The 71,939-nt window shown below is 44.0% G+C and overlaps 2 protein-coding genes across 2 annotated transcripts; one reads left to right on the top strand and one right to left on the bottom strand.

Annotated features, from left to right (window-relative positions):
- The first annotated feature begins 24,103 nt into the window (after nucleotides 1-24,103).
- FAM181A (family with sequence similarity 181 member A) lies at nucleotides 24,104-24,964 on the top strand. The gene has a single exon (XM_026850003.1). The coding sequence runs from the start codon at nucleotides 24,104-24,106 to the stop codon at nucleotides 24,962-24,964; it is 861 nt and encodes a 286-aa protein (XP_026705804.1).
- Nucleotides 24,965-25,510: 546 nt separating this feature from the next.
- Nucleotides 25,511-60,751, bottom strand: ASB2 (ankyrin repeat and SOCS box containing 2). Its single transcript, XM_026850069.1, has 10 exons — nucleotides 60,526-60,751; nucleotides 54,164-54,460; nucleotides 52,513-52,617; nucleotides 47,257-47,423; nucleotides 46,453-46,608; nucleotides 43,868-44,113; nucleotides 41,445-41,616; nucleotides 36,058-36,619; nucleotides 32,109-32,262; nucleotides 25,511-31,349 (listed from the first exon to the last, which is right to left on the bottom strand). The coding sequence occupies exons 2-10, from the start codon at nucleotides 54,406-54,408 to the stop codon at nucleotides 31,213-31,215; spliced, it is 1,944 nt and encodes a 647-aa protein (XP_026705870.1). The 5' UTR covers nucleotides 54,409-54,460; nucleotides 60,526-60,751; the 3' UTR covers nucleotides 25,511-31,212.
- Nucleotides 60,752-71,939: the final 11,188 nt, after the last annotated feature.

The following is a 71,939-nucleotide window of genomic DNA, read 5'->3' as shown; positions in this document are numbered from 1 at the left end:
GCTGTGGCACAGACTGGGCTGTGGGGCTCGCTGGCAGAGCTATGCGCTGCCCCTCTGCTGTGCTCCCCCCCCAGCCTGGCTGGGCACCAGGGTCCCTGGATTAATCCTTCGGATGCTGCTCACTGCACCAAACAGTCCATCCTGAGGTCTCACCCCTGTGTGAGTTCATTGAAGTAGGAGTTTTTATTCTCACATAATGGCAGTGTGAATGGGGTCAGACTGATCCTGAATACCTTCCTGTTTGATGTGCAAAATGAAATGGGATTATGCACGAAAAAATTGGATCTCTGGGTATTTAAATGAAGTAGGGTGCATGAATTCATTATGATCGGAAAGCTCTTCAAACACTGCCTAAGTAGGTACAACAGCCTCAGATGAGCCTCAGGACTAGTTGCTAATGCATGGATTTAGAAAATTTCCTTAGATTTTTCCCAGTGCCTGCTTAACAGCTGCAGAGCTCCAGCTTGAAAAGAGCATCCATGCAAAAGGAGGTACACTAAAAGAAGCCAAAAGCTGTAAAAATATCTTCAGCGTAATTTAGCTCTCAGCTGCGGGTCTGCAATTCTCAGGACTTCCCCTCCACTATGTAGACAGGAAACAAACTCTGCCTTGATTCAGGCATTGCTAGTGATAATGTTTGTAATAATGCTGTAGAAATGAGCAGACACTGCACAAAAAATAGTAACATTTCTATAGCATCATAATTTTGAAGCTTAAAAGGTTCGCTGTGATCATAAGATTTCTATGATCATCTTCTCTGACTCATTGGGTTTATTTTTTATTTTTTTAAATAATTTAATAGAGAATTTTATCTTGCTGTAATTTTGATGAGGCTGCAGGCAACAATCCTGGCATTGCTATTTCCTACAAGTAACCAGAATCAGACCCCAGTCTGTCAGACATTTGTTTATGTACAGCTATGGAGGAAATGAAAAAAGAGCCCTGTAGCTGTGATTAAAATATCTCCACCCCCTTGCTCAGTTGTGCAACTTTGTGTACAGACGTAACTTGTATCTCCATCTGAGTTTTCATCTGTGCTAAGGAACCATTTTCACTGCCCTCACCAAGCACATGGGTTTCTCCTCATGCAGGGCCACAGGTTGCAGACTGCAACAGTTCAGTGGATCTGCAAAACATGTCTTCAGCTTTCCAAACCCTTGTGGCAGCCATGGGGGTTTCAGTCCCTTAGTGGGACAAGCCGGCAGCAGCCTTAGCTCTCAAACCCTCCCGGTGGGTTTCCCACCACAAAATGCCAGCACAAGGCACACTGGGAGGACGATAAGCTACATGCTATTGTCACCTGGCTGGCCCCAGACAGGTTGTGCCCTGCAGTGCTGGGGGGGAACCTGTGCTCGGGTGCTGGCAGGTCTCTTCCAGCCAGCCAGCCAGCCCTCCTGCAAGGATCCCAACCAGCCATTCCAACACCCTGTGCTGCAGGGTGTCCTGGTTTTAGGCACAGCTGAGCAAGATAGAAAGTGCAACTGTCTACCCCTGATCCCTCATATCTTATTTCTGACCCTGACTGAGCAAACCCCCCCACTCCCTTCCCTTCACAGGATAAATTCTTGGTCCCAGATCAAGACCCTGGGAAGTGAAGTCCTTTCAAGTCCTGTTTTCAAGAGCAGCTCAGCTTGCTGCACATCCCCAGACACAGGCGAAGCATGTTTTAAAGACAGCCCCTCACTTCTAAGAATAAAGGTCATGAATATCAGTCACTCTCAAATTCAAAAGGCTGCTTCTTCCTAATCGGAGAGGTGAAATGTCACTGGCTGTTCTCTGCAGCCAGTGCTTTGCTCTGAGAGTGTCAGATGTTTATCATAAACACCCTCACACCCCCAAATGAAAGGGGATCACTGGCTGACCAACAGTCCCCCATCGCCTGGGACCAGGTCTCTTACCGTAAGTCCTGCTGAGCTGGACACCAGGCAAAGGTGTACTGATGTCTGCAGTGCACTGCAGGTCCTGGAGATGAAAGACCAAGCAATGGGGGGATAAGGGACATACCTCAGGCCCCATGCCTACCCACAATGCAAACAGCAAATCACTACTGCTGCGCAGGCAGGAGCTGAGCTGTCTCACTGCAGCGATACAAAGTGAGTGAGAAAGAGTCCGAGAGAAATTAAACTGCCTTTGATCAGCAGCCGAGGGCTGATGAAGACCCACCACTTGGGTCTCCCAAATAGTGTAGAGCAGGTATAAGCAAAGAATAAGTATTTGATGGGCATGCTGTGTAACTGGATCAACTTCAGGTTTAAACTTACAACCTGTCCAACAGTTTCTCAAAGTTCAGTCTCTTCCTTCTGTGTCATGGTGGAGTAACCACTGCTTTAACTGTAGAAAGATCTTGACTGTCTTGGAAATATAGGGGTAAGTATAAGGATAAAGCCTAACTGTGCAACTGGGGTGAGACTCAGGAGACTCAGAAAAAGGGAATTAGAGAAAAGGTCGTTGTTTTCTGCTCCTCAGACTCTGAGCGCTGGAACCTCCCACAGAACAGCTTGACTCAACCACTGGACCTCACTCTTCCTAACACCATGGGGCCATTCCCCATTTCCAACGGGGCTTATTCCCTATTGCTCAGCACCTCCAATACCTCTTCCCTCCAAGGGCCGGAAGAGGGTTTATTCCAGTGGTAACTAGGGAATAGATCTTTATTGTTTTCTGGCTGGGAGGCAAAAGCAACTTCTACCCCTCTCAGGGGCTAGCATGTGTCTTGGAGGAGCAGGTGATGTGATGCCACACACAGGAGACCTCACAAGCAGAAAAACAGGTGGATCTGCCTCAGCAGGAGAAAGCATACACTGTCTCCTCACATATTATTAGTTGTATTATTAGTATTGGTTTATATCGAGGAAAGAGTAGGTGCAGCACTCAGCTGTGCCCAGAGGCAGCTTTTGTTTGCCTGACCATCCCTTGCTCAGCCCAAGGCAGACAAGGAGGTCTCAGGTCTCCTTGATTTTCTCAGCATTACAGGGATCTGAATTTCATACAGATTAACTGATGTCACACAGCCACTCCTCATGTGTGAAGTGTGAGCAGTTTTTCTACCCCACACACTTTTTCCCTCCCCAAAGCTCACAGGCTGCTGGGGCATGGGCAGGGAGCTGGGCAAGTTCTGTGCCGGTCGGGTCTGTAGTCTGGCGCTTGGAGCCACCGCAGCCTGTGTCCAGCCGAGAGCTTGTCCTGCTCCAATACTTTTGCCTGAAGTTATGCAGAAAGAAAATCCAAATCCAAATGAATGCCAAGTGAGAAATTCAAATGCAGTGTGTGTAATAGGGACAATGGAAATAGGAAATGCTGAGCTGTGGAAACCTGTAAATTGCCCTGCAAATGTTCCTATTTGGGCTGAAGAGCAGCTGCCCTTGCTGTGCGTTTGGCTGCTGGCTGCTCTGGTGTGTCAGCTCCCACCCATACCGTGGCCAAACAGCTGCAGCAGGTGGGAACGGGCAGCAAAGGGCCTGGGCTCAGTCAGACAGCAGCCGTTGGGGTATCGTCCCTTAAGGCCACCTTGCCAGGACAGTTGGTATTAGAGATTTATTGATATCTCTAGACTGATACTAGAGAAAGAGACCTTCTTGATTTACTGTTAGCATAACTAAATTAGGTAGGAAATTGTCTTCTTCTTCATCTTTTGCAAGCAATGAAAATTTGTTGTGTATTTTGAGGCTGAATTATTTTATTTGTATTTTACCTTAGGCTGGCTTGAACCAGATAACCCATAACAAGACAACAACAGGGATCTCCTGTTCGAGAATATGGCAACCCATGACCAGGTCACCTTTACAAGTGTTTTAGCTCTGCCAGATGAAGGTCCCCAAAGTAGCCAAAGGGCAGCAGGACTGGACATTGCTTTTGCTGCATGAGGGAGAGGTGAATTGGTATCACAACAGTCAAGAGACGCAGAAGTCTTTTCTGGGGGTTGCCCTAGATGCTAGGACCCCAAAGGCTCTTAAAGGCTTTGCAGCAGTTTAGTGTGGCCTGGGTTTCAGCTAAGAGAAAAGAGGAAGGGTACGTTGGAAGTTGCTGCTACTGAAATTAAATGAGGGGAAGGCAGTAGCTGTGAGGATCTGGGCCAGGATCCTCTGCCAGCAATAGTGAGAGGAGGGCATCCCTTAACACCCCAGTAATACGCATATCCAAGAGGTCTGAGGAGGCCCAGCAAGACCTTGTGTGTGGTCTGGTGCCCCCAGGCAATGGCAAGGGGAGGGTGCTGGCAAGGGAAATGCTCTCCTCCTGCCAACACCATTACATTTGTCTTTGCTGCTTAAGTTGGAGCCAACAGTTCCCTCTGCTGTCATGCTTCACCCCCCTGGGCAACCATTAACCATCTCCTTCACACAAGATTTCCAGCGGAGAGAATACAGCATCCCCTGGGACTCCCAGCTTCTAGATGTCAAATCATCATTAAATTGAACAGACAAAAACAAGGATACCAAGAGGGAAGAAGACTCTGCTTGCCTCCTGAAGGGGCCTTGTTAGACAGACTGTACCTGGAAGGCAGCCCCCTGCAGCTGTGTGTACTGCAGGGGAAGGCAGTAGTGCTGCTGAGACCTGGGCAATGCTGGGTGCTCAGATATGTACAGTGCATATGTATAGAGATCCAGATGCAAACAGCATGGGCTGCATTTTGCTTTCCTCACTGTCTAAGAGCATCCTTGGGGTAACACTATTTCCCAGCACGCCTAGAAGCGCAAGGTACATGAGGGTGCTGCTGCCCTGCTTTCCCTGTGTGGCCAGCAGCTCCAGGACAGGCTCCAGCAGGTCTATGCCCCAGCAATAGGTGGGGACTGAAATCGGACCCAGTGCTTGCACCAGGGGCACAGAGGCGTGAGGAAGAGATAAAGGTGCTCTAATACCTTTCACCTCACCCCACCAGGCACTCCAGTGTTGCAGCTGCACACCAGTAAGTGACTGCTGAGCACACCCATGTAATTCAGTGTTTGGAGGACTTTGGCAAAGGGCTTTAAGCAGACAAATTTAGTCATGTCCTCAGGATCTTCTCTTACTTGCAGTTTTATCCATTATGAACTGTGGTTCCCAATCTGCATAGGTGTAATCACTTCCTTCTTTTCATCTGGGAACAGGGAAGAAGTGAATCACAAGCCAGTGAATGTGGTCTTTCTGTACTGAGTTTTTTGTTTTAGTGAAACTTTGTAGCATCCTCAGTGAGATGTTCTTGAACTTGCATTTTCCAGGCACTTAAAGACACTGTGAATTACAATATAATTGAAAAATGAGCCTGTTTCTTAGAAATGAAGTGTAACCAATAGCCTAGGTCTGCTGACTTAATAGAGAGGCTTAACATTATTATATCTATATTAATAACAAGGCCAGTCAGCCATTAGCAAGAAGAGTTCATTCATTGCATTTCTCTGCTGCTTTCCAACTTGCTTTTTTCACGGTAAATGAGTGTTGCTTGTCCTCATCTTCTATTCAGATAATTCCCATTAGCAAGATAAACATATGGGTGAGAGATCCTACTTTCTTCTACTACTAAATAAGAGCTGTTAGCAAGATCATTGTAGAAATAATATCAATCTATGAAAGAGGAAAATACAAAGAGAAGAAGGACCCATGGAGAAAGCAGTCCTTGTGCAGGAGAGCAGAGGAGAATCAGGAGGAGGGACCTGGAGCCCTGACCCAGAGCAGTTCAACTAGCAACTAGGTAGTTTCTAGCAACTCACTCCAAGCTAAAAGAGACTTGCTAATGGACAGAAACACTGAAGGGCCTGGGACACAGAGACAGATAGCTGAAGTCCCTGGAAGCTTAATGTGTTTAGCTTTATAGCAAGCTCCTAACCAAATCAATATTAGCCACATGTATTCCCACTGGTCTTTCATTCTGCCCCACAATCTTGTTTTGAATAAACATCTCAGCATTTGAGAGACATATCAGACAGCTTGGATGTATTTAATTGACCAGATGCACTTAATATAATCTGCCTCATATAACACTGTGAAGGATCTGTTCCATTTTCCTTGTCACTGGCAGATAATGTGTACTCAACAGGTTAGCTCACCTAAAAAAAAAAATCACAGCTCTGCTGGAGACTACATATTACCAACTCAGCAATGACATCGGTTTTGTGGTATATAATAATCTCCTCCCTCCTCCTCAAAAAGCTGGTCCAGGGTTAGCTGTTTCTTTCTGGGCTGCAGGACTTCATCAAGTCTCCTCTTGCTCCATTCACCCGCTCCATGGGTACCAACCAGCCTTCACACGTAATCAGCCAGCACCATTGTTTAATCAATTATCATAACTAAATTAAACTCAGCTTGAAGCTTGATGCCTGTTCCAGTCCTAAAGAATGATCTCTGTGTTCAAAAGCTTACCTGCTTTTTCCAACTGTATCAGTTGTACCGATAGAATTAATTTCTACACCCTTTGCCTTGCTTCCATCTGCCTGAAGCAGAACAGTGTGAAGACTGGCAAATGGTAGTTTTTAAGGGAAAGCTATTCAGCTTCTGATGTGTAAAATGCAGATGCAACAAAACAAAGTGCAGCCTTCTTCCGTGTCATATGATAGATACACAGCGATCAGAACTTATTTTCTGCACAAGCCTTCCTGGAAATGGATTATCTAAATCTTCTGCCTGAAAATCAATATTCCCACTACCAAGCAATCTCTCCAGAGCCAACAAGCATTCAGACTCTTAATGCTCACCACAGTTGCTAAACACCAGGCTGATACAGCTTTTGTACTGGTGATTAGGGCTGCCTGCACACTGCAAAGAGCATTTGTAAATATTTGTGAAAACCCCAAATGCTGCTGAATTCATCCATGTTCCTGATCCATATACTAGTTACTTTTTCAGCTATTTCTAGAAATTTCCCCGCTGTCCTTTATATAAAAATCTGGAGAAATAGATTTTTATGACTGAAGCTCTGTCCTACAGAAGACTAAAGCAACGGACAATAAGGTCCTGGTATGTTAAGGCTTCTGTGTACTACAGTTGCAAAAATAGTGCTGAGTGGTTGATGGGCACGCTTGTGCATTATAAAAGCAATTTTAGAAAAAATAATCTTAATTTGTTAAATTTTCAGTTGTTCAGTTTGTTCAATTTAAAATTGTTTTACTATGTTTTTCTTTATTTTTACTCATTTTTTAGTAACAGCTATTCATGGGAAAGGCATTCAGATAACACAATTAGACTCAGTCCAGTGGTGACAATACGTGTTTAAAAGGTTTTAAAAAGTCACTGTTAAATAAAAACCCCCCAGATAATAGTGCTGATCATTTTGTAGGGCCAGTTAATTTTTTTTCCTACAAAAGCTTTGTAAAAGGGGGATGTTTCATTCAGAGCATTTGGACCAGGTCTGCAATGACATTTTCAAACTCCACTTATTCCCTGTGCAGCTGGCGTGCTGCATTCACCCCGTGGTAGCTGGCTGCACTGGCCTGGATGTAATCTTGTTTGCATAGTCAGGCACACACAAAACCAAGAATTACTCTACTGTATGAACAGGGTATTCATTACTTGCTACATCCCATTTTAAATGTTTCATTCACCCAATCAAGAAACAAAAATGACACAATGTGACACAGCTGAACTGACATAAAATGAATTAACCCATTAGCTGGAACTTCGGTTACCTAAATGGTCCAGGAAATCATATCTGGATAATTAATGACTAATTCTTAGAAAGAAAAGGAGCTTTATTTTAGTCTCAAGGACTTTCTGACCAGTGTGCTTGCATAAATATGAACTAAATAGCAAGAAGAGAAGCTAGAGACTAGCGCATCTGCATCAAGCAAGTGAGGCTGCCATGCCAGAAATCCTTGGTGGTATTCAACCAAACCAGTCCTAAGGCTGGCACACAGAAGTTGAACAACAAAAATTGTTCAGAGACAGTTTTGTTCCTAGATGTTCTGGGATCACATCAGGCTAATTCAGCTGATATAATAAGTCTTGCCAGACTCTTGATATATCTATCACTTCTTCCCTCAAAACACATTTAGCAGCGTCTCCAGTCTGCCAAGTTGCTTGCACTGGTAGCGACCCTGCTCAGAGAACAGGGCCTGGTCCAGGGAATGGCACAGTGGGCCACTCCTATTTGAAGGAACCCTACCTGGTGACAGAGGTGTGACACATGTATCTGTGCTGCAAGTATCTGGATGTGATGGCCACTGCATTGCACAGAATACTAGTTGTATTCAAAATCTTGGAACAATCTGCTCTGACAGATGTCCTTTTTTTCAGTTTTGCCCTTATAGTGACATCACAGGATGACATCTTTAACATGTTGCTGATTCTGAAAACAAACTAGGTTAATATAAGCAGCTCCCTACAAACTATGAGTAAATCAAATTCCTGAAGATCATGAGAAATTCAGTGGAAAATAGGCATTCTGTTGAAAGAATATTTCCACCTACAGACTGCTTTTACTAAGCCTTGGCTACTCATGCTAGTGATCGACTATGGTCTCTTCTCAATGCTCCCATACCTGGAAGAATGGTTGATAAAATTATCTCTATTCTGGTCCTCCAAATCTTAAATTTTACAGAGATATGCACATTGTTCATTGATACTACTTATTTATTTCTCTTTTCTACCTTTTTAGCAAAAGCTGTATCATTGCATAGCCATTTCTCTCCCTCTTGAAATATTTGCTTTAAGACTCTGCCAAAGTCCAGCTGCAGAAAAAGACAAGTTCGTGAGGGTGTATGTGTGTTTGGAAGGAGATCTGACAGCTTGTGAGTTATATAGGCCTGAAAAGCTGACAATTGGGTTTTAATGTTTGAAATTAATATTGCCGGTTTCATTACCAAATAAATCTTTGGAAATGTTCTGGGAGCTGATGGGGTACTACTTTTTGTGGACAGTATTCCTCCTGCTTTCCTTGCCTTTCATTATTTATACCTGCCTGATATTGTACCCCTGATGTTTCTCTTCCTTTATTAGAAAACAGGGAAAGGTTACTTTCCAGAATAGCTTTTTCACATTGCATAAGGTAGAGTGCAAAGTGACTGCTTTTTGTCTGGGAAAAAAGAAAAATTTCTCTATTGTCACAAATCACTGTCTGCATTTTATGATGCTGTATCTCTCTGAGCAGCTGCAGTCCAGTGTAGGGATTGCCCTTCTTCAGCAATATGAATCTACCCTTAAACATCTGGAGATAAGCACATTCAGAGCCTTACTGAGAACACATCATTGCATTTCCATTGGTAATGAGCAAAACATCTACAGTACTTTCCATCTCAAATGAGCTTTACCGTAAGCTAAAGATACCAGCAACCAAGAAAAAATACCTGTCAGGTGGGCAGCGGCCTCCTGAAAGAATGATGTCTCTTGTTCTTACATATTAGCAATCAGATTAATCCCTGGGATATCTCCATTAGACACAGATACCCACTTGCACCTACAAGGGAAGTATTTCTTATTCCTGGAGTATTTTGGAGAGATTTTGAACCAGACGAATGTGTAAAAGACTGTAAACAGCAGGGGTACTACATGATGTCAAACAGCAGGGGTACTACATAATGTCCTATGAGGAGTGGCTGAGGGAACTGGGGGTGTTTAGTCTGGAGAAGAGGAGGCTGAGGGGAGACCTCATTGCCCTCTACAGCTACCTGAGAGGAAGCTGCAGAGAGCTGGGGATGAGTCTCTTTAGCCTAGTAGAAAGCGACAGGACAAGAGGGAATGGCCGGAAATTGCACCAGAGAAGGTTTAGACTAGATATTAGGAAGTATTTCTTTACAGAACAGGTTGCTGGATGTTGGAATGGGCTGCCCAGGGAGGTGGTGGAGTCCCCATCCCTGGAGGTGTTCAAGAGTCGGGTCGATTTAGAGCTTAAGGATATGCTGTAGGTGGGAACTGTGCTAGGTGAACGGTTGGACTAGATGATCTCCAGGGTCCTTTCCAACCTAGATGACTCTGGTATGACTTGGTGTATGCAGATACCTCTATTTTTTTTTTTTTTTCCTTGCTTGCTCACGTTCTCATTCCTGTGTTAACACAGCAACTTTTGTCAAGGACTGCATGAGACAACACGTTGTGCAGCAGCACTACATGAGCATAGGCTGTGTTTAACGTTTCTGCTATAGGATCAGGACTCATGGCAGAGTCTGGATCCAAACATCTTGTCAATTCTGTGTGTTTCTGAGCTGCTCCCTCAGGTCGCATACAGACTCCTGTGGACAGCTGTGGCATGGCTGAGGTTTGTGGAGCTCCTGTTTTGGGCAGGGAAAGAGGAGTCCCCTCGGCCACAGCTGGGCTGTCAGCATGAGTCAGGCAGGCTGGGTTTGAGCCTCCAGAGATAAAGAGCCCTATACTCTCCTGCCCCGAATATGCTTTATGTAGGAGTTAAGAAGGGGAGAAAAAGATGACTTGGACATCATTGTGCTCCCCTGACCCTAGTCTGTTTTGGTATGAAAAGATCCTTACTGGCTACAGTAATGTTGGTAGCAGCCAAAGAGCTTGCTGAGCAAATAATGATGGCTCCTACCACTTCCTTGCTTTGACAACCTCCCATGTGGAAACAGGGCTTTCTGGCTGGAGTAGAAACAACATTGCTGAGCTGAGATCCCACAAGTAATTCTTACTAAAGGGAATACTAACATGAGATGTCTTTCCATCTGTTTTTCCATGCTGAAGCAATACAAACCCACCCTCCACTGAATCCCTTTTGTAAATGTACCTGTGGTGTTTGACTCACTGAGACAGACGAAGTGAGCCTACAGTCAAACTTTGGGCTACACAACCAACTCACAAATGTTACTGGCCACTTTTCCATTGTGGGCACTGCAGCACTGGGGCTGGGCTGTGGGCTAACCATGCTCTCTGGGATCTTCAGGTTAGCTGATGTAGGAAGATGCACCATTAACCTCCTCCCTCAGTTTCCCAGTCCCTGCACTATGGGATCAGCCTCCATGGAGATGTGCAACAGGGGGAGTTGAAATGAAGTGTCTGGGTGAAGACTTGTCTTTCTCTCTTGTGTTAAACTGCCCTGGTGCCCCACTGTCCTGGGGTCCCCAGAGGAGGAGTGGCAGCCCTCAGTGGAGAGGAGACAGGTTGATGGCACATTTTTTATTCGTGAACCCGTGAGCTGAAAGGGGCTGTAATAAAGATGTATCTGGATTTACATGAACAAGCCACCCACTGAAATGCTTCAGCATTGTCTAAAATCCTGATTAAAAAGTTGGACTTCACTTCTAGCTCCAAGCAGGCAAGGACTGCAAATAAGACATCACCTCTCTTCTCTCACTCTTCTGTTGGGAGAATTTTACATAAATTAAAATTAATGCATTTTTTCAACTAGGTCAGTGGAATGTAAATGTTCTGTTCCAGGGAGGATTATACATCGTAACTCAGTTAAGGGATGCATAGCACAGATCAATCCTGCTGCATTTATCAAAGCTGCACTGTTTGGAGCAGAAAGCAAACAAAGTTTGCCTACCCAACACTTCATTGGAGGCTCATGGGGCTGAGGAAGGGTATTTGTTTCGGTCCTGGGAAATCTCAAAATCTTTGGCTTTTGTCTATGTATCAAATGTGTCCTCAAATGTGGTAATGAAATCCGTCTGAATAAAATGGGACAGCAGAAACAGCCCTATCTCTGTGCTTTTTAGCTCCAGCAGGAACATGCCTCCCTTGTGTTTGCAAACCAGGCAGAGCAGCTTGAGACTCAGCAGCAAGTTGAGCCAAATTGAATTTGTGCTGCCCCATGATCATGGAGCTTGGCTGCTCCTGCCGCCAGGCCCACATCTGGCTGCTGTCAGCTGTGTGCTGCCCTCAACAACTGCCTACTTTTTTATGCCTTAGACCTCATAGTCAGTCCTGGATGCAGACACTGTGCATCTGAACCCTTGACGGGGTCTGAAAACCAGTAAACAAGAAAGAATGTAATTTTGTCTCTCTGGTTTGGATTTTCTCTTGGGTCCCACATACACACTCATGTGTACTGAAATGAATGGCCACCCTAACTTCCAACCACCCTGGAGAGAAGCTTCAGAGGTAAGCAGGTGGGTGGCTGTTTTCAGAACTGCACCGAAGCTTTTGTTTTGATGGGTTCAGTACTGTATATTCTGGTGTAAGAAAAGATGCTGAGACTGAGACCATAATATAACAACAACAGAAAAAAAAAAAAAAAAAAAAAAAAAAAAAAGTATTTTTTCATGATGGATGACACTTTGAATTAAGTTTAAATCCCATTAGAGCAACCTCATCTTTCTTCTAAAAATCATTATAAGTAAATCTTTATGAGTTGCAGACTTCCTTTTAAGAGCATCAAAACAAAGTTGCTATGAATGCAGAATAGCCCCAGACTTGTAAGTAGTAGGTGGAAGGAAATGGGAGTTTGTTTTTCATGCAGTTCCAGTCCACCCTTTCCTTCTCGCACAGCACAATCATACCCAGATGTATTTTCCCATTCCTTCAGATAACAGATGCTCTAGTGAATGAGATGAAAGGTCTTTATAGTCCAGTATCCTTCCTCAGATGCCAGCCTATGTGGATATTTAAGGAAGGACACAAGGACAGGTTAAGTACACAGTGATCTGTATGGCATGACTTTGTCTTTTTTAAACTCATTCATACTTTGGCAACAAGTCCCATGGTTTAATGTATCATGTGGAAAATTCCTTCCTTATGGTTTAGACCTACTGTATAATAATTCAAACTGCTACCCCTAATTCTTGAAGAAACACAAATTAACTTTATCTTCTTAACCTTCACCATGCCATTGGTGAATTTATACACTTACACCAGGTCCTCTCAGGTAGTTTTCTTTCCAAGCTGCAAAGGTCTAATTTAGTCTTTCCTCAAAAAGAAACTGTTCCAAAACTCTGACCATACTTGCTACCTGTTCTATATCTTTTTAAAAGTTATTAGCTCAGTGTTGTCATACTGTTTTCTGTTCTATTTTACTGTGTTGTCTCATTCAGCAATTCCTACTATCCAGTTTGCCTTTTGACTGTTGCAGGACAATGTGATGTTTTCAGAAACCTCATACCTTAGTTTCAATTACCCTGGATCTTTCTTGAGTGTTGCTATATAGAGCCCATCACTGCAGATGTATAAGTAGAGTTATTTTTTCCCTAAGTGCCTTACTTTGCACTTGTCAATACTGAATTTCATCTGGCACTTCACTGTCAGTTGGTATTATAAGCTTCTTCTGCAACAGTCATCTTTGGCTCTGATTATTATGAATAATTTTGTATCATCTGCAAACTTTGCCAGTATTCACCCACTTTGACATGCCACATACAGAGATGGTGAACAGCACCAATCCCAGAATAAGCCCTTGGGGCACTCCTCTGGTAAATCTGCCTCCAGTCCAGAGGAAATGTTTCTTTATTTGTTCTGTTATTCATACAACCACCTGTCATGTTACTCACCTTTCTTTCTTGGGGTGGAGGCTAGTGTAAACTCTGAATTGGTAGCTCAGTAATTTCCTATTTGAGCTCTTCTGGCACACTTAGTTGAGTGCCATCTCATCCTCGCCGTCAATTTAGCCAACAGGTTCTGCTTTCCAGAGGCTGTCCATGCTTCTCTTTGACCAAAGATATTCCACATCACCATCAAAGCTCCAGTTCTGGGAATAATGCAGGTTTAATGACTTGTAAATCAGAAAATATCAACCTTTTGCATCTTCCAGAAAAAAATAATGCCTGTAAGAAGAGCCCTGTACACCTAGGTCAGGCTCTTAGACTGAGGGTGATTTCTGTACCAGCTCAGGCTTGGGGACTCCTTCAATATCAAAAATTTAAGTTCTATCAGTTACAACTGGAGGACTGTTTTAAATATATCCTGTTGTAAACCTGGAGTGCTGGAATTAGCATTCTGTTGAGCATGTAACACAGTAATGTCTTTCTGAGAACTATTGTCCAAAAAGGGGGGAACTGACTGATGCTGATAAAATGTTAATCCAGTAGAGTCCGCCTGAGTAAGTCTGTGTCGACAGCTGTGGAGTTTCACATAAGCTTGTGCTCATGTGTTGCCCTGAAGTGGGATCTAGAGCAACACACATAGATGGTGGCACCTCTTCTTATAGGTGGGAAGGAGACTCCTAGCAGGACAGCAAGCTGTGTTTTGACCCTTCCTTTTCCCATTTGCTTTCAGTGCAGGCAGCTCTATGGTCTATAGATCTTTCTCTGATAAGCAGATGCAAAGCTTTTCTTCAGCCAGCATAGCAAACTGGTAAGCCACTGGTCTCTTCTAGTTTACTTTGTGTCATCCCTCTGTGCTAGAACAAACAGCAATTTATAAACTGAGGTTTGCCAAAACTGAGCCGAAGTATTGCTTTCACCACTCTCTGCTGTTCTTGGAGTCCGGCTCCACAATATACTTTATGAAGAAAATAATACAAATTCTGACTAAGTATTTTAGTTATAAAAACCTCCTCAGATATAAAAGTGTCCTCAGATATAAAAGCCTATTAAATTTTGTTGCTAAGGTGTAAATCACAGTGCAAGTAATAGACACTTAAACTACTATTAGAAAGAACTACAAATATTTCTCATTTACCATGAGCCACTGATTACAGAATTTTGTGAGTGAAGTGCTACTTTAAAACATCATCTATCTGGATTAATTTCTGTGGCCCCCATGATGGATCAGACCAGGCTCCCCGGTACCACTGTGTCTTGTGTGGAGCTCTGCACATGCCTGGCAGCTTGATGCACAGCTCTAGCTTGTGCAGCAGACAGACTTTCCTATGTACCAGATCCACTGGGGGCAAAAAAGAAAGAAGACAAACAATAGACTTGGTTGAAGAGACTGTGCCAGGCATGTGCCAATAAACATTTGTGTTTTGTTTTGGTTTGTTTTATATTTTTTTTTACTTCAGTATATTGATCTCCTGTTCTAAGTCCTCTCCATTCTGCATGAGCACATACCAAACCCTGCTGCCTCCCATCAACACCCATGTATAGAATCCCAGTGGACATAAACACTGTGATATCCCAAACAAGCAGAGTGCTAATCTGCTCCACGTACCCTGCTCTTTTGTTTTTAATTAATTCCAAACCTAACTTGGCACCTGTAGAAATCCATGCACAGATCAAATTTGGCCCAGAACTGCTGTAGCAAACACCTGAGCTCCAGCAGACTGATTCTGATCACTGATGCTTTGCTTAATATTGGCTGTGTGATTTGTTCCATTTCTTCACTGCAATATGTACTGCAGATCCCATTTTCCGCCCAAACTCTTCCTGATGCTTTATGAATGCAGGATTGGTCTCGAGGAACTGGACTTGAGCACCTGGAAGGTGCTGAGCACACTCAGGCACCACTGAACTGAGTGAGATTTGAGGCTGCTCAGGGTTTTGTTCAGGCATCTTTGAACCTTTTGGTTGGGCAAGGGACTCCTGAACACAGAGGCTCATTTGTTTGCCTGCAATGGCTTCTCCTACTGCACATCATTTAAGAAGCAGGGTTGTGTCAGGAGAGCATGTCCCGAACACACTCCAGCATCACGGTGTAAAAGGTGACAAGAGAGTAAGAGAATTTTCCCCACTAGATTTGTTATAAATAACAATTAAACCCCTGATGTTGGCTGTTCTGGACAAATTAATAGTGTTTCTTTGGCTACTGCTGCCCAGGCAGGGAGTGCTCCAGGAGGATCTCAAGGGATAATGAGCAGCAGCCAGGCCAGTGCCCACCAGTGGCTGCCCCGTGCCCTAATGGCACCACCATGCCAGCGCCAGGGCCCGGGCTCACCCGGTGCTGGCAGCTTCCTGTGGCCCCAGGCTCCAGGGTGAGGGTCCTTGGGAGCACAGCAGCCATGCCCACGCTGTGGGCATTTTGTGGATCTTGCTGTGAAACTAGGCTGGGAGTCAGTGCCTACCTTCTCGTCCCAAACTCCATGATCCTGCCCTTGCCAGAGCTGGTTTATTGGAACACAGGTGCTCCTCCCACTGGCTCTGCAGCTTCGTGGCACAAATACCAGCAGCATGCCAATGAGAAAGGCACATGGACAGAGGTGACTCTTCCCTGGAGTGGAGGGACATGGCAGCCGGGTGTTTTCACCAGCTGATGGCCACATACTTGTGTCAGCACAGCCTGTGAACCTAATGAACCATGTGAAGAAGCAGACCTTGGCATATTGGCTTAGCCCCAGGGTGCTCAGCACAAGGGTGCATGTTTGGGCACTGTCAGTACAGTGAGGATGGCAGCAGCCAGCACCACAGAGAAGCACCTATTTCTCTGATCCATATGATAACCACTGCCTCCCCTGGGGAAGTGTCTTTATTTACCCACCTTGAAGAAAAGGAGGCCCTGCAAGGCTCCTTGCCTTCAGGTTGCTTGGCAAATGCAGCATGCTGTTCACCTTTCCTGGCACTCACCTCCCAGGGACCCTTCTAGGTGTTCCCAGGGTGACCCTCATCTGGCTGCAGCCCTCATCACCTTTCACATTCCTCTGAAGCATAAGGACAACTTTAGAGAAAGGCATTTCCAAAACTAGGATGGAAGGATGACACTGAATTTGGTACAGTCTGGTGCTACTTCCTCAAGCAACTGCTGCATACAGCAAAGATGGCTGAATTCCCCAAACTATGACTAGTACTAAAGTTATGAGTCAAGACAGCAAACAGTATGGAGAAGATTTAGAGGTCTCTAGATTTTTTGCTAGGCCTTCTGCATGGATAATTCAGCCCAGCTAGGCTGGACACTGAGCCTTCATCCTAGCATCCATCAAGAAGGGACACTTGGGGTTGGAAATGCTCCCCACTAGCTCCCATACTGCAGACCATCAGAAGATCTGGTCCAGGAAGAGGGGTATAGTTCATCAGCTATTTCTAGCTGTTATTATAGTTTAGAGGGGATTTTTTTTTTATAATAATTGTTTCTAACTTTGATTTTCGATAGAGAAACTATAACAGTAGTTAAGGTTAGTTTTTATTCTCTATATCAATGTTATGTACAAAGTACCTCAAACAAATGTGGGTCCAAGGGCAAAATTTGTGCTTCACAAACACAGCCTGAGCTGGGGCTGCAGTGCCACAGAAACACAGTATGTTACAGCCTCTGTGGCCCATTAGTGCAATGAGGGGAAGGAGATCAAAGACACCTTTCTGGCTCAAACACCACCTTACTCACCGTCGGAAGGGATGGCAAAGGTGCTTTAAGCAAAATTCAGCCTCTCTGAACATGCCCTGTGCTGAGCTGATGCACCCACGGGTCTGCGGGTGATGCTCACCCACCAGCTGAACTGCTCTTGCTCTGCTCTGCACTTCACATGGTGTTTTGGCAGTGCTGGTGGGCAGACGCAACAAGAGAGGCAGGTGGAAGGAAATGCTAGGGGTATAAGCCCACAGTGGTGCCTTGCTAGATGGCTGCCCACCTGCAGCCTCATGGCCACACTGCCACAGGGGGCCTGAGGCCGCCTGCCCTTTGTCCCACCGCTAAGGGTGCAGCCATGCCTGGGCTGGGGGGCACAGACATATCCCCCTGGTAAGGAAATGCAGGTTCAGGAGTGACAGGGGTGTGTTTCTGGCTGCACCGGGGCTGGAGATCCTGGCACCTATTTCACTGCAGAAACACCTGGATGGAGAAGCCCCATCCAAGAGAGTGGAGCAGGGAACAGGGCTGTGAGCCTGGCCAAAACGTGCGCAGGGGGAGAACTGCCCTTCTGGGCTGGCATGGCTCTTCTGTATTGTAGGCTTGAGAGCCAGACCTATCTCCTGTTTTTTTTTTTTTTTTTTTTTTTCTTCAGCTTTTAAGAGAAAGTCTTCACCTTTTCACATGCTTGTATTCATGTCTCTATTTTCTTAATCCTCTTTGCAGCACTATTTCTCATCAACAGAAGCTCTATGTAGCGTTTGGTACTGAATTCATCACTGATCTCGAAATACTTAATTACTCCAGAATTATGTAAAGAAACCTATATTTGGCCCTGCTGCTGCTTCTCAGTGCATACCTGCTATGTGGGGAGGCAGGATTTAAACCTCCAGAAGGACCAAACCAAGACTAGGCTCATTTTAAAACATTATCTAATTTACAAGAGAGAGAGGCAGTGAAAAGCAGGATGGGCTTTGATCAAGCCTAATTATGGAGTCTAATACTGGATACATGGATACAATATTGCCACGGGTGCTTTTTTCTGCCCAGAAAACCAAAATATTCCTTAAAGAAACAGCTGTGTCCTGCCTGCAGCCTGCAGAAGAATGGCATTAGTCACGTGCAGTCCAACACGTAGCACAATTCAAAAGTTCGCTCTGTGAGACTGACAGGAGCTATTCATATTGGGCCCCTCCACCATCTGCCTGAATGGCAGGCTGCAGGGTAGCAGCGGCCCCCCCTTACAGCCTCTGTGCGGCCTCAACACTTAGTGCCTGCTCAAAGTCTGTCCCCAAGTGCAGAAAATCGGGGATTGAAAGCAAAGAGAGGATGTCACTCAGGTCAAAGCAGATTGTCAAGGGGAAAAAGAAAGAATGAGGGGGGGAAATGTCAAAGCTTCGTCTCGTGGGTGTGCCAGGTTGCTCTTCTGGGAGCAGAGGTGTTGGCTTCAACAAGGAGATGAGGAGGGAGAGCAAAGGGGATGACCAGACAGTATGGGTTTGGGGACAAGTCCCATACACTCACTCCTTCGTCCCTCCCTGGGCTTAGATGACTCAGCTCTGAGGCAGCACCAGGCTGCGTGAGGGTCAGTGCCAGGGCGAGATGTCCCTGCTGCTGTCTGCATCACCTGCATGCTGTGGTGCGAGAAGGGATGATGAGGGCTTTGTCTGCACCCCTGTACACACACTTTCAGGCATCCCTTGGGGGCTGGTGGCAGGGACCACAGACCTGCAACCATGGTCACGATTTGCCTGTCCCAGATGTCCTTCAGGTCCTTGGGCTGGGAGCCAGGCTGCTAGCTTTGCCCATATTAGTTTTCTCATAGATGAATTTCATCTTCAGAAATATTTATGAAGGTTTTTTTCCCTTTCAGATGAACCTGCATGTCCTGAGATGAGGCTCACATCCCAGGCTAGGGTCAAGGTCTGGGTCTAGAGGACAACCTGTTTGGAGGCCTGAACACCATCAGTGCCCTGCCTTTGAAGGTCAGACTGGGTGGAGGGGGATTCATTTCCATCCTATGACCTATTTTTCCTTCTCATTTCCAGACAGTGTTATCTTTCCCCACGGCAGAAATTCCTGCTATCAGTGCCTGAGGTGTGTGGCTCAGAGTTACTACAATCCATTCCTCAACCATTGCATTCACTCCTAAGGTCACCCAGTTTTTGCTGTATGTTAAATAGCATCACCCATTTTTATGCCATCAGCACATGATTAACATCCTTCCACTTCAGTCACTGTCAACCAGAAATCTAAAATCCGGACCCCTGAAGAAGAGCTTAGGTAGTCTTCCTCCAACCCAATACTTCTCTTCTGCAGGCCAATACTTCTGGTTTCACCATGAGCCATTGTCACCTCCCCTCAGGCTCCTGCTCTTCTCAAAACCATTGCTCTCTCTTTTTCTGAATGCGAAGGCAGAGCAGAGTCTTAGGAAATAGCAGGTGAGTGAAAAGATATCATGGAACTGAAATATCTTTCTTTTATCTGCCCTTAATGGACAAAGAAAAGGAACGATTCACAGGTGGCCCATCTGGGAGTTTTCCAGCTCATTTTCTTATGTTTCAAAACAGTTGGAACCCCATTTTCCCTTTGCTTCAAAGTGCATATTCATTAGGCTCAGCAAGGACTCACAGGATTGTGACTCAAATGGGGAAAAATAGTTGAAATTTTCCACAAACCAATGGAAATTTGGTTTTTTCCTCTCCTCTCCTCTCCTCTCCTCTCCTCTCCTCTCCTCTCCTCAAACTTCTAAAAAATTTCTAAAGAAAATCTTTTGACAATTGTTAAGAAGTCTTATTTTCAAGTAAAAATCAGAAAGGTTTTGTGTTTGCTTTATTTTTGATTTTGGTTTTGTTTTTTTAATTAATGGAGATTGCCTAGTTTTAACAACCATGGGGAAGAGATGAGGATAACAGTGCTTACCGTACAGACATGTACCTTGGACAAAGAGATAACCCAAATCAGGGAGGGCAAAAAGCCACTGAGAGCTGATTTCAGTCCAGGCCTGCCTAGGAAGTGTACCATGTGAGACGCAGAGTTGTTATCCTGACAGCAGTGTGAACCCTGTGACAACACCTGTTACTCAGGCTAGGAGCTCTGTTGTAGAGGAGGAAAAAGAATTTTGAGTAAAATAGTGTCAAAACTGACTTCTGTCTCATCTCTCAGCTCTTCTGTCTCATCACTCAGCTCTTCACTGGTCTGCTCTTTTCTTTACAGGCCATTAAAATAACAGCAGTGATTTGGGTGTTCATGTCATTTGAACTGCTCAGAGCACTTGCGGTGGAGGAATCTACCCCAGTTAATGGTGTGCACTGGGGTTAGTGGGTCTGCTCACACGGTCCAGGCCAGCCTGATGCTGGAATACCTTTGCTGAATGGGACCCTCAGCCTGGAAATAAGCTGTGGGAGGTTTTGGTGCAGAAGTGACTAAAGATTGACATCACTTACAATGAGTGACACTTTAAAAAAACTTCCCAGGTATTTTGTGTAAGAAAATTTTTTCTCTCTCCTTTATTCAGTCTTGTAGGGGATACTGTATGTTTAGGAGATGCCTGGCTGCAACTTTGAAATGAATGGATTTATTCTTGTGCTTCACTTAAGAAAGGAGTTAGAAAACTTCAAATACCGAGAATTCCCAGGAAGACAGCTGTCAGAGGATAACATGTCGGATATGAAGTGGCTCTCCAGCTGGTCCCTGTCTGCATGCTGGGAAGGCATGTGGAGACATTTTTTCAATTGCTGTACTAGTTTGACATGTTCACAGTAGAAAATGATGTATCATTCTTGAGCCTTTGGTTGGTGGACACTTCAAAGTGCATTGGATCCTTGGAGAGGAGTGCCCTATTGTTAATTGTTCCTTTCACATGTACATTGGGATGAACATGGCAAGAGCAGCGAGGAACAAAAGGGCTCCGGTGGCCTCTTAGAGAAAACCCTGTGCAGCTCAACCTGAGTCTGACCTTGAAAGGGTGGGTTGCTCTGGTTTTTAAATCCTGCTTGCCGGTTCATTCCCCTCCAGCTCCCCACCGTTACCCAGCTGCAGGGGAACGGCATGCCGGAGCAGCGAGCACATCAAGGCATGGGGAGCCCCTCCACCACTGCTATGTGGTGCCCAAGGAGCTATGTCCTGAGCAAGCGTCCTTCCAGGAGGGCTCTGGGGGCATGGAGAGTGATTCTGCAATGGGTGTGTTGAAGGAATGCCAGGTTTCCCTTATCGTCTGGTAAGCAGGTAAGCCATACCCACCCTTCTCAATATAACTGACCCACTAGCATTCAGTTTCAGCACAGCACAGGGGTCTTGAGTCCTATGATTGCATATAGGATCTCAGAATACACAGCATGAGTTTTCCAGCCCTCTGAAGACACAGTTCATTAACATCCTCAGACAACAGTTCATTAACATCCTCAGACAATCCTTTTGTTCCCAGGCACCTGCCCCATGTTTCTCTGTCTCTCCCTCTCAGCCCCTTGGGAAACCAACTAGCTCTACTGGGAGATTGTGCTGTGCAACATGGTGTCCTGGTTGGGTTCAAGAGCTCAAGCACAGGAGGGAATTTGTTCCTGCAAACAGATATGTGATCCCTTGGTGTGCACCTCTTTCAATGAGTTAGACAAAACCTCTCCCTGTAGCCCCAGCTGCATGGAGGGATCTCTGTCAGGTCACAGAGAGGTCAGGCCCTGGCTAGCACATCCCAAAATAGATGCTGAAGCAGGTAACTGGAAATTGTCTCCCTCAAATGATCCAAAAGAAGATTGCACAAACATTTGTATGCTGGCATGAGGCGGATGATAGAGGGTGCAGACAGGGCTAGCTGCCCAGGTCTCCTAGGGAATGAACTGCTTCTGAACTAGAAACTAGGAGGAGAGAGGCATGTCTGCGGTGGCATATCAGGCACCGCATTACAGTCCACTATGGTGACAAAGGCTCTGCAGCACATTCTATTGCAGGATGTCCTGGCCCTGGGGTTTCCCTAGACCTGAAACACCTGAGTCTGGGCACCAGCACATGTGGCTCAGACCAGACTGGAAGAAATGATGTGAATAGGGATGGCAGTACTGGGTGCACCAGTACAGGGACACTAAAGAGTCACCCCTGAGACCTCTGCCCAGAGTTTGGTATAAGGACACAGTCTGGATCTTGTCTTCCTCTGAGGAAAATTGGAATAATACAAATACAGTAAATAACCTTAAAATTTAGCTGTTTTCAATCCTCAGGGCTCGGGCCTTTGATGCCTCACATCTGTAAGGTAGATTTTACTTGCAAAATGGCTTGGACTTTGGTCCCTGCTTTCTCTAGGGCATGCGTTTGGTCTAAAGCTGGCAGCATCTCCCCGTGGTGGGTGCAAGCATCCTGTGCCCCTCTCTACTTCCCATTCCCAGGGTGCTGTGGGCTGGAGAGCAGGAGTAGTGCTGCTCCTGCCATGGGAGACAGCAGGTCCTGGGCTGGCACACAGGCTGCTGCCAGCTTTGTGTCCTTGGTGTGTCCAGTGCACACTGAGGGCAGCCCTTCTTCTCCCCTTTTCCTCCAGGTCTCCATTTTACAGTGCTATTAAGTTATTGCCACCCCTTAGGGACAAGCCTGCGAGAAGGCGGAGGGCTCACATAACTCTGGATCAGTAAAGGAAGCAGCTCAATTAGCATTTCACACGCCTTTTCTTCCCTCTCTTCTTACCTTCCCTGCAGCGGGCATGCTTTCCCCTTAAAGGATTGTCCTGTTTCTGCTCCTTGCCAGCGTTGGCAGGGTGACAGTAGTCGAGTGTGCAAACTTGTGCTATTGTCCCCAGGCCAGGGGGAGTCATGGAGACCCACTAATATGACACAGGAAAATGTTTGCTGATGGCAATTCTATGGGCTTTGTCTAACTCTTTCTCCATCATGACGACTCGATTTAAGTCTCTAACTGTTTGACTACAGATGCAAGAGTACTATCCAACTCCATCCTTTTGTCCGGGTAGTTTGAATGGGTAATTCAGCTTTTGTGTAACTCAATTGAGGGGGCAAACATAAAGACAAGATTCTTGAGCGCTCAAGCTCCCTTTCCATGGATATCTGCACATCTCTTTAGAGATTTGTTCCTTTCCTACCTTTTTCTGACATCATCCTCCCCTTCAAAAAAAAAAAAAAAAGGGGGGGGGGGGCTCTGATGGGGAATGGTTAAAAGTAGGCTAGCCTGGTCCCCCCGTATTACATTGTTCTGTGCCAATGAAGCATAGTTAGTATCAGCCCCCAGAGAGCTTCGGGAAGTGCAGAGAAAAGGGTGCCTAAACTTTCCAAACTCATCCTCAGCATTTTCACTTCAGATTGTGTCATTTTTAAAAAGAAAGGCCTCAGTAGGGTGAAGAGGATAGGGAGAATGGTAGAAATCGCTGGGAAATGATTGTATTTATTAGCTGTCTTTCTGTGGCTGTCCCCATGGTGACAATTTGTGATGGCAAAGAATGCAAGGAGGGGAGGCTGATGCCTGATTGGGATGCTTTGTATTTGGCAAAGTGGCTTCTGATTGGCCTGGGAGAGCCCCGAACTCGCCGGAGTCGATATTCATTCAGCTTGCTCAAGTGCTTGCTAAACTGCGTCCAAATACTGGCGGGCCCTGGCTGCCTCCGCCGAGGTTGGCGGTGTGTAACCTGCCTAACGAGATTAGCGGGGAAGGGGCTCTTCACAGCAACGCCGCAGCCACCGGCACCGGCAGAAAAGCCACCACACGCCGGGTGAGTGTCCACACTTGCTTACGGGGAGATGGCAGCAGCCATCCCAGCTTCTTTCCACTAAGCGCTATCTAACCAGATTAGGTGTCGGGCTGGCCAGCATTCGTGAGCCAGTCCCCATACTGGTATGTGCTGGGGCAGCGGTGTGGGGTGGTGGGCTGCGGGTGCACGGCGGCTCTGTCGGGAGTTTGCCGGCATGGAGGTGAGATGATGGACAACTTGTCTGTGTGGCTGAGAAGTTTGACATGTCCCCCACCCTCCCTCCATTTGCTTGGTGCTATTTGAACTGAGGCTTCCTGCTCTTAAGTGTGGCCATCATGTTTCACAGGTTTGTCAAGGTTTGTCCGAAGGTGGATTATAAACTTTTCATGGGAAACTCTACACGGTGCATCCAGTGAGATGGCATCAGACAGCGAGGTAAAAACTCTACTGAACTTTGTCAACCTGGCCTCCAGCGACATCAAAGCGGCTCTGGATAAATCAGCTCCTTGTCGCCGGTCGGTTGACCACAGAAAATACTTGCAGAAGCAGCTGAAGCGGTTTTCTCAGAAGTACTCACGGATCCCACGGTGCCACCCCAGCAAACCCTCTGAGTGCGGCTGGCGCAGGGTGACAGAGGACCGTGGCCGTGGCCCCCAGCCCGAGGCACCCGACCCCAGCCCCCACGGCGGGGCTGCTTCTGAGAAGGTGCTGCAGGCAGTGGAGGCAGAGGAGAGCCTGGCTGGGGAAACGGTTCTGCAGGAGCAAAACCCTGAGGCTGCCAGGCCAGACCAGGTGCCCATGAGGAAGCGACAGCTCCCCGCCTCCTTCTGGGAAGAGCCACGGCCAACCCAGAGCCTGCCAGCCAGGGCCTTTCCTGAGGGGCTCCCGGCCCCCAGAGACCCTCCTCCCTATGAGGGGAAGAAAAGCAGAAGGAGCCCAGATGCTGCTGCCCCAGAGAGCCCCCCTGAGCCTGCCCCGCATGCCGGGGAGAAGGACCCTGCTGGGGTCCTCTCAGGTCGGGTGGGTGCCTGGACCTGCTGCCCCTTCTCCTGCCCTGGGCCGGGGGTGTACCAGCCCCCGGGTGCACTGCCCCCGTCGCCCTTCCCAGGGCTGGGGCTGTGGAGGAAGAGTGTGGCCACGCTGCCAGCAGAGATGCCACACTTCTGCAAGGAGGCCGACGTCACAGGGCAGAAACTCTACAGGCCCGTGGTTTTGAAACCCATCCCCACCAAGCCCGCTGTCCCCCCACCAATCTTCAACGTTTTTGGCTATCTTTAGCTGGGGGGGTGTCAGAGTCACGCTGAACATGAGAGCTCCTGACAGTGAATCAAAACGCCCGGTCAGGCACCATGCATGAGCTGCTGGCAGCGTGGAGCTGCAGGGGGAAGGAGAACAACTATTGCATCCTCTTCCCCGTGGGCAGGCTGGAGTGAATTAGTAACTGTTGGGAAGCTACTCGGGCTCCACTCTCAGTACATGGGTGTAAGTAGGGAATAAACCTTACGAAGCCGGTGGCATGGAGCATGAGGCAAACCAGGGCTCTTTCATTGATGGGCATTGTCTGAACGACGGCGAGCGGGGCTGCGGGCCATTCATAGCCGCACTCGTAACACCTAGGAGACCTCCGCCGTGTGGGAACATCTTTCCGGGGTTGCCCTGCGGCAGCAGCAGTGAAATGAAATGAATTAAACCCATTCAAAGAGTTTTTGTACTTTAATTCCAGAGAAGTCAAGATATTCAGGTCACTTCCTTTTGCGTGCAAGAGACTGGAAGGACAGTATTTAATGTAGAAACCACGCTTGTGAATTGATTTAAGCTCTTCTTGTATGTAAATACTGAGATAATTAAAAGAAAAAAAATAAGGGAAGAAAGGAGGTAATTTTATTTTGGTGATTCTGTCAATGCAGTCTGTTTATTTTTGCCCTACTGCGTAGACACAGGTTTGACTTGCAACTCTTGGGTAGATATGAGGTCTGAAATCTTTGCCTATTCAGACTCATGTAAATCAAAAGTAATTCTTCTGAGGCTGGAAAATTAACTAGTGTTAAGCTGGTGCAAATGGAAGCAGATGAATTTCCATGTCAGGAATTGTTCGGCATCAACAGAACAAATGAGAAATTGTATTAGTTGAATGCAAAACCATAAAATATGGTAGAAGAAAAAAAGCATATAGAATAGCCTGCCTTGATTTCTGGCTCCCAGACAACTTTTACTTTGTCTGATTTTAAAATGCTATCACAAGGCCCGGCTGCAAATGATTTGCCTGGTATTTTCCCAATTATTTTAACAAATTGCCATTAGAAAAGTTAACACAGGATTTTTTTTTTAAGTTAGATTTCTCTTAAACCCATGCAGAAAGTGGTGCTAAGGCACAGCACATGAGATCTGAAAGGTTTAATATTGCAGGCCTATGTACCTATCCAGTTATACTGGAGTGAATCACTGAGGTCAAGAGAAGTGCATTATGGGGGGGGGGAAGGGCCAGAGAATGGATGCCTGTGATCTCCCTTAACCTGCTCTCGCTGAAGCTAATGGGAATTTCTCCCAGGATTCAATCAAAAGTGTGCTCAATCAGCTTGGGCTCTGGCTAGTGTAACTCCCTATGACACTTTTTTCAAGTGTATTGCAGTCATGAAAAAATTATGATCTTAAGCAACTGTAGAGTGTCATTTTGGATCTTCTGATGGGGCTTGGTGTTATATAACCAGGTTGCAACTTTCATTAGGACATGAACTTACTCTTAGGCTAAAAGTAAATCATCCTTTCCCCAAACCTCACAGTATATCCCACCAATGTTTATTTTTACAGGAACAATGTCTGTAAGGTGTTAGTCCAACAGGCCAAAAGTAAAAATGGAGATGGATTTCATTACTTTCTCCCTGCTACCAGCACTTAATATATGTACCAAGCCTCCATAAACTAGTCCTATAGGAGAGAGAGTAGGAAATGTCTTTGGTAGCACATATCTGCAACTATATGCAAGGTGCAAGGTCGTAAAGAGTTGATCTAAGGGTTAAAGACATCAAGTTAGCTCTTGATTCAGAAGTGAAGATGTGGATATACTTAGATGTCTTTCTCTTTTTGTCTTTTTGTCAAAAAAATCCATGAGGAGACTCTGTATCTCTCCACAAGGGAGACTAATCAAAACCAGAGGCAGCATCCCCATTGAAGTTAATGGGAGGAGAACTATGCCTCTTAATTTGCAGAGCTGTAGGCAAGGAACTTTTTACATGGAAATAGGGGCCCTTTCTCACACCTATAGCTCTGTGTCACTGTTGTAATCCAGATGAAGCCAGATGCTGAACTCTGTCTCAGTGCTGTCAATGCAGAGCAGCCTCCTTGGCACTGGCCTGGATTTCCATCTGGGTGACCAGAGCAGGTCGTGGAATGAACCACAGTGACTGCTGTGGACAACGGTTCCTGCTAGAGTTCAGAAGGGAAATTTGAAAGTGCTAGATAGATACTGCACCAGAATATGGATTTCTAGCATAATTAAAATACTTAGCAAAGTGGATAGCCTCTGTAGAGATTTCTGAAGAAATTCAGAGAAGGAAGAGAGTTAAAATCAAGTGCCTACCTTCTGGATATTAAATTCTTGGTTTTCTAATTTTAAACTGTTTCTTATTTTAATGTATGTTGCTGTGTATTTTCCATGTAGTAGAATAGCATGCTTTTAAGTTAGGATGAAGGATTGAACCAGACTGTTCCAAATGACCTCTGACACACAGATATTTATGCACTTACCCTCAGATTTAAACTGATGTTACTTTTTAAAATCCTTTGTGACATACTTCCCTCTGCAGCCCAGGGCAGGCAGTGGCCCTTGCTGCAGCTCTGAACTAGAGCAGTAGCGAGGTAAAACACAAATGAAGAGAAGACAGTTGTGAAATATATTCAAAATCACTGAATGGGGATGTGTGAGACTTTCCAAAAGGTTTGCAAAGAATAGGAACTTTGTCTCATCTCTAACAATACTTACTCTTCTCTCACCCCTGAGTTAATCTAAATTATTAATCAAACTTGGATTCAGACTTTTCCTGGCAATTTTTGTGTTTGGTTGTTCAATGTTGCTATTCAGGACAACTGATAGTCCTTCAGAATCTACTTGTTTATTCATACCTTGTTTGAAAGATGGAAACATAACATTCGAGAGCTGCTATTTACTACAACAATGCAAATTTAAACTCTTAAAACCAAAATAGCTTTTATAAATAATGGGAAGGGAGAGGTAAGTGAAAAAGCTTTCATACAAAATGAAATAAAAAAATCAAAAAAGTGCACAAGAACAAGTGAATTGCACATGTTGCAGTAAAAAAAAGTACAGTAACTGGTCATGAAATATTCCTGGAACATTTCACATAAAGTCATCATCTCTGAAGGAGTATATGTACCACACTCAGTAAAAACAAGGCACTTCACCTTGCACTAGAACTACTGATCTGCTTACAAGCCTGGTTTGTTTGGGTTCTGGCGTATTTGTCTCTTCATAGTAACTTCTAGATAGATAGAAGATAAAATCACATTGAATTTGCGCAGATTAAGTACCGTGCACAAAATACTTGTGTCAATGACTGGAGTGGAGAGGTAGCGGGCTCCATTTCAGTGCAAGTAAATGTAAACTGAGTGTGTGAAGATTTGCTGTAAGAATCAAGCAGAAAGGACTTAATAACATCGTAATTATCAGATTTCCCCTCTAATAGGCTCTTCTCTCATCAGTTTCTGTGCAGTGTGCCCTTACCATTCCCACAGTTGTGATACGTTCCCATCAGAGCAGTGCTCTCTAGCTCAGTGACTCTCCTGCTCAAGAGCAACCAGGACATGGGTGTCTCAACAGAGATGAAGGTGTCTTGGTTGAAAGAAGAAATGGACTTTCCATATTTGCTCCACTCAAACCCAGTTTCAATTTCTCCAGTGACATAAAAAGAAACTGTAGTTCGTGAGACTTTTATGTTCTCAGGGAGAATTCCTAGTTTGGGATCGCTTATCAAATCCTACCCCTGTGGTTACACATACAGTTGGTGATTATGAATCCTTCTATCAGCCGCTGGTCTTCAGGGCTGTCATTGCACACCAGACAAGCACTTAAACAAATGATCTCTACCAAGCTATGTCTGTATCCATCACCCCCTACAACTGCTCTGATACAGTCATTTCATTTCAAGGATTTTTTTTTTTTTCTGATTTATATCAATATGAGAAGGGCCCAGAACTTTACTGCTCAGCCCCATAAAATGAGAGATGCATGAACTCCACAGGTGATTTTCTATCTCTCAAGATATTGCTTAGCAATACAGGGACTTCAATGGCAAAAGTGGTCTAAAGATTTCCTGTTCCCCATTCCTTTCCCTCCACACAGTATTTTTCCAACCTGAAGAAATTTCTTGTTCACACCTCAGGAGACAAGGGGTGGAGGTGGGGGGTAGATCTTAATCTGGTAGTAATGGAAGTCACTGGAGGAAACTTCAGCAGTGGAGGAATCTCATTGGACTTTCCAAAGCTTTGCAATTGAAAGCATTGGTTTTTCAACTTCTTTTGCATTTGGGAAGGGGACAGCTATGGACACTCTGTCCATAGCTGTAACCAATTCCTCTGCTTACATCTTGTCCTGCAAGTGCTGAACACATTACACACAGAACCATCACAGAACCTGAACTTGTGTGCCCAGACAGACTTGTATGTGTGCAACATGCTTTTAGTTCTGTTTTAAGGTATAAAACTCCACACAAATAAAACTCATTGCAATGCATATTCCCTACTTTTACATTTCTATCTGATTCCATGGATGGTATGCAGGCCCACAAACAAAACCAGATCTGTCATGTCTCTGGTGGGGAACCCAAACAAACCATGGTGCACAGCTCCTTTGTCACCTAAGGTAAGAATGAGTGTGCTTCTAGCATAAGATCTACAAAGACATAGTTGGAAATTTAGACTCTTCCATCCTTACTGAGGTGCCTAGTCAGGAATGAGGCACTCATCAAATCAGTTCAGTAAGTCACACCTGTCAACTGTGCTGTAGTCACTGCCAATAACTGTTCATGGGTTCCTTGGCCTCCCCAGCTGTGAGGGAATGTGACTTGTTAAAAACTTCAATAAAAGAATTTCACGGACAATTATAGTGGTTCAGCTGATAGATGGTAACTTGTTAAGCTGCCATAAATCAGTTGTGGATCTGAGCTGTAAATAGGTGACCTAATTTTCAAAGAAGCTGAGATATTAACTTTCATCAGTGTCAAAGGGAGCTAATAGATACTTCAAACTTCCAAAGTCAGGAAATTCAGGGCTAAATCTTAAGATTTTTATTCTGCCTCGGTAATATCTGACACCAAATGTGGTCCTATTGGCTTAAGTGGAATTACACCTGATGCAAGCAACTTGGCATTGTTTAGGCACCTGAATAAGGATTTGGAAGCCTAATTCTGGGTAGTTGTTTTCATAAATCTCAAAGTCTAAATTTCATAATTTTGAAATAATATCTCTTTCTTCCAGTGATGGTATTGTTATAGCCCCAGAAGTCCAAGGAGATAAGAGAGCCTGGGTTTTGTAGGGACAATATCTTCTAGGGGAGGAACAGATAAAGTTGGTTTAGCAGTGTTTCCTCTCTCTGCATACCTTGCCTCTCTCCTTCACAACACTTTGTTTCTGCTCCTCTACAGCTTTGTTCTGCTCTGACACCAGCTTCATGACAGAGTAAAGCTACTGTTTACAGTGCAGCTATACTTCTAATTTCTAGGAAGGAAAAAAAAAAAAAAAGCTCCGAGTCGCTTTCAAATCCCCAGTCTAGGAAACTATCTCATGCAGGATTTCCCCTACTTCTCATTACAAATGTAATATGAAATGAACTGTATTCTCTATGTGCAAATACAATTCTTACATCCCTCTTATATAAACCTTTCCTTGATTTTTAAAGAAATCAGCATTTCTGGACTTTAGTCTATTAAAAAGTTCTGAGATTTGAATGTTCATAAATCAAGTAATCAATAAGAAAGGTCCAAAAAATGAAAGTAAAAGTGTTAGCAAGATGGTGTCAAAGTATCAGAGAATAAGCAACCAGCACACTTAGCAGAAATCCAAATGGTAGATAGAAGGTAAAATAAAAATCTCAGTCAATGAGGGAAATGTTTGTTTTCCCAAATATGTTGACTCTTGACAATTTCTGAATTGTGATCGCAGCAAGGATGCTAAGCTCCACCACAACCCCGATATACCTTTGAATTCCTCACTGATACTTGCTTCAGCAGTACTCATTTTTCAGTGTTGGTTTTCATTTCTTGTTCTTTGCAGACCAAGCATTGAGGTGAATCATACATGTTTTCTCTTGGAAAACCTAACAGTTGTCCCATGTTTAGCTCGCTGTCTAATCCATTTTCTTCTCATTCATGCTTCAGAAGCATATTTCTCTTAGATTAGTCATTGGAGGGCTCTTGACCAAGCCAGCAGCAAGTCCTCCCCCACCACGCACAATGTGTGCCCTCGCCATGCTGATGCCATGCTGGGAAGCCACTGTGTGTCTGGTGTGCCGGGGGTCACTGTGTGTAATCATGCTGTAAGTATCGAATCAGTCTGTCTGGGAGAGGCAAGGTGTCAAGAAGTTTAATGCGGTTTCTTCCAACCAGGCTTCGTACCTTGATGCGGCAAAGATGGGAAAGAGGTCGTGGGGGCTCTGAAAGACAGGCAGGTCAGAAACATGAGCAGAACAGGTTTAAACTTGGGAGGGACAGCTCAGCTTGGCCAGGTTAGTGTCAAGAGAAATGGGAGAAGGAGGAATAAAAAAAAAAAAGGGGGCTTTTCTGTAATGAAAAGATGATGCATCTGGCATTGGTGGCAGATCATCTACTCTGAGGCATGACATAGGAAATGAAGTGGGGCTGGAGAATGGGGTGCTGTATCCCATCTCAGCCTCTAGCAATGGGCTTTCTAGGAGGATTTAAACAAGCTCCCTTACACTACTCTGCCTTCCCACTAAAAATAAATGTAATATGTACCAAATTTAGCTTGGTGCCAGAAAAGTAATTCTGATGTCTATGAAAGACTTTGGATCCTGAGAGAAAGGATATTTAGGAAAGCAGAATATTAGTAAAGGCTTTAAAGGCCACTGGTGCCTGCTGGGCTGCTGTGGAGATGGTCTCACTGCCCGCCTGCCCTGATCTGACTGTACCCCAGGTGCAGTCAAATCGGCCTTCCTGCACTGGCAATGCTCATTCCCAGTTGGTCAGATCTGCAGCTGGCATACATTTAGCATCACACAGTGAGTGACACCTCATCAATTTCTAATGCCTCATACCTGGTCCAAAATGAAATTCAGTCTCAGTAAGAAAATCCTATCAAGTTTAAGGGATGAATACAAAGAGGAGATGGTGACTGAGGTTTTGAATCCAACAGCTGGAATATTTGTGCCAGATTCTCTCCTGGGTGACCATACCTGCTTTTTCTTTAATGACAGCCCAGTCCTCATAGCTGTCAATATGCTCCTTGAGCCGTGAACAGAGCTGCACGTTACCCACATAATCCAGGAGAACATCAATGATAGGCCCGGCCCAGCGACTTATCTCTGGAGTAGACACCATTTCACAAAACTTCAAGGAAAAACAGATTGAGTACAGTCAGTGGAAGATGAATGCACCTGTGGAAACTGCAGTGATAGCAACAGCCCCAATGGCTTTGGTGGTCCCACCCTTCTACGAGCTGTGAGAGCAATTACTAGTTTCCATTCAGAAAACTTCAACTAAAGCTTCTTTTTTTTTGTTTTTTTCAACTGAAGGTAGAATCCTCTCTTTACAATCACAGGAGGACACAAACCCCTAGTGAGGTCCTAGCTCTGAATCATGGAAAGGATAATAAATTTTTTACAGGGTCCAAATGTCCTATTTCCACAGAAATAGGAGGACAGAGGAGCTTTGCCCCAAGCCAGTGAGGGAGCTACTGAAAGGTCCATGCAGCCCAGGGCACTGACTCAGCGTGCTGGGTCCCCTTCCCTTCTTGGGAGGGGCTCTGTGGGGCAACTGTGCACAAAGGAGACTTAGGGAAAGAGGGAGGTTTGACAGAGCACAGCTCCTACTTCTTGTGGAGCCAATATTTGCAGCTTTTGGGGACCAAACACCTTACTAATTACAAGTCTGTGGGGAAATCTCTGCACAGATGAATCCCCAGCAGTTCTACTTGCTTATAGGAGAACTATCCTGGGCCTAATGCAGAAGCATCTTCCTTAGTCATGGATCAGGCAAATTTTCTGTTGCCCCAGTGCAAGCTGCAGAGTACTCAGAGCCATTGCATGGAGGGCTGCTTATGGAGATACTGAAGAACAGACTTAAGGACCTGACTTTAAGCAGTCTCATTTCAGAGAAGAAGTGACTTCTCTTCCCACTTTAATCAATATATGTATATTATACCAGACAGCTTCATCTATCTCTGATAGGGTGCTGTGTATGATGAAGTTATCTGTGGAGTTATCTGCATGTGAGCAGTCAGAAAGTTTAACATGAATTAAATCATGCTGCATGGATAAGAATTTAGGCATGTGGCCAATCCCAATTGAGTGATGGTGGCTTAAGCACCATCCATCAGTTTAGTCACTGAGACTGTCTGAAAGCACCCTCCAAGCCCACCCCAAACAGGAAAGAAAATGCACCAGCTTAAACCTCTTTCAGTTTGAGCTCCTGTAACTAGATCAAATTTGATTATGTGTGCATGAACTCTAACTTAAAATGTATTAAAGTTTTGTGTGGCTGCTCTTAGGCAGAAATAAAATCATATTAGCTCACCTGGGAAAGAATAAAGCTGCATAAAATTGTAAGGCAAATTTATTCAAGGTGAGAGCATTCACAGAGGTGTTTACTACTCTTCTGGCTTCTTTTTTTCACTGAGTAGTGTTTTCCAGGAAAATTACGTTCAGTAATGCTGGGAGGATCCCAGCAGACACCCCACGGTTTCCTACCTGGGCCGCTTATAGGAAGTTCAGTTTAGTACATCTGGCTGTCATATGCCATTGCCATGCAGTTACCTCTAGGACGTGCAAACTGGGGATCTGCACTATCACCTCCAAGCAGAAACTCCACTTTGTCACAGTTTAAATGAGGACACATGTACAGGGCAATAAAACATGGGATCTTACTGCTCTCCTATTCTTGTCTTCGCCAGGGACCTTACCTCTCTTCCCTATTCACACGTTCAGTCTACAAAAAACATTTTTTGGAATAAAAATGTTCCAAAACATGTTGCAAGAAAAGCACAGCAAAACGAAGCAAAATAATGCAAACCTGCAGCTAGAGGCAATGGGATTGCCTGCAGTCTCAGTAGGCCCCTGAATGCCCTCTCGCGGCAGTAGGATAGTTCACTCCCCACAGTCACAGTTTAGACACTGCAATTCTGGAAATGTGGAGTGAGACAGCAACCATTTTTCTGCATTCACTTTCTCCAGGACACATTAATTTGATAGCAACACTAATGATTTATAGTTATGCATTTTTCAAATCTAATTCCAGTAACTCATAACCTTTACTGTATAAAGACTAATCATTTGGATTTATTATCCTTACGTAAGCTTATACAAGAAAATAAAAAATGAACATCTTTTGTGTGGAGAAGACTACAGTTTCATAAGATCCTCTATATTTCAGAATACAAATCATATCACAATTATATCATGAAGCTACACTGCACAAACCTTACTTTATTAGCCAAATTCCTAGCATTAAGAAGCAAATTTAAAATAATATTGGAAGGAAAGGATTACTTTTTCTCTGTATGCATCTGTCCCTCACTGGTCTCTCTCTAGGCACAGATAGAATTTTATACAGCTTTTGCTACCTCTGCCTCACATGGTCTGAACTTTGAAATGATGACTCTGAGTGACCTAATATTTTATTATTATAATATTAGTGTTATAATACCATAATATAGTATTAGTGTGACCTAATATTTTGTTAGGCACTAGAAGTAGTTTTCAGTGAGATACAGAGGGAAATAATGTGATTAAAGAAGTAAAAACAGAACTGGTTTTGAGTGGCTAGGATACCATAGAGGGCTACAGACAAACAATCTCTCCTTGCCTTGAAATTCCAGCCCTCTGTTCACTCTACATGCTATCATATCACGGTTCAAGAGCTAGAGATTAAATATTTTATCAATTTTTCTTTGACAAAAATATGGTATCCTGGATAAATTTTGCTGTGACAAACACTCTCAAGGATAAGTTAGCTCTGTTTGGGATAAAATATTATTTTGATGGACTCTTACAATCCTCTTTCTAAGATTTCTTTTTGTTTGTTTTTTTCCCCATACGTGTTACTGAAAAGTCTTTTGGAAGACAGGACTGATAAAAAGGTCAAAATTTCATAGGATTTTTTAATGTTTTCCTCTATTCTTTCCACTACCAAGAAACATTTATTGGTGACCATCTCTTTGGGCTAAAAGACACTTTCTTCTCAATCCCTCAAAGCTACACTTAGATAGAAGCTGATTTATTTCTTCTCTGATTCTTTGCAAAATAGAAGGACTTCCATGCTGAGATTTCTTTGTTGTGTCAGATGTTGAAGGGTAGTAAAATTTGATTGGAGAGTCAGATTGTATTTGAGATATATTGGAAGAAGTCAACATACAGAGATCATAAAAAAAAAAAAAAGTGTAATCTGAGCTGTTGCAAAGTCCTTAAGGAACTGAGAGTGCTATTACAGCCCAGTGGAAGCTGAGCCCAGCTGCACTTTGGAAAGGACTCCAAAGATACACATGTAAAACATGGATATCTAAAATCTGTAAATGGCTCTGAAAAGATGGAATCATGGATCTAAATCTCCTAATCTCTTTTGAAAACGTCAAATATAATGCACAGTCATATAGCTAACGTAAAATTTACTCCTCTCTCCAGGGCTGCTTATCCAGTAGACTTGGAAATTGCAATTATTTACATTCACTAGTTTACCCTCATGAAGCAAAGCACTAAACAATTTTAATTTAGCCAGGAGCTTAAATTCCATCAGACAAAACAAATCTTACAGGGCAAATAAAACAAGCAGGTTTCTACTGCCCATACTCTACCGCCCATATGACACTGCCTGTCAAGAAAACATACTTCACTCCTGGCACCTCAGGTCCAGAGGAAAAGAACATTGTAGATCTGACAGCAAGGCTGTCAAGGTGACTATAATTCACTGCAAATTCAAGCTAGGGCCACAGCAGCTGTTGCCTACCAACTTGCTGTCGCTGAACATGGATTTAGCACATTCACAGACTTACTAAGCCTTTTTTTCTGTAAATGAAGTAGGAATAAAGGTATCTTCTTTCACAGAAAAGTTGGGAGAATACATTAAAATTGTCAGGATACATAGGTGGGAGACATCCTCAGAAGTACCGTAGGTAGATTAGGCCGTGCTTACCTGTACTATGTTTGGCTCTTTGGACAGCTGAGGATCATTAAGTCTGTCCCGTCTGTAATCTAATGCGGGGTGTGGGCCATTTCCATACTGACACTCAAAACAGGAACTTGCATCACAGCCCAGATCCAGAAGATACTTCAGCACGGAAAGGTACTTCATCGAAAACATGATGGTAGCCGGAAATGCAGTGGGATGGCTTGATATATAGGCATCAATGTTTGCTCCATGGTCAAGGAGCAGTTTCATGGTCTTCAGGCAGCCATGGCGGATGGAGATGAGTAATGGGTTGATGAGGTCAACATTGGGGTTGGCTCCAGCTTGCAGCAGGAGCTCGGTGGCATAGATGTTATTGTTAAAAACAGCAAAATAGAGAGGAGTGCTTCGTCTGTCCTCATAAAGGCAGGACCGTTCGTTGGAGAGGGCAGTGTTGACATCATAGCCAGCATCAATCAGCTCTTCCAAGATGTCATCATTGTTGCGTTCGGCCGCTAGGTGCAAGGGACTGATGCCACTACGCTTGACACGGGTGCGGCTGGTCACAGGGATCAGCATGGAGACAATCCTGCCGGATGAAGGGTCAGTGAACAGCAGTGAGCTCTAGGGGATCTACAACCATACAGCAAATAGTAGTTGTATGGTTGTAACTGTAAGAGAGAGCTTGCTAACCTGAGCACAGGAACAACTATCTCTGAGAGAAACCAGGATGTGAACTTGAAACCTGTCAACAGCTCCCTGTGCTCCTACCTTGCCAAAAGTTTGAGTTGTGTGATCCCCTCTTTTATGGAGGAAGAAAGTTTTTTTTAAAATTATCACTTAGTTTCCATGAGGTAATGGCAGCTACATGGGCAGTTACAATGGAAGAGACAATGTGCTGACACCTTATCTACCCTGTTATAACTCTCCCAGTTGCCACAGCTCAAATGGCAGACACCCAGCTAGAATCCCCCAGACATTCTGCACCTTCAGCATCCTCTGTGGGTAGGACTGGAGGAACAGGCACATGGCCTCCAGCCTGAGGTGCCAGTAGAGGCTATATTTCCCCACCTCCATCAGGATTGCTTTATGGCTCAAGAGAAGGGTGCCAGCACAAGGTGTTGGTAGGCCTCATGGGTCACAGCCACAGCAAGAGGCTTGAGACCACAAAGGGGTTGAAACCAAACCTCCCACTGCAGGACTCAGCTAGGATAAACTACATATTTGGTTCCCAGGCCTCCCTGCCTGATTTTATAATTCAATTATTGCCCTAGATTGATCCCCATCCTGAAGGCCCTCACTGTGTGGCTTTTGGCTGTGGCAAACCCACGGGGCCATCAACATCCCAGATTATGGGGAGCCAAAAAGACAGTCAGGAAAGGGGAGAAAATAAAATAAAAATATTTTCTAGGCAGGTTTCCATGCTTGAGCCCAGGGAGGAAAAATGTACAGCCAAGTCCTAAACCCCAGTAATCAGGGATTGCTATTGGAAAGTGTGATATGGCCTTAAACACTGAAATATAAATCAAGCTGCTCTCATCATGTAATGTGAAGTTCAAATATATGATGTACAGGAGCCCTGCAGTCACAAATCCATGATCATTTTTATGTCTCCATAAGTGTGATTGGAACTTTATGACCAGTCCCTTGGGTTAAATTCTCATTTCCTAAACGGTGGTTTAGCCAAGGCACTAGGTTGATTATGTAAAAACAGACAAGTCACCTTAAACTACTTCCAGAAAGAGACTAGGGACCATTCAACCTGAGTTTGCCTACTGTCTCAGGATACGCCTGATGCTCCCTATATAATGCCTGTGGAGAGAGGGATATCTGAAAAGGAACTTGTGGGTGCCAGCAAGCCAAGCATACCTTCTCCTCCTTTTCCTCCCATGCAGACTCCTCTATCCTCAGTAGCTCTTCTAACAAACAAACATGCAAAAGTCTGTTTCCTAGCAAGTAGCATGTCTTCTTTAAAATGATGCATAGCTTCAGCAATGGCTGTTTCTGACACTGGGCCCTCAAACATATATTTACATAATGAACTAAGCCAAATATAAGAACTAGTCTCAGGAAAACCTTTGTCTGTCATGCACTGAATGATCCTGTGAAAGACTGAGCCTCCAACGCTCCCAGGAGCTGAAATAAGAGTTGAAGATGCATAACACTTTACAGGATTATGTTCCTATTTACATGAGGGACTGTTGATGTCTCCATGTTACTTCTATATCTCATTTTTAAACAAAATGGCTTTTAAAATTATGTAATTATCTTGGGAAATTAAGCACGTGTTTTTTTTTCTCCAAGCAGCCTCACTAATCTTCCAGCACTGTGACACTCACCAGGGAGCAGGAGGTTTGGGTGCTGGTGAGCTGGCAACTTCCCATCATTAGCAAATGTTCTGTAAGAGCCATAATAACAAAAAGGGCACAGAGCACTGCAAGGACAGCATGCCAAGCGCCAGCATTAGTCATCCCATGATCAACTGTTTTGAAGATTTAAGGGTCTGTTTTGTTCTTTCCCTCCAGCATACGTGCTTCAGCCAGCTCTTCACAACTGAGTTTAAGAGGCACCGTGTCATTTCTGCCTGCAAGGGGGACCTGAACTTCACTGCAGGGGTGTCACGCTGATGCTCCACATCCAAATGCTGAAGTGTCCCAGACCCTAGTACAGCCCCTGTACCCTAGATTTATTTTGGGAGGAAAAGCAGGAAGCATCAAATCCATATCAGAGTTTAATTTGCAGTTTGAACCTGTCTCTCTCCCTCATGCTCTGAAGTGGGTTGGTTCAGTAATATGGTGCCTCCACCTCTGCAGTCTTTTCTGTCTATCTAAAGGGAGAAGGCAGCTCAAGTGAAGGCAGCCAAGGCCAGGCAAGCCAGATCACAACCCATGTCTGTCACAGTGCTGAGCTTCATGTACAGTTTCAAAATAGTGCTGAGTTTCCCCATATCCCTGACACCTGCTTCTGTGATTTCTATTTGTTAGAAATTATATGGAGGAGGAGGCAAAGCATCCTTAGTATGAGTGTGTCAAGAGTTTAATGACTTGTATTTACTTAATAAATCTGCCCACACTTCACAAAGACTTCCCTTCTCAGCATCTCAGTTCCAAGGGGAAAGGAGTTAAATGACTGCTTGCAATTGTCCTACAGCTGATGAGACGACCCTTAAGAATTTCAGGTCAGTATTGACAAGGTGTCATTTAAAATAAACAAACACCAAGCAACAGTTGAGCCTTGGGATCACATTCTTGGCTTTTTGATGGTAGGGAGCCTTCGTGCTCTGGCAAAAAGTTGAAGCACGGAATTCCTGCAGAATTACGTACTAAATCTGCAGGAATACAAAGAGAGGTCACCGTGAAACATGTTATTTTACCGAATACCAAAGGAATTAGGAATGATCAGCCACTTGGGCTAAAGCTTTGTCATTTAGATAAATATTTATAAGAGAAGATCTTTTTCCTTTTTCTTTCTTTTGTACTTAGTTTGCAGCAGTTGTGCACAAAAAATTGTGCTCAGTCTTTTACAAGTGAAGGAACTGAAGAGTGTGGGCTGAATTCTGGTCTCATTTATGCTGCTGGGTGTTAGGAATAATAGATGTGATATCTGAATGAGGTCCTTTTTTCATAACATGGAGGTGGACACAGGTTGCAGTTTCCATGTAAATTGCTTTTCAGGTTAGGGTGTGGAACTACTGAGGGGAGGAAAAGATTCAGAGAGCTGGTCTAGAGTCTATACACAGATTGGATCCAGACCAACTTACTGAACTTTCAGATGAGCTTTTCTGAAAGTGAGCAACTGGACCTGGGTTCTGTCTCTGGCACATTTCTCATCTAAAATGTGTTTGTTTTCAAGAAAATGTCATTGTAACTCAAACCCTGGATAAAATTTTGAGTCATGCCTGCTTTAGTTTATGCAGGGTGTTCACATACATGCTGTAAGTGTATAAACCTGTTACATGAATTCACAGTGGGCTGCCCTCTAGAATACACAGCCTGCACAAAGAAGCAGGCCTACTCCAACAGGTCTATCAATATGATTTGAGAAGCTTAACTGGGATTCCCAAGCAGGCCTAATGCTAGGATAAAAATTATATGGGAAGAAAGAGTGCTGTCAAAATTTTTAATTCCTCAGACATTGTGAAATATATAAGAATCTGCTCTAGCAGTTGTCTGCAAAGATAGCTTTACTATCCAGAAATGGTCTTTGCAGTTGGATATACTCTCTCCTTTGACTATTGCTGAAAGGATTTTGATAGAAACTGCGATAGACAGAAGAGTCACCAGAAAGGGTCTGTCACTGCAAGATGTGACTGCATTTTGCAAAAACAGCTGTGGGCCACTCACCCTTCCATCAGTGAGGGCTAAAGGCAGGGGCTAAAACTTGTCCTAGAATCAAGAGTGAATGCATAAGAGTTCAGGCTCAGAAGGATGCTGCAACGTCCCAGGTCTGAAAGAGGTGAAAGAGCCCGGTAAACGCTATTTACGTGACAGTGCAATGATCCCATCTCTAGACAGCATTTTTTAAATAGATATCCTTTATCAGAGTCTGTAGAGTTTCTCAGCCTCCTATAAACACCTCTACTTCAGAGGACAGGTAAGTCTACCCAGTTCCTGGTATTTCTATTTATTACTTTTCTCACGATTTAAAGAATGTGCTCAGTTCTATCCCAAACACATTTCATCTCAGAAACAAACCGCTGGATCTTTTTATGCATTTGTCTGTTATACTTAAGAGTCATTTAATCACTCACTAATAAAGTGTGTTTTCCAGACTGTGAGTAATTCTTGTACTTCTTTTCTGAAGCCTTTCCAATTTCCTGAAAGGTTTCTGAGAGGGAGGATACCAGAACTGGACACCATATTCTAGCAACGATCTCACTAATGCCCTAGAGATTCACTTAACCACTTTCCCCTGTCAGCATCTGAATCATTGTTAATAAAAAGTGAACACACCAGGGATGAATGCAGCATGTTCTGCTTGTGCAGAAGAATCACAGTGGGCTCATGTAGGAAAATGATTGCAAACTATGCTGCAACAGCTATTGAGGACTAACACACACACACACACACACACACACGTTTTCTTATTTCATCTCAAGTATATTTTGTGGAGCTCAGTTTAATCCACTTCCAAGATACATGAGGTTATTTAGCTATAGTAGGTGATATCTTGGCAAAACTAAAGGAATCTTGCATCCCCACATTGCTGCTCACCCCATCTCATCCCAACCCATAAACACACTCTTCAGTTTATAATTTCCAACCCAAGCTCTGCAAGCAGGAAGTTTAGCTCTCAGCTGGCAGCTCCCTTACTTGCAATGCTCAGAATTAGATCTTGGACATTACATTCTTCTTTTCATAAGGACTTTGGATTCTTTTCTAAAAGATGAAACCACAAAATGGACTAAAACTTACTCGCAAATCCCTTTTTTGGCTGCTATGTGAAGAGGTAACAGGCCATCCTTATTGGCTTTATTAGCATCTGCTCCTTGGGACAAAAGAAACTCCACAATAGGTATGTGTCCATTTTTGCAGGCTTCATAAAGAGCAGAGGCATTATCACTGGCTTGAGTATTTATATCAGCACCTAAGAAGGAAGAAAATCTTTGTAGCACCAAGAGGTTAAAATCAGATAGAAGGAACGTACTTTGAACAAACACGTACATCTCCATGAGCATAGAGCTACAAAATGTGCTGGGCAGGGATGTGAATGAGGTCATATCAGAGTTGGTACAATCATATCAGTTATATACAGATATATCACAGATTTCCACTGACTTTTAATATGATGTGAATTTTATGAGGGAGAGTTTAACATGGGTAGCAACCATTAGCTTCCAGTCATGAATCTAGGCTCCATTCAGCTGTAGCTTAAAGGCAAAAAAATTTAAAATGTGCTGTTCCTTACTTAGCATGGTCTTTTCTTTAGGCACAATCGTTCCATTAGTTTTTATGTGTTTATACTAAGTATATATACTATTCCTGAGCCAGAGTTTCAACTAGATGATCTTGGTGCTCTCCAAAATTCTATGGTTATATATTTATGATATATATTAAATTGTATTTATACATATTATTTATACTCCATATATTCACACTATAAGTACATTTATACTACTTACACTATATTTTAATTTTAGTACGTATCCAGGCTAAAAATAGGACTCTATAACATGACATCTGCATGGTACCAGACAACAGTTCTAATAAGCTTTTATTTCATCATGCCTTAGTCAATGTATATTTCATTTCATAATTCAGCACCTAAGGCAATATCTCCACTTCATGAAGGTTCAAGTTAGGTAAATTATAGCAAAAAAAGACAAATATTATTAATAAGCTACTAGACTATTTGGGGCATTTTTTCTTGAGCTCTAGTGTGTGCTTGGATTAATAAACAACATGCAAGAATAAACCAAGACTTTTTGAGCACAAATAATTTGGGATCCAGATTTTTCTGTGCTAGGTATTAAGACCTGAAAGCCTGGGTTTTGACTGTAATATACTGTATCATGATGTCCTCAGGAAGGCTGCTCTGTGTGAATCCTAAATGGGAATGACAGTTCACTGGAGTTTTGCTTTTAAACTCCAATAAAGAAGCCAATCAGTCTCCCATTTGATCATGAAAACTCCCTGCCAAAGAGAACATTTCCCTGTGCTCTCACCCCAAACTGAAACATCTGTGTTGTGTCTGACCCTTTGAAAATGTTGTAGCTGGAAATATCAGGAGAATTTCAGTGACAGAACATAACACAAGGCTACATTCCTAATGAAAAAGAAATTAAAAAAAAAAAACAAAAAACTTTTTATGATGAGCATTGCTCATCATAAACAATGCAGTGATATCATTCCCGGGATTCTCAGAGGAGTTTTTCAGGGCTTGGAACAATTGGGGTTTTATTGGATTTTCTGCTGTGTATTTTTCTCAAAATTGAACTTTAAGGAAATCCTAATATCTAAGTTGAAAAACAAATCACATTCTGGCTTAGTTTCTAAAAATCATAGGCTGTATGATGGACTAATTTGTCATATAAAGCTGACTTGACAATCCTAGCTGGACAGCAGAACACATTTTTTGTTCCCCAACTCTCTTATGTTTCTTAGCCACACTAACTGCTTCAGAAGTTTTTCTTATCTTCGTCACTGTTTAGCTCTTGTTTCACAAGCGCAGGACCCAGCTCTTACCTACACTGAAGATATTAGCCCACAGTGAAAATAAAATATGTCTCAGAATAGTTGTGCTTATTGTAAAGCTGTTTTACATGAGTGGAGGAGTAAAAGGTAGGTTTAGTGTCAACTAGAATCAAATTCACTCTGTTTATATGTTTGAACATATATACACGGGGAGGGTGAGGTTGCTTCACCTTGGTGTAAATCCATTAACTATAAAATAGTACTTTATCTATTTTCAGAAGGATTCATCAGTAGAGGATAGCTAACCTTGCCCATCATTGCACATGTTCATGAGCAGATGGGGTTGGCTAATGTTCAATTTCTGCCATCTATTACACATACAGCTGTCTTTTAGGACTGGATTTTAGGCTACATGTGTGCAGCAATATGGGTTTTGAAAGCTGTCAGGCAATGCAATTAGAGAGCACCATATTACTTCCCTAAGTAGATGACCATGAATGAATGCTGGGGAGTGCATGTGTCTAGACCATGTTCTCTGAAAGACCCTATACAATTCAGCCATCTGGAGCAACAGGGTTTCAGCACCTCTGCAAGCTAGGCCTTGTCTCCAGAGAGAGAAAAACTGAGCCAGGGACAATTAATGGGAACTTTTAAATATTAAGAATTAAATGAGTAAAGTCATGTAATAGCACAACTGTGCTCACCACATTTTGCAAGGTATCTCAGAGCTTCCAACTGCCCACTCTCAGCTGCCACAAATAAAGAAGTGATCCCATAGACGTTTGCAGACTCAATCTTGGCACCCCCTTTCACAAGGATATCAATAATCTCCAGGTCATTCCGGGAGACAGCCTCATGGAGAGCAGTCCATCCTCGATTGCAACGATGGTTGGTATCAGCATTGTATTGTACCAGGAGTCTTGCGGCCTCTGCATTCTTGCGCTCACAGGCTGTTTGGGGAAAAAAAAAAAAAAGAAAAAAAAAAGAAAAAAGAGAAGTGTTCAGGACAGGCTTTTGAAAAGATTGTGTGTGTTGTGGTATCCATTTCATGCAGTATAAGGCAATATAATACAACTAGGCTATAGTAAGACCAAAAATCTATCTAGGTCAATATGAGTGCCAAGGCTCTAGCCAAACGTCATTGTCTGGGACTCATAAAGGATGTGGCACTGAAGACAATCTTCAGCTGGGACCCGGAGGAGTCTAAGTATCCTGTGCGAGACTTGTGCCAAGCCTGGTACTGAGGGGAATCCAACCCAGCACACTGGTACCAACTGGACATCACAGTGACAGGGAGATGACAAGGTGCAGGAGAAGTTATGAAGAACAAACATCTTACAGAAATCACGACCTGAACACTTTCTTTCCAAATTCTGTGCAAACTGACTCTATCTTACTGCCCTGGACTGCAAATGAAGCTCTATATAGACAAGAAAATTAAAAAAGCTCAAACTGACAGTACCCAGAAAAGTATCCTTAGAAATCAATGATGGTGTGAGTCAGTAGCACTTTCTCAGCATGCAAAAATTTATAGTTCAGGAGCATCCTGAGTTAAAGTTATTTTCTTGGTAATTAATAGTATTTTGTTGATTTTTATTCTACTGATTTGTCCCATTGCTTTTTGAATCCCAAATCATTAGGCTTTCTACATACCTTTATGGTGGGACCCCAAACCAAAGGTATCTTGAATAAGCAGCTACATTTACAAACCCCAGTTAGCATTTGTTGTACAATAAACCAAAAGAGGGGCCAACATATTCATAGAATCATAGAAGCATAGAATCATAGAATACCAATTTGGAAGGGACCTCAGGGATCAACAGGTCCAACCTGTCTTGGCAAAAATATGGTCTAGACAAGGCAGCCCAGCACCCTGTCCAGATTAATCTTAAAAGTGTCCAATGTTGAGGAATCCACCACTTCCCCGGCAAGATTATTGCAGTGACTGACTGTTCTCATCGTGAAAAATTTTCCTTATGTCCAATTGGAATCTCCCCAGGAGTAACATGTACCCATCACCCCTTGTCTTTTCCATGTGACTCCTTTTAAGAAGGGAATCTCCACCTTTGTAGCCACCCTTTAAATACTGGAACATGGTGATAAGGTCTCCCCTAAGCCTTCTCTTCTCAAGGATGAACAAACCCAGTTCTCTCAGCCTTTCTTCATACGGCAGCTGTTTTTTTTTTCTTTGAAATAATAGTGTCTTTTTCTCACAGAGGTCCTGCCTTTTGGTTTTGATTCTTCTCTTAGTATATCTCCATGGCTTCCTCTCCCATACACAGGTGTCACTCACATGTACTGAAAGCAGCTACGTGATTAGACACTGCAGTAATTACCTATGCATATCTCTGCAGAGTTTAATTTGCTTACATACTAGGGATGACTAATTTGTTATGATTAGACCAGAAGATTTTGCATCAAGACTAGCACATTAATAACAGTTTTCCTCTGGCTAAAGGGTGCTTTCATATTATTGTTGTTATTACTATGAGCTTTACTACTACTACCACCGCTACTGTGTGTTTAACGCACAGCTGAACAGCTTTCCTTTAGCAGACCATCAGCCAGAATTTTAAAATGGAAGCATTTTAAATGGAGCAGCTCTAAATGCCAGGCATCCAAAGTTGGAGGCAAGATTACTGTTTTAACTAGTGATATGTACTTTTTAATGTTTTAGAGTGCTAAAAATAGTCATGGCAGAAGCAGTCAAAGGGCATGAAGTTGTGAGAGATGACCTCCTTTTCTGAATCTTTATGATATCATGGATGTAATGCTGTTCTGCTAAAGAAAATGTTCTCTCTGACCAGCAGCAAAGTAGTATGTTCATGTTAGACACTACCTACCTCACTGAATTGTTTATAACTTTAGCATCTTCCATAGCACACAGTATATGAATTGTTGACACATCTACAGTTACTGTACTCTCACATCTAACAGCTACTTAGGTCCTGCTGTTTAGAAAAGCATACATAATCCTGTACTGTCCAGCTTTCCATAAGTCTGGGACATTGTGCAGACACCCTCTGCATAGGGCCCCACTAAGCATCACACATCCCACCTTCAGCACTGCATTGCAGCCCACACCCTGCAGGGCAGGGTCCTGTCTCTGATGTGGATGAGAAGAGAGGCCATGGCATGACAGGTCAGACATAGGAGACTGATGGCTACTGGAGGGAGGTAGAAAATGGGAGCTAATCGCTGAGTTTCAGCCCCGCATCACAAGCGATCCTGCAGTTCTGCCTTGGTGGTGCCAGAAGATCTCGGTATTCCTGGAAAAGCAGCCACTCACCTTTGTAGAGTGGCGTTTCTCGGGCCTTGTTGGAGATGTCAGGCTCGGCCCCAGCCTGCAGGAGGGTGAGCAGGCAGTCCAGGTTGCCCCGGCTGGTGGCCAGGTAGAGAGCTGTCTCCTCATTGAGGGTGCGCTGGTCGATTGTGCCGGGGTACGCTGTGAAGAAACGGAGAGTCTAAAGTCATTATGGCACGTAGTACACAAGTATCCTCAGGATCATCACCTTTCAAAATCCTTGGATTTTTCAGTAAGTTTTCAGTGTTTATTTTCTTTTCTGTTTCCATGAGCAAAGTAATTTAAGAATATACTATAAAGTTACTATAACTCAGATTAAGTATCTAAATCAGTCACCAATTTAGATTAAAATGTTCAGCTGTGGCCACTAGTGATGCAGAAAGCTGCTGAGTAACTGTTCTTCAGTAGCAGTCTGAAACCATCTTCGGGCATCAGCAAAGAGGTTTTGGGCTGGATCTTCAATTAATGGGAAGTGGGGTAACTGCTGTCAGCTGTGGCAGCCAAGCAGATCACAGCAGCTGAAAGCTCAGTTACAAGGTTTTACTGTGAGAAATTCAGGGCTTGGCAGGATCTATCCAGATAAAACTTTCAACTGAAGATCCTAACTTTTAGAGGATTCAGTCTGGAAACCTCTTCTCAAAGAGAAGGTGAAATTGATATACACCAAGAAAGGCTGGAAAAAAGCTTCACACACAGTCCCAGATGAGGATTGGACTGATGCTGATTCTGCTTTTAGTTCACTCATTCTTTTTCTCCCTTTTGTAATTAAGTAGTTTTAACTTCACTGACCTTTTTGTAACAGGCTCAGGCAACCCACTTGGCCGTAGTATGCAGCTTCGTGGAGGGGTAACCAGCCATCCTTATTAGGTTCCGAAAGGTTTTTTCCTGATTTCATCATGTTGCACACTGCTTTTTCATCTCCATCCTTTATTGCTGCCACTACAGGGTCAAGTTCTCTTCAAAACAAGATTAAAACTTGATTACTGCTTCCTTCATCACTGAGAAGCAACTTTACTGTATCATTTGGCCAAAACAGTGAACCCCTACAGCCTATAGAGTAAGTGTCTGTGGCCCTAAGGTGTCTTGCTACAGGGCCTGTAGGGGTAAAATTTTTCTGCTCTTATTTGTCCATTCACAACAGATGAGAAGAGTCACTGTCTGGAAGTTGCTGATCTCAAAGTGTAGGTGTGAGTAATCCCTGGCATAAACACTTGTATTTTAGATATCTGGAGTTGGAGGCGACTAGCTCTACCCTTGCTCTGTACACAGCCATGAGTGTCCATGGTTGTGATAATTACATCACCCTGCCATTTTCTGTCCCATGTGGCAAGGTGTTTCCATATGAGATCCCTTAAATAAGATCAGCTTTGAAGAGAATTACCTCTGTTCATCCCTGAAGAAAATTATAAATTTGATTTGCAGGTGGCTTAGCCCTAAAGCAGAAATGCTTAATAAGTCTTGTTCATGTATTTTAAGATATGTTCTATTTCTCTTATGCAAGCCTGCTTTCAGAAGTTTTCTGGTCCAGTTATGAAGAAGGGAGAGCTCTACTTAGACCATGTGAACATTAAGGTGTTGGTCTGGGCTCTCCTTTCTTCAGCCAAGGAGGATTATAAAAACCTCCACCCACACAAATGAAATTTTGAGTTGTCCTTCATGACCATGCCCCAGCTGTTATCTCAGTATTGAGTACTCAAATTTTCAGAAATTATAACTACTTCAGACAATATAGATGTTCACAAATGTGTCTTTGGTGTCCCAGTAAGACACATCAGGTGCTGGGCACTTCTGAAAATCTGGTCTTTAGCAACCTGCTTGGGAGCAGACCTGTTAGCTCTGTGACAACTCCACTCTTGCAAACCAAGTTAGTGAGTTAGCAGTTCCCCAAGTAACTACAACAGTCAAGGGCCTCTGGAACCACAACTGGGACCTGGTGCCAAGCTGTGAAGTAGTTCATGTTCTGGTCCTTTTGAACCCAGCAAACCACTGTCAGGCTCCACCAGGGCCAAGTAACTTCTAGGCACAAGGAGTAAAAGGAATAAAAAAATATTAGGGGGGGGAGAAAACATTTTAAAGTATCTTCGAGTAGAAAGCCATTGAAATGTGTAGAATCACTGAAAAGTGTTAAAGCAGTATTTCAGTGTTTACCAGAGAAAACAAAAATATCATGAAAGTAATTTTTTTTTTGGTGTTACCTAATTCTGAAGTTTTCAAGAAGAGGGTCGTTGGGAAAATCTTACAAAACCCATGAAGTATGCTTCATGCCACCCAGAAGTGAGACACAGCGAGCAGCCTACAAGCTCGCTTTGCTCTAAGCCTTCACTCTGCCAAGCATGCATTCTGCCCAGCCCAGGCAGCAACGCATTTCTCTGAGCTCTGTCAGAGCAATTGCAGAGCAGGGCTGACCTGGGCACACCAGTCCTTCTGCAGAGCCACCACGAGAGCTGCTGTGGGACTCCCCACACAGCAGGAGTCACATCACTGCCTGACAGCCACTGTACCACCGATCACCAGTGCCTGGAGCAGGGCCTGCCTCCCTCCTTCCACCCCAGCTGAGACTGCTGTCAGCACAGCTGGGACAGGGAGCTGGTACCTGCAGCCAGCGCAGGCAGGATCCTGGCCTGTGACAGACAGCACTCTGGGCATGGTGGTGTGCTATGCCTTGCAGCACTAGCATCTGCTCGTGCTCCTGCTGAGCTCTGCTGGGAGAAGGCAGCCCCTGCTTCCTTATTCTGAGGCACCAAACAGCTAAGCTCCAGGACAGCGAACACCACAAAAGAAGAAGCATTTTTCCACTTCTAAGGGGGACTTGCAAAAAATGAACATGGGCTGTATTTTCATAGAGAGAGAACAAGGGGATGTTAAAAACATAGGAGAGTTTGTGGTCTAAACAAACTCTAAAGAGAAAGTCTTGCAGACTTGAAGGCAGAGAGACTGGGGAGGGAGGTGTGTGCCTCAGACTGTTAGCATTGCCAGGGTAGGAATACAGCATGTGATGAAGGTCATGCAGGGCAGTAACAACAGGAACAACCAGAAACTCTGGTTATGAGAGAAGGTCTAAAATACCACAAAAGAGTGAGATCAGAGACCGAAAAATATGAGCAGCTCAGCACAGGAGTCCTCAGAAAGGGGATCGTGGGTGCAACTTCTGCATTTAGAGCAAGTTACAGGAGCAGAACTGGATTTCATTGCAGGGTCTGGATAGACTGATAGCCTGAAACTCACACTGGCATCATTAATTTCAGCTTGTCCAGAGGTACCAAATCTGTGCCATAAACACTGATATTAGCACTGAATAAAAAGTCACCAAGCTGCTTCTCTAAGGATAAGCTCAGGACCTGGAGCAGAACAGGTGAACACAGCACGTGCCAAGGAATGGGGAAAGACACAGTTTCCCAGGTGAAAAAGTGATTGGTGCCACATGCTCCTTCTCTATAGCTGGAAGCAGTGATCTCAAGACAGCAGAGTCACAAAAATAGCAACACTGGAATGGCAGGAGATATGGGACAAAAAGCCAGGCTTTTTGCCTGAGGAGATAACAGCTAGAGCAGGCAGCTGCCTTCCTGGACACAGCCCACCCAGGAGGAATCGACTGACCTGATAACTGCCAGGCTGAGGTCCCAGGGACACTGCTGTAAATCCATGATATTTAGAGGACTCTTTCTCATTTTGTGTAATTCACAGATTTTTTTATAGGCATTTGAAATTGAGCATTTTGTTGAAGTCAGTTAACAGCAACAATTGGCATGTTTGGCTGGGAGAGGAGGTGGAGGTGGGGGAATCTTCATCTTTAAAAGCCTCTGGCACAAGGCTGCTGAAACCATCTGTTGTTCTGTGCAAAGGTTCATGTTACACGTGCAGGGCTGCTCACTGCAACCTTAGGGTTTGGGTTCATGATAGAGTTACCGGTGCTTAAGGAACTACTGCATGCTAGGTGGGCCACAGCAGGAGTCTGTGCATGGGGCTGGCACACAGCAAACGCAAGGTGGATCACGTTAGCTGAGACCTCAGTGAAAGCAGAGGGTACCTCGGATCTGTGGTAGGGTTAAAAATGTGTGAAGAATCAGTTACTATTCTGCTTAAGCCCTCAGATGTTGAATGAAGCAAACTTCTGTCAGGCTTCTTGACCTTAAATGATTCCTGAGTAAGATGAGGGGATTTGCTGGACCAGGATGTAGATGCTTTAGCCAAGCAAATTCCATATTAGTACAGAAAGTTTAATGAATCTCCATGTGAAATCCTTGTTTTCTGCCTGGCTCATAGTTGGCTGTTATAAGAACTCAGCAAATTCTCCTGCTTGGATTTCATCAGATATAGCAAAAACATGTATTAAAACTATGGAGGAAGCTTGAAGATCTGATGAAATCTTATAGGTGACTCAAAAGAATTACTGCATTTCAAAGGCCAGTAGCCAAGATAATAAATACTCATTGTAGATGAGATGTATATGGGGGATCAATTCTGAGTGCTGCAGAAGAGGTTCAGTGGAGCATGGAAAGGTTCAGGAGGCTCCCTCTTTTTCTGGCAGCCTGGTGAGATGCAGGTAGCATGAAGGAACATCTCCCCAGGTGAAGCCAGCTATCATTCCTTCCAGGCTCAGAGACCAGGGCTATAAAACAGTCATGGCATCATGCTCTTCTATGGCTTCCCAGCTACAATTTTGCTCTCACCTGCCAGCAGAGGAGGGCTAGCTTATCAACCTTATCCCAGTCTTCTTGTGGACTGAACTCTATTGAGCTAGTGATGCAGAAGAAAAGCCTGCCCTCCAGTCATGGAACCCAGAGCAGCAGAGAGGCATGTAAGGTGTGCAGAGCACTTAATGAGAGGATTTGATTTCATTGTGGCCAAGGGGAGCTGGCAGGTGACAGGGATAAGGGAGGCTTCATATTTCAGCAGAAAGAGGTTTTCACAAGGTCAGGGAGGGCAGTGTCTGTGGAGAGCCATGGACAGAGCCTGGATCAGCCAGCGTGCAGGGTGAAGTGAAGGAAATTGTAGAGCTGGGTGAGAGATGAAAAGAAGAGTGGTGGAGGGGTAGCCACTGCAACCATGCATCCAGGGAGGGACTTGTAAGTCAGCTAAACCAAAGTGGATTTGAACTAGGTAGATAAAAAAAAGAGTTTTCTGCAGGACACAGAGAAGTGCTGCCTACAACACTTTCCTCTCTTCATGATAGCTAAAGGCAGGTGCATGCATCCACTGTGCCCTGCAGAGAGCTGTAATAAAACCATCATGGTCCAGACATTACCACTACACACAGGTACTGCGGCAGAGCTCAGGCCACCCCCTTGCCTATCCACTTTCCTCATGCATGACTCTTTTCGCCTAAGCTTATTTATGGTCTCTGCCAACAGCAAAACATGGCCAGGAGGATCAGTCAAGCTGGTTTCCTCCTTGGGCAGGTAAGATGTGGTATGGCTCCCCAGCAGCCCTTCTTGGTGTGGCAGGACTGTGCAGATATTGCTGGGAACAGGCACAGTATTTGGGACTATTTATAAAATATTTACTTTGAAGAATTGGCCTTTCTCACCCTGTTTATATAACTGCAATAAAATGTTTGTCTTCCCCACTCTTCCTCACCATTGAACTGTGAACTTAGTACCAGTGCAATTACTATTAGCACTTGTCTGCCTCATCTATTGTATTGATACAGGAGCCAGCCTATATAAATAAATCACAGCGCAGGCATGCTTTTCCTGCTGTCCTTGTCACCTCAGAGCCACAGAATGACCTGGAGTCCCCAGGACACAGGCACTGGAGGGATGGAGAGGGATGAAGGGGAAAAAGAGAACAAGGGAGGTTTGGAGGGTTTTTTTCACCCCCAGGTCACCTGCAAGAGCCTGGGCATGGCCTGGGGCAGCTGGGAGGTCATAAGGAAGAGCAGGAAGGCAGCGAGGATGAGGTGCAGGTATCAGCAAGACCTCCTCCAGATGAACACCACTATTTCCCCCCACCAGTCACCCAGAAGATCTGGCTTAGGGGGAGAGTGCATAGCAAGGCTTTTTCAGACCATGGGGGAAAGCGGGAGAGGGAGAAGGAGGCACTTACACGGGCTGTGATGTGCTGAACAGGCTGCCGTCGTACCTTCGCCTGACCCCCCAGGCTGCCCCCGAGTTGGACGGCTGAGCACGGCCTCTTGGCTGGGCTGCCAATCTGGAGTGGCGATGACATGAATGAAATAAAGAGAAATACTCCGAATAGGAGAAACAGGTCATGCTGAGGCAGAAACAGGGATGTACATCCACAGAGACGGAGCAAGAAAGCCTGCCGGTCAGGGCTTTGAATAAAAGCAGATGGCCACGGCTTGCTCTGTGCTGGATTCAGCTGCTCACTCAGCTCGAGATTATTTTTGGCCCTCTGAGGAAGCGTCAGGGGATTCAAATGACCATATAAGACAACAGTGAGGTTAACCCTACCACCACCGCACAGGAAGCAGGCACGAGGCGAGGTGGGGTGACATTCATCACCTCTGAAGTGTCACGCAAGCAGGTCGGAGGCGGGGGGTGGAAGAGGACCCAGGCTCCCGGGTGCCTGCTCTGTTTCCAGCTCGGCTCTCCCAGGTGGCAGAAGAGTTCAGCAATGCTACAGATCTGGAGCTACAAGCTGCAAAGATTTTCCCTCCAGTGGGAGGTCAAAAGCTGCTGGTCTGAGGTAAAGGCAGAACAGGTTAATGAACAGAACTGCAGATGCTGCCTTTTGCCAAAATAGCAGGTGTCAAAGGACCCCCAAGTAGGACAGGACCAAACAGCCAAGGAAGCCCTTATTCTTCCCCGCATCGGGTCCCTGCAACAGAGCTGGCAGTACAAGTGCACAGTAATGACACCAAGAAGCCATAACCTTTGGTGAGCGCAGGACTGCTGTACAGCATGCTGATTCTGTAGCTATGAAACACACTTAGTTCTCATCAAACTGTCCCCAGTTTCCCAGCCTTGGAAACCAATCACTGGTGGTTATGAGTGAAGTGTCAGAGGATGGTGGAGTTATAAGAAACTTCAGTTACTCCCAGTTTATTAAAAAAAAAAAAAGTTTAAAAGGATATATTTTCCTTAGTTTTGGGGTGACTTTGTAACCTCTTCCCTCCCCCCTTGAGAAGTCTGCCTTTTAAAAAACGAGATCAATGTCTGGGTTTGAATCTGTCAGCAGTTTCTGTAACCCCCAGCCCAGCATCACAGGGGAAGGGGATGCTACCACACTTTGGTGTCTTAAGCTGCTCTTGGCTGAGAGCAGTGTGCTTGAGGTCAGACTTTGATCTGAAATAACTACATCCTTTAAAGACTGAAGTATCTAAAAGGTAGCCAGCTCACAGTTTTATATACCTATTTTTGGCCTCTCTCCTATGTTTTCCCATAACAAACGCTGTGCTCCCTCTCTGGCAAAACCTAAACTCTGTGTACAGTGTACCCCCTGAGGGAAAGGAGCCACTGGCTTCAGCAGGGCTTCTGTCATTCAGGAAAGCTTGTAGCAGTGCCCCTTTTCTTATTCTATTTGCTGCAATAAGCAAATTCTCATTTCGTTCAACAAGAACGTTGACCTCATTGGATTTATAGGAGGCTCTGGCTTTCAAACTAATGACAGACTCACAGAGCAGCTGCTCAGTAAAGCTAATTAGAAAGCGTGTGTTTTGACAGGGGAAGCTGTTTTTCTGTTCCTGGGCAGGGTGTTTGTTGGGACAGCACAGCTCAGGCAGGCGCTTACTCACCTTTGCCAAGGGTAGATGCGGTAGGGCGGGTTATGGCTGTTGGTGCGGCTGGGGGTGGCCACCTCGCTGGGACTTGCCACCACCGATTTCTGGTGGCTCTGGGCAGCTGGCTGACCTGCAGGGTCCTCTTCTAAGCTCTGCTGGATGGCCATGTTTATAAGCTCCTCTTCACTCAGGCTACTGTACAGACTGTAGTCCTCGCAGCCTATTGTTTGTCTTTGAGTATTTGCTGCCGTTGTAGCCATACTTTTATTTTTTTTTTCCTTTTCCGTAGAAGGAAATAGTGATCATCAAAATCTGGAAAATTAAAGAAACTCAATTATCTTGTGCTTTTTTTTTTTTTTTTTCAGCTCTGCCTCTTGATTAGGCTGACCAGAAAACCTTCAGAAATCCTTCACCGGGAAGAGAACATTACCAGCTAAAATCTGCGTGTAAACTTAATGAACTAACTCCTTTCTATCAGACACAAGTAACTGATTTAGCTGGTGTTTAAAAAAGAAAAAGAAGCTGCTGTTAAGCAAGGCAGTTTTTTATCTACTTATTCTGGTTATCATGGCTCAAGAGAAAAATAGGTAAAGGAAATCCCTGTAAGATTAGAGATACAGCTTTGAAATGAATTTAATAAGGAAAATGCTAATGGACATATCTTTTGAGGGTTTTGTTTGTTTCTTTTATTTCTTGCTCTAATTGTAGAAAATGAAGGTAAGAGTTTGTCTGTTTGCTGGTTTTCTGCAAGGGCAGGTTCTCCATCACAAGGTGTAAAGAGACTTTGTGGAGTTATTTTTTGCACCTTATCTGGACATCTCTTGAGCAACATGCAAAACTATTCTTTGAAGTGACTCTGTTTCAGTCAGCTAGGAGAGCAACATGACACTGCTCAGTTTCACTTCTGATTTTTTGATTTTCACAGACAAAGTTCAAGGTCATGAGCTCAGAGTCACTTCTAAAAACTGGTGGTTAAGAGCTGGAAATGAGAGAAGGGGAAACATCAGGGCACACTGAGCAATCACAGAATGAATGTGAACCATCACCACAGCAGGGACTCAAGAAAGCAAAGAAAATCCAAAATACTGTGGTATTTCCAGCAATGGTATGGAAGTACTAATGCCATGAATGGTACAATGCTCTAGCAGGATCTCATTGGGATGCCAGAGAGCATTCTGACCACCAGCGTTCAAGAGCCAAGGGCTTATTTCATGGGAGGAGATGGAAAAGCTTGCCTCTGTTAAGAAGATGACAGCCAAAGGGGAACAGGCTTGATTTTTATAAGCACTGAGTGAGAACTATGTAAAATAATAGAGGATGAGGAGCAACAGGTACAAGCTGCCCGGGAGGATGTGAACAGGACAGGGGAGGACAGGGAGCCAGCAGAAGGGAATGGGGGAGGCATGTTCCCCATGTGTAAAGAGGTGAGAGGCTGGCAGAGTGCACCAGTGGGGTTGCTGACAAAGCTGCCTGCCCCCACCCTGTCCCACCAATGCCACAGCAGGGCTGGTCTCCAGCTCTGCACAGCCCTGCCCTGCCCAGCCATGAGTCCTACTGAGCCCGGCCATCTGGCAGAGCTACGTGCATGAGGATGGCAGAGCCACCCAGCATCCCATGGCTCAGGACCTGCCTCCCACCACACCAGCACTGCTGACACAGCAAAGCCTTCAGCTCCCCTCCCTGTGCAGCAGGCTGGGGCTCTGCCCCTGGGTCACTGAGAGCCCTGGGCAGCCTGGCTTCCCGGGAACTCGCACCCACATCGATGGCAGAAGGATCTAGCACACCACAAGCCTCACACCAGGAAACTGCCCTGCTCTAGCAGTCCTCACTGCTGCATGCGTGGCTAAGAGACAGTCCTGACGTGGAGGAAATGGCAACAGAGCCATTATCTATACATGTCAAGACACTCATGTTTGTTTCTTTAACCTTATTTTTTAAAAAAAAAAATAAACTAATACACTTTGAAGAAATTGCAAGAACTCGAATCAAGCCGTAAGTAACTTAAAATCTTGGATTTAAGCTTTTCATTTCAGAAATGGTGATATCTCCCACATCGACAGCAACCTCAGACTCCAAGCATACCCTAGAAGAAGTGGGAAGAATTCAGGGTAAAGGGAAGCCCTGCAAATTTCAGATTTACATTATGACTTTTGACAACAAAAGATGTATTTTACAGCCATGAAAACTGTCAAAATAAAACCTTCTGTTGCTGTAAATAATGCAACCCAATTTTGTTGGGTTTTCTTTTTTTCAATTTCAGCCACATATGGCTGCTGTTGGCTACCTTCTCCAGTGAGAGCTGGTGTGCCTCAGCTCTGCTATGACCCTTGCAGTCCCAAGGAACCAAGCTCCTGCATGAAACTGCTGATAGCTCCCGTACAGAGCCACTGCCCGCCCTGTGCCCCAGCTGCTCTAGTACCCATCCCTGGCTGCGCTCCAGCCAGCTGCTTGCCAAGAACCATGACATGGCTTTGTTTTCCCAGCAGGTTCTGCTGCTGCTTGGCTAGTTCAACTCCTGGCATGCTGGGCAACACTTTCATAGTCTGTCAGCCTAGGTACTCACTTAGTAACTGGTGCACTGCAAATGTGTGAAATCCATGGGCTGGAATCAAAGTGCTTATCTTCAGCATCCAGCACTCTAAGTCTAAATGTAGGGACTTGGCCTCAATGGTGACTCAGAGACCTAACCTAAGCAATCAATGCCAAGGACAGGATCTGATTGTAAGCTCCTAATGGAGGTGATGCACAGTAACTCATTGGAGGAGGCAAGAATGGAAGTGAAACTGCTCCTCTCTGAGGGCAACCTGCACCAGTGGAGCCTGGGACACAGATCCCTCCTCTTTAACCTCCCCAGCCCCACTGCCAACATCCTGATGGCACAGGAGGTGGATCAGGCAGTGAGTCCAGCCTCACTGTGCTTCTGAGCTGGGTGGTGGAGTCCCTTTGTGGGCAGTTAAGGCTTTGAGGAGTGTACAGGAGATCACTGTCAATGTGACTATGCACTTTGGCACAGAGGAGCTAACTGGTTTAGGTGCCTCACTAAATCCACAATGGATCTAGGTATAAAAGCCATTTCTAGACATCTTCCCTCCTTTTTTTTCACACCTCATTAAGGCACAGAGAGGGAAAAGGACGATTTTGAGTTCGGGGATCACTCCTATTTCATCCTCTTATTCTTTGTATGGGTTAATTGAGTCCCACCCACTCACAGAGAAAGGGGAGAACCTTCTTTGCATGTTGGTGATCCTCACTAATCTAAATATTTTGACAGGAGTCCCACAGAGTGCAGAAACAACAGTGTTGGCTGCAGCTCCTGCCACTGACTCATCCTACAGGAACAAATTTTGTAGTGCCCAAAATAGAGAAAGCTTTCAGTTATTCTCATCTAACTGACACAACCCCGAAGAAGTTGTGAGGGTCACATCCTGAGGCTGCAGGAGCTTTTGGGCCTGTCCTAACATCCAGGGACACCCTTGGCTGTCCTGAACCCTTGAAGAAGCTGTTCTAGTTGGGCTTGAAGCTGTTCTTGCATCCCATTGCCTGTCTGCCCTTGTTCAGACTGATTTGTGTGGTGTGACTGACAACATGTGCCTCCTTACTACTGGTCCCTGTGTGACAGCCCCAAGCAGAGCAGAACCACCATCACCATCCCCTTCCACCTGGAGATGCTTTTGTTTGAAGGTGCAGAGCCCCAGGGCTCAGGTACTGGTTTGAGTTATTTCTGTAACAACCCACGGAGTGCCAGGTGAGCTGCGGTAAGGGCTGAGCACATGCCTTCAGGTGGAGGTTAATGCAATGCAGCCTGATTCAGTTTAACCTTTTTTCCCCGCAGCAGAGCTTGGTGGCACTGCCTGGAGCTGCTGCAGCCACCTAAACCTACTCTGTCTCAGCTGACACAGCAGAGCTAAGGTTACCCCATCTGAGGCCAGTGGCAAACTGACAACTATGGCCACTAGACTAATGCACTATATGCTAAATATTTTTCATCATCTATAATGAAGGTGTGAAAAAAAAATATCAATCTTTGTGCTAGGAATGGTTGAACAAGTTTGGATAAGTAAGAGCTGAACCTTGAGGTCCCTTACAACATGGTATTCTATGATTCTATGATCTGGCCAAAGTGGTCTTTCTCAATGCAGCTTGAATCTATTTGCTTGCTCTAAGCCTGCTTACCATAGGTTTAAAGTATTGGTATCAGATTTATGAGTTAAATGCTGGGTTTACTGTTCACCCTAGTTTTTGGGGGAGGTTTTAATGTTTGGCTGTCCCCTGTTTTTCTCTGGCAGTCTGAGAGCCCATCCTCACATGCAGGTAGTACATAGCATTGCATCTACTGTAAGAGCAGAATCTGATTTTTAAAGCTGTGGGTCTAGTGTCATTATTCCTTAGAGACTGCTTTGCCTTCAGGTCTGAATGGCTTCACTAGTGATCTCTCTTGGCAGAACACATCTTAGGATACTGCTGCCTGTGCTGCCATTTAATAGCTCAGTCTGACAAGATCTTCTGGATCTAAATTTATCATCATTTCCATGTAGGGCCTGAACCTGAATCTTAATTTTGCCATCCTCATTTCAGTGAGAGTTTGTTTATTTAGATGTAGAAATTAGGTCTGTGCCATACAGAGGTAATTTACCAGCATCCAGCGACCAGAAGATTAGAAATTAAATGCTTATGCAAGGGCCAGGCTGTGACGTTCTGTCCTGTGTTAATGAGCAGCTGTACCTGACAGATCTCTAAAACCAAAGGTACTACTCACAGGGTGATTACTAGTAACTACTCACATTAGAGCCAAACCCACAGACAAACACAATTAGGTTGCTATTATGTTTGGACTACAAGCTCTGTCAACATATAGTGTTTGGGAGAATGGGCCTCTGATCCCTGATGCAACATAAATAAACAACAAGGATTACAGCTGGCTTTGAACATGCAGAACTGCACTATTCAATACAATTAGCATCTGAAACAACTGGTCCCCATTGATAGTACTTCCTTAAAGAAAAGCTTAGCAAGGCTGCCTGTCCTCCTTCAATAGATCCTAGGCAGCAGAATTAACAGAGTTACTTACTGCTGTCAGAGGAGGGTGGCAGGTGAGTGACAAGGTCATTAAGGGAGCAGAGCCAGGGACTTTGCCTGCCTTTGCACTGAGTTTACCCCAGTCAGCTTGTAACTCAATACAGAACCTCAACATTTATGGCTCAGGGTGCAATAAACCAAATTTCTAAAACCAAAACCAAGTTTCCAGAGGCCACAAAAGAGAGGAGGGTTTGCTCATTTTGCCTTTTGCAAGAAATGACTGAGCCCCAGCTTCCACTGGCATTACTTCTGAAAGCAGCAGGAGCAAGCATAGGGGGAGGGTAAACATGGCTGGAAGTCTTCACAGTAAACCCATTCTCCACTTCAGCTCTTACTGCGGCACCTTTCGTGCCAGATCTTCTGCTGGCAATGGAAACTAGACCAATTTGCAGCACTTCAAGCACTCACGTTTTTGCTGTATTCTAGGTCAGTTTCTAGGTAAACCTTTGCAGTTCTCCAAGGATATTATATTGGATAACTACTACTGGGAAGCAAATGATTTTTTTAAAACAGAAAGATTTTGGTGCCCATCAGATCTGCCAGAGCTGGGACATCAGAAGAATGACACCTCATGCTGTCTGGCTGTAGCAACAGGCAAACATACTTTGTAATGACAGCTTATGCAAACTGCTTGAGTTCTAGCCCAGTGCTAAAGGAGCAAAGCCAGGCTTCCCAAAGGAATCCTTCAAGCAAACAAACCCCCTTGTCCAGCCCCAGCTGTCAAAACAGGTCACCTATCAGTCTGGCATATGTTATGATGCCATCAAATCACGATTCTGCACAAATTCTTTACTGGAAATGCATACACCTGCAAGCTTTTATTTCTTCTCAGAAAGCATTCGTTCACACAGCAATCAGGGTAATATTAGCTTCATGTCATAGCAACTGGAAAATTATAAATGAAAGAAATCATTCGCTATGTGATTTTTTTCCTTAACACTGTGCCTTACATACTACATTGTACCTTAGCATGTTGTAACTACAACAATCATTTCTGAGCAAGCTATTACAGGGACAAAGATATAAGCATCACCTGCAAGTAAAAGAAAACTGAGGAAATGACAGAGCTATAGTTCTGCTTAACACCAGTGAGTGTTTTATGGCTTATTTGAAGCAAACAAACAAACAAACAAACAACCAAACAAAAACAAAAATCACAACAAAATGAAGCCACAAAAACTGCCAAGACTGCATTAGGGTATTATGTTACAAACTGCTATAGGAATAAATATTTGCATAGACATAGCAAACTGACAGATTGAAAATGCTAAATCAGTTCAAAACATGCATATTTGTATTACCTTTTTGTTCTGAAATAAAAGGGTAATAATACTGCTGAAAGGGGTTATCTCCTTGATTAAGTCTTAATTCAGAAAATTCTCGCTGGTATTCGTCTCCCTGCTTTGCCTGGATGTTTCGATCAACTGCAGGACAGCTTTGAAACACTCTCGCTTTGAAGCCTGGAGTTTATTTCTGGATCACCCCATGATCAGTGAATACAAGCCAAAATATAAGTTGTTCTGAATCTCAGATTTCCTGTTTGAAGATGCACAGCAGAAACTTTTACCCATCCTAAAGTTCTTCTTTGTTGCATTATCTGAAGAACTTCACTTCACCATGCATCCTGTAGCTAAACGACACAAAGTTGACCTTTCTATTACATCATTATTTATTGTCCCTGACAAGTAGACCATATATGGACATGTTTCTGGAACCTAAAGAAGAAAAAAAAAATTGCTGTATAATTTTGAAGTAAAATATTTTGTCCTGGAGAGTTTTATTTACTTGGGGAGAAGGGAGATCCATTTACTTTTCTTTTAGCTGCTGCTTCTTAAACAAAACAGCCAAACATGGGTATTTATTGATGTTTTAGACTGGTTCATAAATTTTTAAGGCTGCAAGTTTGAGACTTCAGGATTCCAAAAGATGACAAAAGCAGCTGTGAACCTGTTCCAAGTAGTATTTGTAAGATCTTACTAGTGGAAAAGAACTGCTCTTGTACCATGTAAATGTGAATGACAGACCCTCTCTCAGACTCCTGGAGGCCATAAATGTGAAATGGTAGCCATCTTCCCCACATCTGGCAGAAAGCAAGCTGGCCAGAGAAGAGATAGCGCTGATCCACAGATGAGCTAGAAGGAAACAGCCAGGCACAGGAGAACTGACACTTGGATTAGCTGGAACACAGGGATAATACTCAGTTTGGGAAGATTTCTATGTATCTGTCCAGCTAATAACGTGAATGAGGGGAAACTATAGTACAGTATCAAAGCAATGCCTCTGCTTTTTCCTTCAGCTCATGCTTCACTGATTCCCATGGCAAAACACTGCATATAAAGAGAATGAAGCCTAGACTGCAGTGGTTTCCTTTCCAAGTACCTTGTCGAGCCTCAGGCTAGCTGTATTCACCCTGTCAGTGCATAAACACCCCCATCTAAGGCTTAGCAAGAGCAATCTTGAAGGGAACAAATTTAGCAAGACCATATCATCCACTCATACATGATCCCTTCCAACTCACCTGCTTCACCCATCAGGTCTTTCAGGACCAGCATCATTCCCTCTCCATGTTTGCTCCTCCATCCGACTTGCTCCGGCAGGACAGGATAGCCAGTACATGACATGGCCCCATTCCCTGCTGTATGCAAAACCACCTGCCCCTCATAACTATTGCTAGGGCTGTTGTTTTGTCCAAAGTTAAGGACATTCATCAGTTACTGTGGCAGGCAAAGGAGCCCTGGATGTCATCACCAAGAGGGTGTGAAACCCTTATGCCCTTGACAACGTCAGCCAACCCTCTGTGACTTTTAAACAACACCCAGAACTTTTTTCCATTATATTACTTTAAGATTGTAATCAGCCTTGGCTAAAAACCAAGAGTGACTATCTCCCATGTTTAACTGCTTGCCTCTCGTCAGTCTCTCATTGGATCCGCACCCTTGGCACTTTTATGGTCTGCTTGATGTCCCCCTGAACTCAAGGAAAAATGCCGATACTGTGATGCAGATTTGTGCTTGGCAAAGGCAAGGGTGTCTATGTCTTCTAGGATGGACTGTTTGATTCGAAAAAAGATACTGGGGCTCAAGATCCGAAATCTATGAACACTGCAGGTGGTTCCCCATGCCATTCACATCATGCACACTGCAATTCCCTTCCCTCCCACATTCCTGGGTTTCCTTGCAAAGCCCTGTGCACCCCTTTGATGTAAATTGGAGCTCCTTGAGTGCAGCTGCACCATTTTCCGATAAAAGCACAGGACTCTACTTCAGAAGATCTATTTTCAGATACCACTAACTCTTCCTTTTGTCTTGAGTAAATAATTTAACTCCTCTGTGTCTCATTTTCTACGTTAGTGAAGTGGAAATAATCAAATGCATTAACTTCAGAGAAGAGTCCAAAATTCCTTGCAGATGGAAAGCCAACAAGATTACTTATATGGATAGAGATTGCTGAATAGGACCTTATTTAATTAGTATCTGTGAAATACTTTGGTATTCTCAGAGGAAAATCTCATAGAGGTTTGAAATATTAATTACAGAAATATTACTATACAGGAATGAAATCATACATTTGGGGGTTGATTTTTTCCCCAATAAAACAATGTTGTGGCTTTATTACAACACATCCAAAGTATAATAATAACAATCATTATGATTTATTAGCATTGCATCAGATTTTCTAATATTTCCTCTGGGGCATGTACAGTTACAAATCTGCATTTTCAGCTTCACCCTAAGACATTCCAAGAGATTACAAAATGTCACCTGCAAAAAACCCCATAAATTTATGCTCTTTTCCAGGACAGATTTCAAACTCAGACACTGCATATTAGGTCTGTTTGCTTCCACTTTAAATAGAAAATGATGGAAATAGACAACTCATGCTGATGAGAGAGACAGCTAGGGTCTCACAAATGGTGCATTAAAAGAGCTATGAATTTGAGAGAAGGCAAAGAATGATGACCACATGAAAACATGGTGAAATGAACAGCAAGATTTGCTTTATTCTTCATGTTTCCTCAAAATAGCCAACAGAAGTCAGGTTAGGAAAGCACATTTAACATTTCCTTCAGTTTTGGATTTGTTCAGAGTCTCTACTTCCATTAGATGAATTAAGTAGCCCTTCAGCTCTACTAAGCTACACAACTGAATCAGGCAACTAAGTTTGGTGAAAAAAACACAGTTCATTTGCGCATCCCAGGAGACTGATGAGCATGTTACAGATTCATTCTGTGTGCAGAGCTGCCATAGATGTGCCATCACATGTTGAAATGCAGATGAGAATAAACTATTCTTGTCCATAGCCTGTAACTACCAACAATGGCTAACTCTACTGTATTGAAACACTTGGCTCATGGTGGCTGTTCTGAAAGGAAGAAAATACAGATTAGTTGTGACAGTAACAGTCCCTGGACAGAAAATCTTCATAATACTTTGCCACAGAACAGCATACTGCTTTGTGCACCAATTACCTGGAGCTGTTCCTTTGTTACTTATACCTTGTCTGGACTTTTTTATTGTAGAAAGACAGCAATTTGTTTTGGGTGGCATATTTCACTGAGAGCATAGACAGAAGGCACACACATCTCTACCTTTTGCCATCATATTCCAGTGAGCAGAGCTGTGTATTCTGTGTTGCCATGCTGTGCCTCTGTCAGACACTCCCAAAGATTAAATGCAAACACCAGAACCAAAAGCAACTCTCCTGTGTCTCCTGCTACACAGCCGACATTCAAATAACAAGAAGAAAGAAACTCCACAGTGGTAGATGGTTTCAATTTCCTTTGAAAGAACTAATGATTGCTTTGGCCACAGTACCTTGAGAGAGTCAAGGAGTCAGAGGCACTTGTATGGGAAAAGGTGTAGGATGTCACATGTGTCCAGGGGTAAGGAATACATTATATATTATTTTCTTCTGGTTCTACTTCCTAAATACTTCAGTGCTGGAGAGATGTAGGTGTTTCAAGATCACTCTACTAAGAACATAATTCCCCTTTCAGGAGGAATTTATCCCCCTCTGTGGCTGCTGAGCCACACTCATAAGTCAGGGTGGATCTCAACTCAGTGTATGACTTCTACCTACGCACAGTGGCCCCTCACAGAAAAAAAATTACCTTTCAGATACAATCAAAATGGAGTCCTCACTCCTCTGGAAATAGGACATGAGCACAAAGGGGAACACCCAGTATCCAGGGTCCTAAGCTCCACTTCAGGTATCAGATGACTCAGCCTGGACCTGCCCCGCCAGTGAGCTTTGGAAAAGTGTACAGCTACTGCAGCCATTGCCACTCTCTACAAATGTCATCATAAGGTCACATCCGCTGACTCAAACTGAAAGAGGAATCAGTCAGCGGGAACATGAAATGCTAATACGAAGTGAACACAACCCAAAGACTATATAAACAAATACATGTTCCTTGGAGGAAGAGGGAAAGCATAAACATTATCTTTCAGTGACTCTTTACTGTGCAAATACCATTTATCTTATGCTATAATGTGTGTTAGGAAGAATTCTAATGAAGGACTTGTCTTTTTCTTGACCTTTACAAAATCCACAAAATTTGGAGAATTTGCTGCAGCCCCATTGCTCTGAAGCTCTTGCAGGGGAACAGGAGGAAGAGAATGGCAACAAGAGACACAAGCTGCTGTGAATAGCAAAGGACCTGGGAAAAACAGCAACCCCAAAACAGCAATGATAGAAAAGTGAAATTGATTTCAAACAACCTTTCCACTGTTTTTTAAAAGCAGTCTTTAGAAATATACAAAGGGTGTTTACCTCTCCATTCAATCCCTTAGGCTAGTTTATGAACAAAGTCTCTTTTGATGGATTTCTTTGGTACCCTCTAATTCCTTTAAGACTGATTTGCTTCTAACAATAGTGCCTGCTGTATACAGTTAGACCTGCTGCATTGCTCTCCTTCCTTTCCCTCAACACATGAGAACAATAGGCTTTCTAGATATGGATCTGTCTTTGCTTTTCTATTGCCAGAGATAAACAGCCCTTGAAAAACAGAAGATGCCCCTACCTAAATTCAGCAGCTTGCAGATATGTCTGTAACTTTGATCACAATGAAGTTCAAGGAATTATGACTTTCTACATGCTTGGAGACAAGCTAAGGCTAGCCAGGTTGGCAAAGCAGAGCAGGACCCTCCTGTGCACCACAGAGAAGTGGGTGGTTTTGGTTCCTGAAAGATGGGCTCCAGCCTGGCTTGGGATGAATGCTGAAGGTGGCTTCTGGACACCCCAGCTGGAAGTAGGTTCACTGCCATGGGACTCAGAAACTCAAAGCAGGGGGACAAGCTGTCATCCACACTGTCTCCTGCCGTGCTCCCCTGATGAGATGGCCAGACCTGGGACATCATCAGTTGCTGTGCAGACAAGAGCAATGAAAGAACCAGAATAGACTGTGCTAAAAGGACATTGCACCATCATTTCTATTTTCCCAGTGCTGTTTTTGCTGTGTGGTCAAATTCGTATGTAATAAACACAATATCTGAAGACCTGATCAAATGAACTGCCCTTTATACTGCCACTGAGAAAGCTTCGTTGTCTTGCACTGACTGCTCTGAGCATACATGACAGAGGACCAGAGCTTTATCCCTCCTTTAAGTTCAAATCACAATGCAACAGTTTTGTTTTGCAGGGCTGACATTTAATTATTTGCCCTACATCTCTCAGGTTAAATTTAGAGCTAAATTTAGGACAAGTGTCTGGACAGAATGTCATATGACACCAGCGTATATCTGTTGCACAACATGCCGTATGGACATGTAATGTTAAACTCAGTTAAAAATAACCGTACGCTTACCTAATTCAGCAGGCTTCTGGACTCTATCTACTGAGTTGGTAAGCAGACAGTGCAATAAGAGTCACAAGTATACTGGGGGAAGAGACATCACTAAAAGCAACTTTCTTTTTCTGTATTTGTTCTTTCTTCTTTTTGTATCAAGTAGTAATTACTTTCCCATCATAATCTATGTATGACAGTTTAGATTATCTTAAAAAGTTAACGTGAATAATAGGTAAATTAGAGTAGAATTGTGAAAAGAATTGTAGGTTTTTCCCACCAAAGTCCTCAAGAGCAGAGTTAAATGGCTGTTAAAATTCCCACCCTAAGCCTAGAAGAGGACAGATTCTTTCACAGTTAAAAAGTAGCTTGCTACATACATGGTTTTGTCAGCTACAACAGGGCTAGATGACACCTGTCTCTGTGGTTGAGTCAGGGAGACTCAGATCTCCAAACTAAGCATCATCAGCTTCCTGAGCTGTGTCTGGAGATCATAGCTCCATGGAAAACCTGAGAACAGGAAAAAAACCCTATTGTACAAGTGTAAAAACCACAAAGTGAGATGGAAAATCTGTTTAACACCTTTATGGATGAGAACAACCATGACAGTACAGATGAAGGCTGGAGTAAAGAGCTGAACTTCAGCCAAGCTACCTTGATGTTACTGAGAGCTGTAACGATAAACAGCATGTATTCTCTCCGTTTGAGCTGCTGCCATGCTTCTGTCCTTCACATTTATCTATGCCCACTTTGCTGATAAGGAAAGGTTAGGGTGTTTTCACCAGGCCTTGGACGGTGGGGCTATAGGTGCTCTGGCCATGTGTGTGATGGCCATCAATGCCAAGCTCTCCTCCAGTGTGAGGAGCTGGCAGCCACTGTGGCTCCTTGCTGTGGAAACATCCTTGTCAGTCACCAGCTGGTGCACAGAGTCTCTGTCCACCCATGTCCCTGGAGCTACAGCCTGGCAGAGGGAAAGTCATCAGGATGAGACAGAAAATGCTGAATGCTGCTGGCCATCAAATGGAGGGGCCAACAGCTGTAATGTGCAAAGCAACTCGTTATCAGGGTGCAGGCAGAGCACCAAGGCAGTGTGCAGTGCTGCTGAGCAAGCACTGGGGGAGTGTGGGGAACTGGCATTCCTGCGGTAGCTGAGCAAGGAGAGGGTTTTGTTTCAAGGCATCAGAAATGGGATACAAACAGCTCCCTGGGTCACTAGGCTAAAGCTGCTCCAGCCCAAATGGAAGGGCCTGATAGCTGACAGTTGCTCAGTGGCTGATGGGAGCACATGCAGGCTTGCTCTGGGTGTGGGGGCAGGATAATTGATCACATCATGGACTACAGTGGGTACTGCCTGGTCTCCTCAGCCAAAAAAACCCTCACCCTCAGGTGGGACAGTCTTTTGGGAACAGTGAGGCATGTTACTGAGTCAGTGTAGGGAAATCTATCCATCCACTTTGTGCTTGCTCTCCAGATACTGAAGAACTTTGCTGTGAGGGCATGCTAGCAGAACACCTTTCAAAGGTGCTTAAATTATGTTTAAAATTTTTTCCTTTAATGAGTGATTTCCTTTTGACCTGAGATTGTGAGACAAGTTTAGACACCTTAAGCTACTCACACTATATATGAGTGTAAGTGGTTGCACGCAGTGTCAAAGATATTTTTACTGAAATGCTGCAAAGACTGAGTAATTTCTTGGTTGACACATTCTATTTTTCACGAAAATGGTTTTGCTTTCTCAGCTGTGATTGTACATCATGTCTGTCACATTAGTTGTGGTCACAGTATGTATCATGGATTAATGTTTGATATAATCTTATTTCCTGTTGTTTGGTACCTAAAAATTAATCAGGCCAGTGGTCAGCTTAGACTCCATAGGCTGACAGGGGTGGTTTAGGAACATTTGCAAGAAACTTCTGGCAGGATAAATTGTTCCCCTCAGAGACATTCTGCCATCTCATAAAGACCAGTTGAAATGTTCAAAACTTGGCACTGAAACCTTTCCAAATATTTTTCTGATTATTTACTTCTCAACAGTCCTATTTTCATTTAATGCTGAACCCAGATTTGAATCTTGCTAAATTCTTTATCTCCATGACATTTTGAAGCAACGAGTCCCAGAGCTGCAAATAGCACATTTCTGTGATGTCAGACTCCTGACAACCACTTTCTGTGTAATGGCAGAGACCCACATGTGGCTTTGAACACCAGGAGCAGGGGCCTCCATCCCCCATGGATGCTGGCACTGTGAGCCAGGCACTAGAGGAAAGGCGGCTGCACATGCCAACCTAGCTTTTGACACATTGAGTCACATGGAAATGAATTGGGGCATGCTGCGAACACTGTGTTCAGGTTGCAGAGGAAACTGTGGCTAGCTTTAAAACACAGCCAAAGAAAGAAAAAAAAAATCCCAAACCTCATACATGCATCAAGACTTCACTTTTGCAGGCAGCAGCTCTTAGTGAATGTGCCAGCACGCTCCCCGTGGTAGCCTGTGTAGCACATGGCACCAGTGGAGCTTTAGACAAATTAATGTCTGGCAAGAGCCAAAACACTCCTATCACAAAAAAAGTGATTCATAGTGTAAATTTTCACCATTGTTATGAAATGTCTCTGGATATTCATTCACTGCTCAGGATGTGAATAGGAATTGAGTGTTTCATAATAATTTCATTAATAATTTTTTTTTTTAAGGGGAAAAAAAGGAAAGATTTACCAGACCACTGGAGTAATTGGAGGGTACTGTCCTCATCACTGATCTTTGTAACCACAATCTATACCACATGTTTGGCCTCCAGATCAGTTTATTTCTGCTCTGCATCACATCTGTATAATAAAGCACGGGAGCAAATATTTAGTTGTGTGCTCAGGTATATGGGTTCTGTACCAGAGAAGGTGGTGGACTCACACTGGAGTAAGTGAGGACAAAGCAATCAGTCAAAACTCACTAAGGTCTCATAACACACTGGAAATAACACACATAGATATGCAAAGAAATAATAGATCAACCAGGAATTACCAACCTTTTGTTTCCCTAGTGTACTTAGACTTTATTATTTATGACAAATTATTATCATCTCTTCTGAACAAACCAATTGTCATCTCTTCTGTCATGCAAAATACACACACGAATAAACACTCTCTCTTTGCATGTATATGTGCAGATGTACAGATATCTTACTGGAAATCTGCTGCATTTGGGTGAAGAAGGTGAAGTCCTTTACCTGCGATGTTCATTCCAGGTACAAATTAGTGCGGCAAGAGAGTAGCTGGGGAAAATATTGCAGAAGGTGAGGGCTTTCTCCAGGTTTCTTCCTATAAAGAATTCCTTCATATAGCTAAAACTCTACTTCCATCCATCCTTAAGATCTTCACTGCGTGCTGCAAAATTGACAGACAAGGCCAGGGAAGGCAGTCTTTTGGGTTTATTTATGTAAAGAACAAGCAGATCTTTAGCTACTAGAAATCAGTATATCCCTTTCTATTTTAGTGGAACTTTACTTACTTGTTTCCAAAGAAGGTGCAGCTCAGGCTGAGGAGCACAAGAAGCACTTCAGGGAGAGGCATGTATGTTCCATCAAGAGATTTTTAAAATTGTGTCTCAGATCTGTGAAATAATGTGACATGCAAATGGCAAACACTGACTTGCCATATGAAGTTCTCATGACACATTAACATAACACTTCCTTTTTGAGCTCCAGAGTGATAACCTATGTCTGGTAAAAAACCAGGAAGACTTCATGATATTTGGAGATGGGTGACAAGCTCTCTGCAGATCCTGTATCATTCAGGGTAATTTGCTGACAACCACAATTGCAAATAGACCTGTAAAGGACCTGATGACATACTTGGGCAGAGTCCCTCACTCTGTCTGAGCACAGCATCAATGAAGTATAAAAAAAAAAGTGTGCATTTTGCAGATGGTTAGGCTGAATTGGAGCAAGAAGAAAAAAGTTTGTCCTAGGAAGTATATGTCTTTACCTTTATGAGTGGACAGGTCAGAGTTCTGTACTGGCTAAACATCCTCAGAAAAAAATCATCATAAAGATTAGCAGCACAGTAAGTTTATTAGCAGAGAACCAAAAGATATTACATAAAAATAAAGCTACAACTACATATAAATAAAATGGCATAATACAGATATAAGCAAGGGACTCTGCACCTCTTTCGCTTATTTTGTAGAGGAAAAACACTTTGCTGTGCAAATTAAACAAAATACTGCTGAGAGAACTGCAGTTTAGAGGGAGATAAAGATAAAATTTGTGTATTTCTGCAGATGCTGCAGTAGATACATGCACAAACAGATGCAAAGAGAGGACTGGGAACTGTGTGAAAAAGGACAGCATCAAGCAAGTCAAGCAGCTTCTAAACAATCAAAGAAATCTAACCCTAACCCTCCAGTGCTGTTTACAGCATTTGTATTTTGGAGGTAGCCAGGGAACTGACTGTATTTAATTTTTTGCAATTGATTTTGTAGCTTTCAGGCTGAAATTCCCCCCAAGATGTTACGTGTGGCAAGGAAGGGACATTTGCCCAGATAAGGGTGTTAACATGACTTGGAAGACCTCTGCATAGTGGCATGCAAAAGAAGTATTTGTGAGAACAGGCCTTGAAGCTGGTGATCACCTGCCCCACGGTCTCTGCCTGGACACTGCCAAGGCTGCTAGGGGAGGAGTGGCTGAGGGAACTGGGGGTGTTTAGTCTGGAGAAGGCTCAGGGAAGACTTCATTGCCCTCTACAGCTACCTGAAAGGAGGGTGCAGAGAGCTGGGGATGAGTCTCTTTAACTAAGTAATAAGTGATATGAGGGAATGGCCTCAATTTACACCAGGGAAGGTTTAGACTAGGTAATAGGAAGCAATTCCTTACAGAACGGGTTGTTGGGCGTTGGAATGGGCTGCCCAGGGAGGTGGTGGAGTCCCCATCCCTGGAGGTGTTTAAGAGTAGAGTTGACACAGCACTGAGGGATCTGGTGTAGCTGGGAACTGTCAGTGCTAGGCTAATGCTTGGACTGGATGATCTTCAAGGTCTTTTCCAACCCAGATGATTCTGTGATTCTGGCAGCAGGGGCTCTGGTCGTGGCTGGGAACGCAGCTCCCCGCAGCTTCCCCCCTGCTCAGTGGAGATTAGCAGGAGATTTGCATCCATCTTGAAGTTTATATTGCTTCAAATCATATTTTGGTATAATTGAAACAAAGGAGGTTGGATCGTGTTGATGCAGGCAGAGGCTGTTAAAAACTTTTCTCCCCCAACTCTGATCCTTCCCTTTGCAGGAGAAGGCATCAAAATACATGTGGCTTAGTGCATAGAGAACTGCGTGTTGGGAAAGGCACCTACTATGCTCCCAACTCATCATGAGCAACTGGGGGTCCCCAGCAGTCTCACGAGGTATTTGCTGCACCTGCAGAACAGCAAAAGAATTGTTTTGCTGACCCAGTTGGGTGAATGCAGATCAGTGACTTAATTTCAAACCCCACCATATCCTTGAATCTAAAAGAAGAAACCTTTAGGGGACCATGCAGGTTGGAGATTTTCAGAAACATCAGTGTTTCTAAATAATTTAGGACAAAAAGGAAGAATGACTGAGTAGTAACTTTCCTATACATGTAAAACAGCTCTATCTGTAAACTTAGTGCTGTGCATTTAAGGTGGCATCCCGGAAAATAAAAACCAACTGGGATGATGTCACTAAGCACTGACTGAGTTTAAATCTGCCTTGTAACATAGGGAAGGGAGTTTGTAGAAGGCAGTGAGATGATTCATCATTGCAAAATCAGAATTTATAGCAGATAATACGGAGTCAATAAAAATAAAAAGAGAACACCACCATGCATAATATGACACATGTGCACAGCTGGTTGACTCATCCCCAGAAAAGCCTAAGACAGATCTGGGAAACTGAGTATGTGTAGCTGCTGCTCACGCATGAGTCCAT

The sequence above is a fragment of the Athene cunicularia genome (genome assembly GCF_003259725.1).
Source record: "Athene cunicularia isolate RWA chromosome 5 unlocalized genomic scaffold, athCun1 chr5_part1, whole genome shotgun sequence".
NCBI classification, from domain to species: domain Eukaryota; kingdom Metazoa; phylum Chordata; class Aves; order Strigiformes; family Strigidae; genus Athene; species Athene cunicularia.
Note: the sequence above shows the minus strand (reverse complement) of the source record. Positions and strands in the feature narration are given on the sequence as shown.

What these genes read in the sequence shown, in the direction of transcription:
- FAM181A (XM_026850003.1), top strand. Translation starts at nt 24,104, where the DNA reads ATGGCATCAGACAGCGAGGTAAAAACTCTACTGAACTTTGTCAACCTG.
- ASB2 (XM_026850069.1), bottom strand. Translation starts at nt 54,408, where the DNA reads ATGGCTACAACGGCAGCAAATACTCAAAGACAAACAATAGGCTGCGAG. An exon ending in TTCAGCACATCACAGCCCGT is followed by an intron (nt 47,424 to 52,512) that starts GTAAGTGCCTCC and finishes CTTGTTTTGAAG; the next exon opens with AGAACTTGACCCTGTAGTGG. An exon ending in CCTGAGCCTGTTACAAAAAG is followed by an intron (nt 46,609 to 47,256) that starts GTCAGTGAAGTT and finishes GTTTCTTCACAG; the next exon opens with CGTACCCCGGCACAATCGAC.